General features: G+C 37.6%; 1 protein-coding gene across 1 annotated transcript; it reads right to left on the bottom strand.

Moving 5' to 3' along the window:
* Positions 1-24380: 24380 nt before the first annotated feature.
* Positions 24381-55704, bottom strand: cdh10a (cadherin 10, type 2a (T2-cadherin)). Its single transcript, XM_042400133.1, has 13 exons — positions 55663-55704; positions 53248-53343; positions 47149-47490; positions 39725-40019; positions 37186-37305; positions 35853-36020; positions 35546-35727; positions 34293-34546; positions 33208-33344; positions 32946-33067; positions 32236-32344; positions 30855-31106; positions 24381-25568 (listed from the first exon to the last, which is right to left on the bottom strand). Exons 3-13 carry the CDS (start codon positions 47356-47358, stop codon positions 25078-25080), a joined length of 2340 nt encoding a protein of 779 aa, XP_042256067.1. The 5' UTR covers positions 47359-47490; positions 53248-53343; positions 55663-55704; the 3' UTR covers positions 24381-25077.
* Positions 55705-72089: the final 16385 nt, after the last annotated feature.

The raw sequence follows: 72089 nt of genomic DNA, 5'->3' as shown, positions 1-72089 counted from the left end.
TTGTGTTTTTTCCATATCCTGTTAACATCTTTTCAATTAAAAAATCACCAAAATATGTTATTTGTCAAGCGGTGCCCAAACTTTTGCATACAACTGTAAAAGCTCTGGACAATACACATTATGTGGACAAAATCTTGCATTGCTGGAATCTATCTTGAAGAGATATTGATATGAATCACAGATCCCATAATTGTTGTCAGAAATGTTTCCTCAACATGTAAATGGACTGCATTTGTATAGGGCTTTTCTAATCTTCCGGCCACTCAAAGTGTTTTACACTACATGCCACGCTCACCCATTCACACACACATCCATATACTGATGGCAGAGGCTGCCATGCAAGGTGCCAACCTGATCAACAGGCATGGCACAGCCTTCAGGAGCAATTTGGGGTTCGGTCTCCTGCTCAAGGACACTTCAACATGTAGACTGGAGGAGCACTGGATCAAACCGCCAATCTTCCGAATATTTGACAACCCGTTCTACCTCCTGAGCCATAGCTGCCCAGTTTAAATGAAATAGGTACCGATGTTCTAATGATGGAGTTGTCTGTAGCCAATCTCAAAACCAGCATAAAAGGATCTTTAAAGATTGTAAAGACCTTTAAAGCGGGCTTTTTTGCTTTCTCTTTAATCATTGAGAAACTAATGCAATATTTGTAGTGTGCCCTCCACTTTATGCAAACTCTCAGTTCCATTGTTGCAATGTTGCATCATTAGACAGATGTCAGATATGTTCCATCTTGTCTGTTCACTAATAAAGTTAAATCTTTATGTGACAGATTGCAGCCATCAGAAAAAGAAAGAAGAAAAACCTACATGAAAGTTTATTTCAAGTGCATTTCTACTTGCGAACAATGGAAGATCATCTAAAGGCTTGCTGGAAAATTATTTATTTTCCTCTGCAAAGACAGAGCAGGAAACATGTTTACAAAAGAGAAAAATTATCAAACATTAAGTAATCTTTTTCTGTCAAACTTTGTCACATAACTACTGACAATGATGATGTGTTTTTCTGACCTAATGTACACATCCATGCAGTGTTGTGAGTGTCGATCCATACCATTTAACAGGGGACCAGTGTCATTTTGTTCATCCAAAGAGGGGACTTCAGTCATTCTGTTCTGAGAGCACAAAGTTCAAAACAAAATTCTACACATAAAGCCCTCTTTAAAGGTCTGCATCCTGTTGTGCCCATTTCTGTACACACAAATAAACACACACACACACACACACAGATAGGCTAGCATGCTATTTCCCACAACTGGTGTAACATTCGATTTTTGCGCACTTTGTCCTTTTTTTTCAACTGCAATTTAACGTTACATCCTTCCCGGGATGACGGGAGGTCCACTTGAGCCCTGCATGCTTTCTAATAACTTATTTGAAGGGTTGGCTCCCAACATAGATAGACTAACTTATCAGAGTTAACTTGAATGCATCAGTTTTGGACAAATTTGTGCAGAAGCGTTTATGATACTAACCATGTGGATTGATTTGGCCAGCCGTCTTCTCTGCAAAGAAAAGCCAACAACTATATGTACCCCTCCTCTTCTTCTTCTTCTTTGGTTTTGCTGGCGGACTACAAACCAACATTAAAAGTACATGCACCAGGGTGTTTAACATCATGCTATTCACAGACGGGTCCGTTGTCATGTGTTTGTTAGAGAGAGAGAGAGAAGGGGGGAAGTGGGGCATGCAGCTCCAAAAATAGAAAATCAATATGTGGCAGGCTGCCACAAATAAATGAATGCATGGGAAACCCTGGTATTCCACATTTCAGTGCCTTTGACTGGAGAAGTGGTAACATAACCATGGTAGAGCTGGCTGACCCACAACAGTAAAAAATACTGGTATGTCACCCCAAGGATATATTCAGCTCTGGCAGATAATGTGACACAATGTGAGCAGTCTGCAGCTGGACAATTTTAGGCCATGAGAATATTCAGCCTTGGTGACCCATGCCAGATGGGGTGGTGCAGTTGGAAGGTTTAATAATTAGAGAAAGTGTTTTTAAATGGAGATTTTAATCTTTATACATGCAACATGTGTTCAACTGTTTTCACATGTTCTCTGAATGCCTTTCAGCAAGACTGGAGGCTGTTATCCACATGTTTTTATCTCAGATAGTGATGTCAGTTAATCTGAAAATGTGTCATCATCCTTATTGTCGCACTAATCTAAGACCACCAAAATGATTGACGCAGAGATCCAACAGAGACATGTAAGTAAGAAGTTACATGTCAACATGAAAATATCCAGATAATAATACCATCTTGTTCAGACTTCTGTTGATATATTGTATATCTGGATCATGTTTTTTTGTCCTAATTATGTCCAGAAATATTGACTATTCTATTCTATTAACATCAAGTCAGATCTGAGATGTTTATATGTTTGACTGCTGAATAGCTCAGCAATAAGAAAATTGAGCCTATAATGTTCTATGATAGTTTAATACTTCTCTTTAGCACTTTGTATACCATCTGTTCTGTGTAGAGGGGAGTGCCAATATGGATCCGCTGTGGTGGAAAAGAACAGATCAAACTTAAAAGTTTTCAAACAACAGCAGTGTTTCAGAGTTGTGGTTCACCTGCAAAATGTTGCTCAAATAGACACAAACAAACAGGGGTCAAACAACCAAAAAACATTTCCTTCTTTTGCATTTTATAACAGTATTAGTAATATTTGTTGTTGAATGGATAATATCAACTAGTCACATAGCGAAAACACTGCATTCTGCCAAGAACAAATTAAGGCAGCTGATCAACTAGGGAGCCAGAGAGCTGGGATCAACTTCAAATAAACGGCTAATTAATTATTATTGTGAGAAATGGTAATGAGTGTTTCAAACAATGAATGCTCATTGTTTGCTTTCAGTTACAAAAGTTGGAAAAGGTTGACTAAATGCTTTTTTTTTTGTTGTTTTCAGGAAGAAAAGTAAAGTTTTAGCTCAGTAGTCAGGGCAGTCAAGGTAGTTCATTCATGAACACTTATTGTAACATTTTAATTTTCCAAAGTTAAAAGCATAATAAAAACAAAGACAGGATTTTTAAGCCTCTGTCCACTTTTATTTGAATACAAATACAAATACAAATAATTTTGCTGCCTCAACAAGTACAGATACAAATACAAATACTGGGCTCCCTGCACATTACCCCCACATTACACCCTATTACTTAGGCAGCTGGTGAATAGTTTTCAGTGTTTTATTTTGTTTTCTGCAAATTAATATACACATTTGCAGCAGTGCAAACTTTCTTAGAAGAAATAAAAAAATGTTGGAAGTTCAGCATCACTACAAGCAACCACTATTTCTATTCTATTCTATTTGATTTATTTTCCCTGAAAGCAGAGGCCATGGTATTCACTGGAAAGTGCTGTGATATAAATGCTCTAATTCAAACATCACATCAACACAAAGACAGGTTGAGTGTTTCTACATACGCGTAACTTTCACAAAAAACACAGATTACAGTTGAATGAAAATCTTGTTCCATCACCACCAATGTTTGATTTAACTCACAGGATTTAAAAAGACACTCAAACAATGACATTTTAAATACTTCTGCTTGTTGCCATGAGAACATTTGGTTAGTTTTGCAATTTGACGCATACTCAGGTCTCTGTAAAGCACTGTGGGAGTCATAGTATATAAGTACAATATCTGTACTTAATCATACTTTACCATTAGATTACACAGACCACAATTCAAATTCATTATTGTTATTACTGTAGGCTATTTACTGTAAGTTTACACATATGGATGAAACATCTTATGGCCTTTGAGTCATTTTTTAAGCTATTTATAGCTGCTCCCATCTTCCCCAGTAATGATATGATTCTGTCATGGGGCTGAATTAAGATATAATGTAACCTGGGGTTGGTAGAATGGCTTGTTGCAGAACAGATTAGAAAAACAATTTATGATGTTTCCTGGGGCAGATTTAAGTTTAAAGTAGCATACTCCCTGTGTTGTTAAATTTGAAATAGTTTGAAGCATCTCTGGTGTTAATTTGTTATAACTCCTAAAGTTGTATTTCACAGTGTATTGCATCATTCTGCAATGCACAAACTATAGTTACTTCAGTACTTATCTTTCATTTCATTGGCATTTTTCTTCATTAAACTGTGTACCAGTGTGCCAGTGGTGTCATCCCATAAAATAAAGATATAAAGGGAGCCTTTGAAGCACACACCTTTAGTACCCCCTTTTGGTAGATGATAATAAAAACGAATTATTCTTCCATGTTTGGTAGCCCACTTGGGACTACGTATCTGCACGTCAGTGGATTCAGAATGGAGCAGCTGAAGTCCTCTAAGAGCCTTTCATTATTATAATTACCGTGTCTGTCCATCACATGGGCATCCCCAAAAGAACATTATCTTGCATTGTACAACTATGAGACTTAACATGGGAAATATGCACATTTCAATTTGAAGCACGAGTCACATTATGCTAGAAATTCACTCAACTCAAATTTAACATTCAGCTTTTGTGTAGCTGATGTTGAAGAAAGCATATCATTTGCATGAAGATGTTTTTTTTTTTTCTTTCTTCCCTCTAGCTAATATACTTACACAACAAGGGAAAATAAGGATAATCGCTTGAATCTCGGTGTAATGACCTGATACACTTAGATCTATAGTACATTACAGGACACAAATTATGTTTCTGCAACCTTTCCACACAGTTTCCACAACTTGTTTTTTATGCAGAGGAGTGTGTTCTTACCAGTTCTTATTCACTCTTATAATCTTATTCTTAGGCATATAGACACAAGTCCCATGATACACATCTGATGTGCACATATACTGTATTGCCTCCATTGGAAATTCAGAGGCCTGCTTGCAAATTGAGTGCCCTATTTATTTATATTCTATTATTTAATGGCATTTGAGGAAGAGGAAGCTACAGAAAACCTAGCAGAGAAATTGTACCATTTACTTGCAGATATGACATCACAAGGTTTTCTAGTAGACGTGCTGAAAATGACACATGACTTTTGATCAGTAGTAAGTTATCAGTAAGTAGTGATAACTTTAGTGATGAATACATTGCAACTTCTGCGCCTGCTTCACAAAAAAAGCCATCACATGGTTTACCAGTTGAATGTGTTTGTTTTGTTTTTTTTAATTTGAGGCAGCAATAGGAGGAACTGCTTGGTTTGCATTAGCAGTAACTTAATAGCTCTGCAGCTCTGATTCAGTTGTAGAGGGCTGTTGGTTAAGAAGTGATTTTCTAATGACAAGGTAAAATCACAAACAGTAATGTTAAAGTACATGCAAGCATCATATCCTGTGAATCCCTTGTGGGTTCTGCCAGTAGCCATGAAAACTACTATATCCAAAGAAAAATGCTGACCAAATAGAATCAATAATGGGGTTTAAATTATTTTTTTTTAAAAATTTGAGGATTATAACTTTAATGCAAAAAGTTTCTTATTACAAGTTTATTCAATAATAGAGTAGTTGCTGCCAAATACTTGTAGGACAAACAGAGGTGACAGGACTAAATAAAGAGTGATTGACTCTGCCAACCCCAGCCCACCACAGGCCCAATACATTACATTATGTTCAGTAGTACATATTAGATGCATACTTACATAAAAGGTATCAAAACAGGGATTTATTTGTTTTTATTTGAGAGTAAGATTAGGTCACTGCATTGTAAAAGAGCGTACCATTGTGAATGCAAAAACAAACACAAAACCCCACATTTCTTGAGGCCAATAATTCAATATAATACGGTATATTGTCACTGAAGAGTAACCCCTTTCTCCTTGAAAGGATGGCCTAATTAATGGCAAGGATAATTAACTGAGTCCCATTTCATTGGATAGAAAGTGCAAGGCAGCAGCCCCATTATCCTGTTGATAACTGAAGTGTCCTTCCTTTCATCTCCACTCTTAATGCCATCAAATACCATTACTGATTGTCCAATTTACAGAGTGCTCTGGGACCTCACTGCTTATTGAGGCACGGAAGTGCATCGCAAATACGAGGTGAATGCTCAGTGAGGTGTAATCAGCAGTGGGCATCACTACACACTGTCATATTTTCCACCTTACTTTAAAAAAAGGGCCTTATAGTAATGGGAGGTCGATGTTTCGGAACGCCAGTATAGGTTATCATATCCGATGCCCGGAATTTTTCACACTTAACAAGCTAGTACGGAAAAGGTGAGTTTATCGGAGATTAGCCTTGCAGGGATTCACACACATCAAGTCATGTCAGTGTTGAACACGGATGACAGTGTATTTCATAGAGAGCTATTTTGGCCAGATGGTGGTAGAGGGCAATCTCCAACTGCTTTTGAGATTGTAGAAATGGAGGTCAGAGTCCAGTAACTTTGGTGGCTCAGGTAAGTGAATCAAGATTGAGCCCAAAAACAACTAAGAACTTTGAGATGCAGTTTGATAACACTACATGTACTTCCTATGAATGATGTACTCACACTAGACATCACATGCACAGGAGTAAATAGAGCAGCTTGATCCCCTGATCCTCCTGTCCACATGTCAGAGGGTCCTTGGGAAAAACACTGAACCCCAAATCATTCTGATGGTCAGGGCAGCACCTGGTATGGTAGCTCACTCCCATCAGTATGTGTATGTGAATGAAAGGGACATTGTAAAGCTATAATAAAACTGCAGCCATTTACCATTTTCTGCAATTTTACCTTACACAATACTCATAAAATACACACCAACATGGTTTCAATGTAAGTGATTAAAAACAGGTTAATTTCTTGTTTGACATATTTTAAGAGTGAGTCTTAAATCACATCAGAAAACTAAAACCCATGCATTGTTCCATGTTATATGAAAAAAAAGATATGATGAATAAGATAATGTTTTAGTTTGTTAAGTGGGAATAATTCTGTGTAAATATAGGTGATGGGATTTGGATGAAAATTACAATTTTTAAACCTCTGCTACAGGTCTAGTCTCAGTACACAGAACATTTTATTAGCTCTCTTTCTTATGACTAGTGGCAAGTGGACGTAGCAGGTGGTGGACAAAGGCTAACACAGAAGAGTTTACACTTGAGTCCAGTTAACATGAATGTATATTTAAAAATGTAACTCCCATTCTAATAAAGTGATGTGAAGTTTACTTTTGAACTTATTATTGGTTGCTTGCAATTTTGGCAGTCCAAGAAAGAAGTTCTAAAAGTAATTTATAATTTGCAGAAACATGTTGTGACTAAACTGCATCATCTCATATTTGTGGTTTTGCTATGGTTTGTGTAAACACTGTAGCATCCAGGGAAGCCCAGCTCAGACTTTATGCATTCTGTCAACTAGATGCAAAAATGTTACAAAGTCTTCCTCATTAGTAAATTGATGAGACAGAACAGAGAAACAGAAAAAAAAAAAAAAGACTGATACATCCCTGAAGAACAAATCCTCCGACTTAGGATGAGGAAAATTTATCCTACAATAAAATGTTTGGTGGTGATGATCTGGGCCATCACATTTATCAATACTGCACATCACCCATTTGCAATTTTGTTATTCTTTGCAAGTGACCTTTTTTCAATAAATAATCCGATATCCTATCAGAGCTGTGTGACACATTTAATGATTTATTATATGTGACAAGTAAAACAAGTAGGTCCACAACTGTCACCAACACACACACACAAAAAAAAAATGTGTTTGCATCCTTTATGTCCCACAGCGTGTTGGATGACACTTTGTTGCTGAAGTATAGATCAAACTGTTCTCTGACACTTTGCTCATTGTAAGCTGTCCTGAACAACAGCTGTGTGGGGAAAAAAAATTTCACAACATTGCAATGATTTTAAAAGGCAAGAAACTTGTTGCCGCATTACAGTCTATAAAGCATTCTTGGTGCCATTTGTAATAAAAGAGATGGGCTGAGCACAAACAAATGCTTTGTGTGTTGATGAAACAGTCCTGACAGTTGTGGAAGCATTACCGGTGTGGGTTTATATTCTTTGGGGATTATGAGGAATCAACACAGCTGCAGTGAAGGTTGTGTTAACAGAAGCAGATGTTATCTGTTTTAATACTTAGTGGGAGAGAGGGTGTTGCAGCCACAGGCATCTTTGCCTCAAACTCACTTTGTTTTATTCCAGCACAGCTTTTATATCTCTATTAATACACCTTATTGGTAAACATATGTTTCTGTGGAACACTGTTTGAATACAGTGAATTCATTTACACAGACTATACTTTGTATATGTCCCATATACTGTTTTCATTCTTCACAGTGTTTTGCAAATAAATAAGTTTAGAACTGTTAAAGTTCAGTTAGATGTTTGCTTGTTCCAACTTCTCAAATTTGAGTAGCTGCTGTTTTCTATGTTATAATAGTAAACTAATATATAGTATACTAATGTAATAGTAAACTGAATATCTTCAAGTTGTAGACTTTTGGCCAGACAAAAGTATCTAACTTTTAATTACAATGGGCATTTTAAACTATCTCTTGACAGTTTATAGACAAAATGATAAATGAGTTATTCCAGAACATAATTGGCAAATTACTAAAGAACATAATTGTTAGTTACAGTACAAAATAAGTTAAAGGGTGTTTGTAGCATTTCTCCTAGGAAAACAGTGATAATATTGTACTTTAAATGGCCAGTAACACTTTCTTTAAGTGGAGGTTTTTGAAGTCAAATACAGCAAAATATTCCCAACTGGCTTTTTGTCATTAAGTGAGTGAAACCAGTAAACATTATCTCTATTTTTGTTGTGTGTGATGTATTTAATATATCTTTATTCATGGCAGATTGTGAATTCCCATGTTAGGACCCTTGTCAATCTGTCCAGTTACTTTTTAATTCACCCCCTAGTTGAAAAATCCACATTTGTCCGTTGATTCAGCCAAAGAGCATTGAAACTCCAAACCAAGTTCGTCCTTTTCTTTTAGGTTGATCGCAAGCAATATTATACCACGCACTGTATAAATATTGGAACATTTTGTGTGCACATAAATATTGCTAGATTTTCATCGAGGGCATTTTGTGCTCGCTAAAAACAAGATATCATGAGATTGATAGGCACACAAGAAAACACAGTACATTACTGAGACCTTGGCTATAAGACCATTAGCATTCATAATCTGTCCATGTGTGTCACTTGGTCTTAAAATGAATACAGCGCTCCAGCCTGGGTTCATCTCATCTCCATGAATATAAGGTGACCAGATCGTTCATCTTCTGATTACTTTAGGAGATAACATATGCATTAAAGGAGCATATCTAAAACTTCACCAAGGTCAAACCTTAAATATATACTATAGAACAGGCCTTAAAATTGGACCTGCAGTTTATTATGTAACAAGCAATTCGATGTGTGATAACTGGGACATGATATATTATATGTGCCAAGTTGCATCATCTGGTTTATTTGCTTCACCACCTTTTTTTATCCTGTTTGCAATAAATCTTGTATTGACATGGCCTTATCATGTCCATCCTGAAACACACATAGCATTCTTGAAACAGACACTTGAAACAGCATCACATCAGGCGCAAATCCGACCGAGCGCTTGTAAACAGTAAATGAGGACAGCTCTTCACCTCATGCTGCAGAGGTTCAGGTGGGGAGGCTCTGTGCCGTTTCAAAAGTGCTGATCCTGATGTAATATTGACAGGCGCTGAGCCAGGCGAGGTCTTTGGGTCTGACACATTAAGGTCATATTACTTCCCTCTAACCTTCCTGCCTCTTTGACTGAGCTGAGTGCTAAAGATAGCGCTCGGCCAATACAGAGGCCCAACTGCTACCATGTTGATGATTAAAAATTCATGGACCTTTAATGTTAAACATGACAAAGGACAGTGAGGCAATACAGGTTTGGGAGATACGGCATGTGTCGAAAACCATTGTAAAGACATTTATCGAAACTACCTGTCAGCCTGTCAATGTCAGATTGGAGGTGTGTGACAGTATAATGCATCAATACTTAGTTGGAATTGAAACCTAACCATAGGTTTGATGTTCCTAAACAGATGGTATGATTTGCCGTAGCCCTCTTAAGTTGGACAGACAATATCTTATTGAAGTGTCGGAGTAAAATTCAATATATCGTCTTGGCAGCATAAATAATTCATTACAGGCTCTTAGGGTAAAAAGGAGAGGAGGTTATAAATATGAAACATATGAATTGTATTGACGTGGCCCAGCCAAGCTGGCACCTGTCATTGGTAGGAGAGCTTCCAGTGAAACAACAGACATGTGTCCTTTCATCTCTGTCCTTTATTGGACCTGTGGAGGTCGCATTTATACACATAGGCCTGTTTTGTGAAGGTGAAATCTACTCATGGCGGGACTTGTCTGAATTCAACTTATAGGAATTAGTGTAAAATATTTGGATTCTTTCTTTCTTTTAGTTGCCTCTTGATCATCTGAGTCATTAAATTACACACACACACACAAAAAAAACATAACCAACATAAAACAACAGCAACTAAACGCTTAATTATGTTTTGGACATATTGAATGATTAGCTACATAGGCTTTCTCCATAATGGTTATCACAGAAGAACCCTCTCAGCAATAAAACATATGGATTCTCCAACAGATTCTTTACTTTATCCTTGTGTCTTTTTTTACATAGTAAACAACATCACCAAACCACTACTATTCATGTCTCATCCTGTCTTGCAAACATTAAAGCGAGAGAGAAAAAAGAAAATGGAAGACATGCTTTCAATATTTTTAACTGGAAAAAGGAATAGGACTCTTTATTTGAATTCAAGGAGCTGCCGTGACTTTTGAGCAGCCTTCAAGATATTGTTACCTGGATCGATGATATTTCATTCTTCAAGCCCAGATGACTGCTGAAAAGTCGTAGCAGCAAAGAGTTGCTTTGCTCATGTGGGTAAAAAAAAAAAGTAAAGATTGATTAATGGGTCCACAAACCAACTCTGGTTACAGAGCTCAGTGAGTGTAATCCCTCATAGAAAATAACAGCGACTGCTATGCATTAAAAAAATTCTGAGAAACACAACACTTCAATTAAATAGTGTACTTAGTACACAGTTGATGAGGGAAAAAAAAATAAAATGAGCATCCTACTACTACTGCCACGCTTAGAGGAGCCGTATGTGCGCTAATGGTTTAACACTGTCCTTAAAATTAAATCCATCCATTTACAAATGATTCAGTAGTTTATTAACAATTTAGAGAAAATTAAAAAATCCCAGACAGTGTTTGACAGATTGAGACATGTGGTAGGCAGAAGTTTAACATCAATCAAGGGCAGCATGCAATTTTAACTCTCTCAGTGGAAATAAATAGTTACTGTAAAGTGATTTTCAATATGTCAGAGTCAACGTGAAGGAATGTTATGTTTCTGCATCTGCTGGCCGCCACTAGATTAAACGTGTAAAGACTTGTAGTTTATTTTTGCATATTCATCTGATGGTGAAACATTTTTTGACTTCTAAATTTTATTGAATCCCTATTTATTTACATAATATTCCTAACCTGATGCTAACATATCATCAGGCTTAACGTTTAAAAACAAATGAAAATAATTAATTAAATTAATTAATCATGAGTTGGGGGTCTTTTTCCCCCAACCTTTACATTGAAGTGATGTAAATTTAGCAACTGGCTGTTATATAGTCTCTATGAAATGGTAAATGGGAAAATAAATGAGATAAAACTGTGTATATACATGAAATGAGATATCCACAGGCGACTTTAGTGTCAAAAGTTATCACTGCCCATCTGGTGTAGTAATAGATGTAACATAGGAATGACTCATTTATAGATAAGTACTTAGCTTCTGTCACAGAGGGAATTAGTCAGGAATTAGAGAAGCTGATGCACCTATCTGCTTACTTCCCAGCATGCCACTCAGTTCAGCTTTTACCTGTTTCTAGTCATTTTGCTTAATCCTTTCAGAGGGAGAAAATGTGTTGTTCTCACTTTGTGTTCATGAACCATGACTTTTTAAAGAGACCAGTCTCATGCGCAGCAAATGATGGCTTTGTACTTTGTTAAAAAAAAAAAAAAAGTGGGTGGGTTCCTCTGGTCTTTTACCAGTTCTGACACCCCACTGTCTCACTTTTGTCACTTTTCTGTCATTCCCAATTTTGTCATTACAGCCTCCTGCTGCTCCTCTGCAATCCCCGCACTGCTTTCTTGACATCATCCTGGCACTCATCTTCCACCTTTTTCTCACTTTATGAAAGCCAAGACAAAAAAAGGAAATGTAATTTTGTAAATGGCTACAATCTTGTGGCATAAGGCACAGCTACCAACCTTAAATCAGTGGTGCTTAAATATTAAACATTTTTTGCCATTCTGGCAGTAAAAAAGCAAGACATAAAACCCAATTTCATTGTAAAATCACCTTTCAAGGCTGATAAGTTTTAATAAATTTTTTATTAGCAATTCCATTTTGTTCTCTTTGACCTTGGAGGTCAAAGCTGTTGACGTACTGTAGCAGGGAGTTGAAACATTTAAAATAGCCCATTCACTATATGGTAAGTAAATTAACTCACTAACATTATCTTGATCACAGTTTAAAGCTCACTTTGAAAGGCAATTCCAAACAAAACACTGAAGTAGACTACTTATAAACTGAAAACTGACACCTGTTAGACTACCTTTTGACGGTAGATGACAACCTTGACAATATTGTAAACACTTCAGTCAATATTGAGAGAACTTTAAATATCCTGAATGTATTAGTCATGTTCAATGACTGCTTATCTTATATATAATTAAAACAGTGCCTTCTATTTTGTTATGAATGCCTTCCTTAAAAGTTATGATAGATGTGTACTCTGCTTCCTAAGTTGCTACATGGATGAAGATGGCAGTTCCCCCACTATCTTCATATTGTTTGTTCTTTCAATTTTAATGTTTAGTTTTAACACATTTAGTTTACCTGTTATCTCATTGCTTACTCTGTAATGAACATTTAATTATATTTAAAGGAAATTGTAGCTCAATCTATCCAGAGCTCCCTGGAATTACCTGTTACAGAACTTTACTTTAGCTCAAAAAGTAAGCAGAGGGAGGCTGTGCAAGCCACTGGAAGTTTTAATTGGGGCTGCAGCTAACAATGATTTTCATAATTGATTAATCTTCTGATTATTTTTTCAATTAATCGTTTTGGTCTTTAAAACCTCAAAACTGTGAAAAATGTCCATCACAATTTCCTGGTTGTTGACATCATCAACAGTCTAAACCCAATTATATTAAATTTCCTATAATGTCAGAGAAAGAAAAGCAGCAAATTCTCAAAACTGAGTACCGAAAACCATCAAATTTTGGGCTTTTTTTGCTTACAAAAGGATATTAGTTAGTTAGTAGTACTTAGTTTTAGAGCTGCAACTGAACAATACTTTCATTATCGATTAATCTGTCTTGTTTATGCTATAAGTTGTCACAAATGAGAGAAAAAATGCCCATCATGCTTCCCCAGCTCTGACCAACAGTCCAAAACCCAAAGATATTACATTTATAACGACATCAAAATGAAAATCAGCGGGTGAATCCTTGTTTTTTTCATCACTAAATGACTTAAACAACAGAATTGACAGTTTTCTGCCAGTTGATTGTAGTCTGCAATAGTCAGCCCATGGACATAAGGACCTTGAGCACTGCTAAGTTCTTCCAAAGTATTTTATCTGTTTCTCCAGTCTACCGTATCTTGTGAGATACAGTAGAGAGCTACTGAACACCACAAGGAACCTTTGTTCACAAGCTAAGCTCAACAACAGAAATGTCAGTAAATCGGCTGGGGGCTTTGTTTCTAAACAAAATCAAAGCTTGGAATCATGTTTCTCTTTTTGCCAACCTTGGGATAAACTTGTATTTTCACACCTGGACAGAGTTATCTACAGATCACAGGAATATTGTGTTCTTGGTTGGATTTTATTTTCAGTGACTGCAGCACAAGTCTTTCCATCACACCAGTACATGATGGAAATAACTCGAGTTAGTTTGAGAAGAGAGGAGAAGAGAAGAGATGAGAAGAGACTGTTGCATTATGGGATGTCTGTGTTGAGCTGCAGGCAACCCGCGGAGCTTTTTATCTGGCTGTGCAACCTGGCCGGATGGCATTCTCTTGGCACGCCATCCTTGTGACTGGCCACTTGGCTTGTGTCCCAGGGATATTTGGCTCGCTGTGCATAGCAGAATCACCCCATCCCCCTAATTCCCTACTTTACTTCTCTCTCTCTCTCTCTCCCTCCCTCCATCTCTCTCTCTCTCTCTCTATTACTCTCACTGGCCACTTGCCTAAGGACAACTGCAGTGCTTTGTGTGGCCTAGCGGGTCTCTTTATACTGGCTTCATGGCCATGGTTGGTAGGAAGACAGTACCATGATAGCTACAGACAACCACACAATTATACAAAACACTCAGTCAGTCAGTCACTGCAAGGTGGCTTTTTGCAATGCATGAGGGCCTATCAGCTGTGACTTACCAAGGCACCGGTGTAATTCAATTGTAGGGATGGCCTTGGGTGGTGCAGAATCAGGGGACATACAACAGCTTATTATCCACCTCTTTGACTGTCTATCAATTTGATAGCTCACTCCTGGTGGCATCTCATTGACATTGTGTTGAATGTCCTGTGTCTGCCCTGCTTAATTGAACAGAGAATTACCCTATTTGGACACGCCACGCAGAATGGAGCTTAACGAACTTAGAAAATAGAAGATGAGATCAGAGCTGACCTCTGGAACACACTCCATACACAAAAGCCAGAGGCTGCAGTCAGAGAGATTATCTAAAGGGGGTGGTATGAACATCCTGTAATCTGTCAAATGCTGGCACTCCGAAAAATACACATAGAAAAAGACAATACCCATTTCTAATATGTATTGTTCTATGACTTTGTTTTTTCATAAAGTTTTGGGGAGTGTAGGTTGGAAATGTATGGAAGTATCTCAAATGTATTGTTGTTGTCTTTTTAATTAAGGTGTAGAATATGGAGCAGTACTGATTGGTGGGGTATGTAGGCAGATTCACAGAGGCATCCTTTGGTTTAATGTACACTCTTTTTGACAGAGGTGGGAGCTCATTTCTTTTGTTCATTTTTTATTGTGAGCCGGGTGAAAGCAAGGACAAGTCTAAATCAGGAAATGCAGCCATCCTTACAAAGGGTGTATGGTTTTAGCAGCATTTCATCTGTGTAACATGAAAATAAAATGTCCATAATCATGGCTGCTCAATGGTGCAACTCATATAACACCTAATGAAATGACATCCATAACAGCTGCAGTTGCTATTGCAGCTACAGCCACAATTTCAAAACTTTATGTTGTATGGTGAATTTATAGATATTATTTTATTATATTCATGTGGTAATTTTTTAAAAATGTATTATTATTAATATTATTATATGTATTTCCCATCCATTTTATCAGTCATTTTTAATCTATTTTATCTAGTTTATAGCCTATATTTAAATGTACTATTTTACCTTTTTTATTTCATTTTTATACTTTTTATTTCTCATGTGCATTAGTCTTAAATTGTACTGTTTACCATGTACTTGTTCTGTCTTGGCTTGTCAATCATCTGTGATGCACTTTGAATTGCACTAACCTTTATGAAAAGGTGCTAATCAAGTTTGATTGATTGATATTTTTTTCATTGTTAGGTAACCACTGAAACATGCTATAATTGGAGTGTGAATTCATGGAGGGATAGGTTAGGTGAATGCCAGTTGAGGGATTAAGAGTAAGTATGGTAACTGACTTTAATTAAGACAATAACATAATGCATTCTGACAGTTAAAATATGTGGTAAACATGTTTTTATGCTTGCGTTTTTATCTATTATCAAGGCTTTGAAACTGCAATAGCTGATTTTTTGCCACTTGGTGGCAGCAGAAACAAGCTGTGGACACAATATTGACATAATTTCACCTTTTAAGTTGATATGGGAAACTTGTTAGCTAACAGTTGCCAACATACTCACTTAGTAAATATGGAACATTAGCATTCGTTTAGAGTTGTGTTTCTGGCTACTGGCAAATTTAAGCCCAATATCCAATCTCTATTTAGCTCTGTTTTGATCTCTGCTGCTGATAAATGTTCTACTGCTTGTCTGTCAGCAGTTTTTGTGCTGATCCAGTAGCATATAGTGTTATGGACACTGAAGGAATCCTAACATAAAAATAAAACAGCAATGGTGGTTGTTTAGCAATTAAGACAACAACTCCCATGATCCCGCGCCGCTTCATGACGTCATCAAACTCTGTCTTTTGTTATTTTTTTGATTGAGAGACCCGTAGCGGCATAAAATTACAGATAATAGGGCTGGGTGATATGACCAAAATCTCATATCCCAATGTAGGTCATTTCATATCCCGATAACGATGCTTATCCCAATATAGCACATTTTAATTCAATGAACAAATAGTTGAGCCCTCCGTGTGTGTGAGGCTCACACAGGAGAGACAGTGAACCAAGTGAAGTACTCGAATTGCCGACAACTACACTTGTTATGTTACTGTAAGTGCAATAAAAACTTTGTCAGTAATAAGCCAAGAAGAGTAATTTATCAATGTAATCTACGCAAAAGATGGACAGACTCCAAATGATGAAAAATATTACCATAAAGAGTGTGATTCGCTATCTTGGTGTGAAATGTAAAAACAAGTTAGTAAAATTTAAATGTAAAACAAGTTTGATTTAAACAAATTTTAACTCATGTAAAAATAAGCCTATACTATTTTCCCTACTAGCCCCATTAAGAATAATAAGGACCTTTCATGTAGAGAAAGCTGCTCAAACAGCAGTGTAATAAATACAGCCTTAAAATTATGTGATATACAACTTTAGCACACGTTGTTGAGCAGCAGCTGCAGCAGCAGCAGCAGCAGCCCCCCCCCCCCAACCTGGTCCCCAGCTGGCTACTGTTTTCACCCAGCTGGACATTGTATGTGCTAGAGGAAAACCCAGTGTATTGGATGCATATGAAAGACTTATTCAAAGTCTTTTCAATGTATCTAGATGAAAACTACAGTCTGTTTGAAATCATTCCTGTCTTTGGAGGTGCTGTAGTTTAGTGCACAGGAATCAAAGTATAGCAACAAAACATTTGGTACAGCTTCAACCTTCCTGTCAAAAAGACCTCTGCTGCCCTCTGCTGGTTGAGCTATCCAAGAGTATGAAACTAAACATCCTGGATACAGTATGTCTATATGACGCCACTGATGTGAAACAGATGCATTAATACTTTTTAATTTACATCGTAAGAAGCTTACTGCCCAACTAAATCAACACCATATCATTTTATGAATATTTATCACAATATGTCCAAAAAACAAAACTGCTGCTTGTCAAGTTTGTAGTTCTGTCATCAGTCAAACTGAATGTGAGAAAGTGACCATCCTGTTCCTTCACAAAAGAGTATAGAGACATCAAGTTGGTTTAAAAATAACAACTGTCAGATGATGAAAAAAAATGAAACAAAGTATTGCAGCATCTACATGTTGTGTTTTTAGTCTTCCAGGAGATGGAGCCAGATACTAATTAAAGAAAAGCACTGTTGAAGGAGTAAGGTATTACATTCTTAAAGCACACTATAGCACAACATGTTTGAAGTGAGCATTTGACAGAGTTACAAAGCTGAAATATGACTTTCCTTGTTGATAACTGTTTATAAAGAAGAACATTGTGTCCACCATGAAAGGGCAACACCGCAGACAAGTAAAGCTCTCAAACTGAGCTTTAATAGGCTATTACTGCCTAAGTGACTGACAGGCAGAAGACAGGCATACGTGCACCTGCATTAGATTCAACCTGACAGAATAAAATTCCATTGGCAGTGAAAGAAGTGGCATTATTCATCATCTCAGGTGCTATTTGTGTTTATGTGTGTGTGCGTACACTCACCACAACAAAGATAGCATTCACCATTTCTGAACAGCAATTACATTTCCCCTAAGAAAATTATCCAGATGGGTTTGAAATATGCAACAATTTGTGTGGTCATTAAGACGCCTATTCAGAATTGCATTTGCTTGTAATTATAGCAAACTAGGCAGTGTGCCATGCCACTGATGCATTCCCTTTGTGCTCAGAAGTAATTTCCTTTTCTTAAGGGAAAAAGCTGCCTTGTGTTTTTTAATGTTCAACCCACGTCCATAACTACTAGCCAGTAGAGCGCTGAAATCGCTTTAAACCTGGTAGAGTGGCTCCAAGATTGTTACCACTCCAAAAAAAATTGGTTAGAGCAGTGTTTTTGTAATCATAAAATACCATGTGAAGTTCTGGATGTCATCACAAATGAAGTATAACAATCATATTGTTAACAGTGAAATGCCTGCTAGGTGAAAGAAATGACTGAAATTGCTACCATCAGAAAAAGTGATGAAAGTGCACATTTTTGATGGAGATATTATTTTTAAATTGCGTTCTAAAAATCCATTTGGTGTACTGTGCCTTCAGTGAGCTCTTGTCCCTTGAGTGTGTATTCTTTTCACTAGTGCACATACAGTATTGAAAATACACACAAAATATTGCTCAAGTAGTATGCTCTATTTTTTGTAAAATACATGTTTTTTTTTCCATTTACTCACATCCTATAATATTAAATGCTTGCAAACAAAATAAATTCAGTTTGAAAATGAGATGGTGCATCTTAAAGGGTCTATCTTTAAAATTTTTGCAATAAATTGAGTCCTTCTTGACACCAGGTTTGCATTTGGAAACTGATCTGAACCCTAACTGCCATACATATCATTGTTCCTCTTATAGTTACCTAGTCAAGTGTTGTGAAATGTCTTTAAGCATCTTTTAGCTATTTGTGGGTTTTTTCGTCATTAAACAATTCACAATGTCAGTCACTTGGTTCAAAAACGATGCAGAACACATTATGAGCCTGAATTTCAATTGTATTAATGTAGCTAGCTTGCTGTAACATGCTAGTTCAAAGTGATTTATCGCTAAGGTATTCATTGGTCACCATGATGTTTGTGTTCTGACAAATACAAGCTCATGTTTTGTAAATTGTTCACTGGCTAAGAAAGAACAAGTGTCTTCATAGAAGGTGTATGAGGCACAGTGTGTGTCACCGCATGTCAAGACCCTGGGATTCATCTGAGCTTCACAGTCTTCGGTTCTCTCCACTGGCCCTCGCCTGGTCACGCTGTGATTTGTCTGGCTTGCAAACGTGCAACAATCTGTCATAAAGAGTACAACCTGGCTAAAACTGGCCAGGCTATTCCCAACCCAGACATGCAATTGTCTGACCTAAGTTAAAGTGGCCCCAAGGTATGAAATCGATGGATAGAAAGAAATTGGAAAACAAACAAAAATGACCAACACCCCTCCCCCCTCCCAAAAAAACTGTTCTAAAACAAAATAAAATGTAACAAGGGAAGAGCTTATTAACTCATCACTATAGGATGAAAATGACATCTACGTCCTGTATATTCTTGGTTTAATTGTGCCAGCACTGAGACAACAGCTGTAGGTTTCAAGTAATAGCTTTAAATAATAACGTTCGTCATGATTTATTTTAAGGCTGCAACATATTTCTGAAGCCTACCTATATTGTCACATGAGGGTTTCATTTTCTAAAGGTCAGTTAATGGAAAAATCAATTCTGCACTCAAGTTGGGTAAATGAGGCTTTACAAGTAGCGAAATGGACAGTTATGTAATCAAAATGTGTTAAAAAATAACACCCTTTCAGTTACATTTTAGTCACATTAAGCTGAATGTGGGATATTGGGTATGTGCTCGTATACTAACTTGTTTGGGGGAAAAAAAGCTGTGCAATAGAGGACTATTTTAAATAGTCCAGGCACAGAACAAGAAAAAAGGCCTCATCTGGTCTGCCAGTGCTGTCACATCTTGTCTGCATACCAATATTTCACTTGCATTATTGATTGCTGTACTTTGCATCTTTTAGTCTTTTTCCAGCCACAATAGACCCATAAAAAACATCATGCATTATGAATTGTGACATGAGGCCTGTTTCGTATGAGCCTTGCAGGGGGCACAAAAACATCCTAAAAAGTTGAAATCTCCTAAAGTAAAGTAAGTAAAGTAAAGCACCAACCTGCTGTCTGCAGTCTGTTTGTAATAATCTCAGAGCAGCTGTGCACAAACAATTGGGGATAGAGCCTTAGCGAGAGCTGGACTGTTGGTTTTCCTTGGAGTAGGAAAACAATTTTCTGTGAGTGACTGGTTCTACTATTCAAAGACATGACCTATGTTAAGACCTTGTCATGGAAATTGTCTGAAGACACCAAACACACATGTGAAATAATACACAAAACACTGCTGGGTTGAAGATTAAAAAAACATTATTATTGGACAATAAGGAGACATGACACACACAAAGCGAGTCATTCCTCTGTCTCGCTATACAAAGCCAAACTGACCTTTTTATAGTCTTTAGAGACAAAGAAATGACCATCGATTGGTCAAATCATACAAACTTATGGATTACAACCAATGGCAAACAGCCGTGAGATATACATTTACATGCACATGTATGTTAGATAAGAGTCACATTTCCACAAAGCTCAAGAAACCAAGAACCCCAAGCCAGATATGGCCCTTGTCCCCTCAGCATGTTTTGCTTATACTAAGATCCAAAATGTTGCCTTATTTGGACCTAAGCCAGAAGCAAAGAAAAGCAGGCCCCATCAGGAATAGCAAGAAAACATTCCTTCCCTCAGACACACACAGTAGCAAAGGAGAGAAGTTATGATCTTACTTCACATTTGTATATTAAAATGATAAGCCAATCCTTTGGTCCTTCATTACTTTTACATTCCCTCCTTTTATCTTTTTAATAACATGAGTGACTAAACACATTAACTGTATATATGCATAAACTAAAGGAATAAAGAAAACATTCAGAAAGACTAGTCAAACAAATCAATTTAAACAATCAAAGAGGAACATGCTTACTGTACTTAAGTTTAGTGAATATCAAAAACAACCTATTAATACGTAACCTACAACTAGAAAGTCCTGCTACAATCACATTCAGCAGCTTGTCCACCGAAGGAAAATATCAGCAGTTTTTGTCGTCTTTGTGAACTAATAAAGCTGCAGTAGCCCACAGTTGGTTTACCACTAGGAGTCATCGGTCATGTATTATTCCATGTGACATGCAAATGCCTTTCTTACATCAAACGGGATATGTTCTACTTAAGCACTAATCATGCAGTCACATTTGGTAGGATGAGCAGAGAAGATCCAGTCTTACTGCTTGGAAAGCTTATGGAGACCCTGAGGAACAGCAACCCTTCTCCTATGTGTAGGGCTCTGTCCAGGTCACTGTGGTCAACTTAGTGGAAAGACATGAAATATAATGGTGATACACGATTGATGCTGTGATGGGAGAATGATCACTTCTCACTGGACGCATGTATCCCTGCATGGCGGGTCAAATGTAGAACATATCCTTTGATTCATCCCATTGGACTAGAAAACCAAATTCTTTCATGAGAAGCAAAGTAATTTCACAGCACTGTTTTACATTCATCAATGAATTCATAACGTCTATGACTTTTATATAACTTTATGTAATCTAACATGACATTTGCAAGTTAAAAAAAGGGTAAAACTCCAAAAATGCAAAATATATCTACAACATAACTGTGTAGCCAGGGATTCAAATAAATACACAAAGTAAAACAATAGCAACAACAAAACTAGAACACAAATCCTATAACACAACCTACAACATATTTTATCAGGTCTATTCACTAGATATCTGTCATATGAGGAGAACATAACGTGTTAACATTACTTACATTAACATTAGTAGCTGAAAGATGATCGATATTGGAAACACAGGAGTCTCTTCTACATTCAGCAGATATGCTCTGTGGAATCTGCAAGCTGTGGCAGGTGACAGAAAGCAGGGCAGTCAATACTTGTGTGACATATAGATGCTGTGGCTTTGCTGCAGTGTAGATGGGGCTTGAACTCAAGAGTATTGAATGTTTTTTTTCCAAAACAGAGAAATGGGTCTAGCCTTTCCTCCTGGCTCTTACTTCCAGCATAATCAGTACCGTGAAAAGAAGCAGAGTCACTGCTTCCCGGTTTGTTGCTCTCTCACAGTGTTCTTGAATGCAAACATTACATATAATACAGTTAGAGAAGTCTTTTCATACCGAGTTACCAATTTATTTAGTACACCTGTACTATCTAATGCAATGTAACCCTGTAAAAAAACAGTTTTTGTGAAACTTAGAATTGATTTTTGTAAACACCATGTCAGAGTAGTGTTGACATTAGAGTTGCAACAATTAGCAGATTAACTGATTAGTAGATAGACAGAAAATTAATCGGCAACTATTCTGATAAGTGATTAATCATTTAAGTCATTTTTCAAGCAAAGTTTCTCAAATGTGACAATTTATCACTTTTCTTTGCTGTACATGACAGTTAATTGAATATCTTAACATTTTAGACTGATTGAAATTGAAGACATGAATGTGGCTTCTAAGAAACTGTGAATAGCATTTTCAGGTTTTTCATTTTCTAATTGTAAAAAATTGGCAGACTAATCGATAATGAAAACAATTGTTAGTTGCAGCTTTAGTTGACTTCACTATTTTTTGAGGCCTTAGTTAGTGTTTATTTTGCTTCATGTAATGCAGACTAGTGCAAAGCCGTCACTAAGGGCACATAAGCTCTCTGTGATAGCTGGACAAAGCTTCACAATAATGGGATTTGTTACTTGGCTGTTATATTGTATTGCATTAGATTGTACATTTATACCTAATTACAGCTTAACTATTTAATAATTTTTTATTGTATCACCTTTTGTTTTAACAGTGATAAATTACTTATACATGCATACTTTTTGTCACTGTCATAGTCCCCTTTTACTCAGCAGTGCACATCATTCTTATAGTAAGAAAAGCGTAATTCCCCATTTATGTTATGGTGATATCTATTATAGTGATGCATGTATACTACAAGGACATTGCTGTGGTGTTATTGCATGCTATTTATCAATTAACAGATTTCACTTCATTTTCCTAATAAGTTAGAATAACTTTGGGTGAGCCTATACCCAGTGTTTTCAGTCTTCATTGCAAATAGAAATGTTTTGAAAAGTTTCAATTTCCTCTGTAAAAATAAATGAATATTATAAAAAATCATCGACTTGATAAATAAACAATTATTTCAATTAGACAGACTCACTAGACAGAAATTTAATATAAAAAAAACAAACAAAACAGAATCTAATGTTGCAAACAATTCCTCTGGGGAAAGTAGCAGGAATCATACATCAAAAAATAGGACAGCAGCTACATGTGTAGTACTGCAACGGTGAGCTGGCAGATGTTTAAATTTGAAACCAAGTGAAGCGAAGCGAGAAGGGCATTGATTTGAGGTATTTTCATCTCCACAGCTGTCCACTAATCAGCAAGTACTGTGTTAAATAACAGAACATTTGCAGATGAGTGTGTAATTAACCACATGGAGTTTGATATACTCCAAGTTGGCAAATACCATGTTCTTCTGCAAACTCGTTCTGCTGTGGTTTGTAAAATATTGTACAAAGGGGTTCTAGTATTGACGGAGAGATTCCAAAATAACTTTGATGGTCTTCAAGAGTCATTTCTAATGTCTGAATGTATAGTAAGCAAAACCAACAACCAACAAGCATCCCTTCATCTTAAAACTTAAGAAGAAAACAGAAAAACTCCACATGAAACCCACATCAAACACCTAAACCATTATTTTCTCATAATTTCATTAAGTCAGGATGTAGAGGGCATGCACCTGCTATAAACATGGGGCATTTTTCTGATTCTGTTACTAACTGCATTCAACCTCTGTATGTGTCAAAACCATGACTAGCTCTAAAATCTTGGATGAATTCACACAACTTTTAAACTCCATGGCGATGCTTACACTGCAGCTTACACGGCAGCAGGATTTTCTATTGTAATTCTACGGTCATAAAGTAAGGAAGATAAGTTATTTCAATATTGAAAATAAAAAGAGAGGACAATTTTTTCAGCCTCTCCTGTTCTCTCCAACATTCATTTTCCCTCTTTATTTTTTGGGGGAGGTTTTGTAATGAAAAATACAATTCGCAAAGATACTAAGCAAAACTAAAGAGGACATAACTTGGGGGGGGGGGGGGGGGGAAGTAGTGCTCTTATGAAATCCACACCAAGTACACTGACTTGGACTTAATATTGTCTTTTAAATAGTTTCAGAATGGGTTGTAAGTAAAAGTATCGCTGTTTAGGTGTTTGCTAAAGTTGTGTTGACATTGAAAAGGTATAAAAAACACTGCACACAACCAGCAACACCACCTTTCAGTAACCGCAAAAACAACAGTGGCAATGGATGGAAATATAGCTGTTCCTTTTTTTTCATAATTTTATTAAGAAAATAAGTATAAAAATATAAATATAAAACAATATGACTCAGCATTCAAACAACATGAATTCAGTGTATGACAGTTTTCCTACAACATACACTTTCCATTACATATTACACCTATATGATGAAATGAATTCAGTTTGACAAATAAACTGCACCAACCATTCACATGAACATTGCTTGTCAAACATAGATAGCAAATAGTATATAGGATGTCCATCATTAAAAACACTTTGTACATTTACAGTATTTAATGGAGTTGGCTGGAAAAGCCACTTGACTCCTTCCCTACCCCGACCCATCCCAGTCCAGTGCCATTAAACATTGATAGTATACAATACTACTATCTCTCTGGTCAATTACAAAACACATTGTCCACACCATTGTTCACAAAAAAATCCTAAAATTCAAAGGCATCTTTACTGATTATGACCAAAAACAGTAAAACTTTGAGAATTATACTTTATCTCCATGAATGAAAAAAATTCAACTCAGTTCAAGTCTTCCATTTCAGCATTGTGCATGTGCGCACACACGTGTGAGAGAATCAAATAGACAACTAGTTAACTAGCGCACTAGCTAGCAAACTAGACAAAAACGGATAGATAGCTTGATAGATAGGTAGACAGACAGTCAACTAGCTGGCTAGCTAGCTAACTAGACAAATAGCCATCTGGCTAGCTAGCTAGATAAACAGACAGAGAAAAAATGGGCTTGGAAAAAAAGAGAGACTGTCGTGGATCTGTTTAGGTCTCTCTATCTGGGCTCTTCCCTATGTACATCTCTGCCAACTTCTTGAATTGTGGTCCCCAGTTGCTGAGGTAATCGTAATCCTGGTCGCCCTCAGTGGCGGCTGACTCCAGCGAACTGAGGGACTCCGCCAGTGACCCACTGCCCTCATAAGCATACGTGGCCAGGGAGTCATAGGGGGGCGCTGTGGGATCTGAATCATTCTCTTGAAGCCTCCCATTAATGAAGTCTCTGACATCCGTGTTATCCTTTATAGGTGATGTCCTCCGAAAGGGAAACAGCATTTCGGGTATGATGTCCCTGCGTAGCTTGTTAGCATCCATCACCTCTGGGTTGCGCAGTGTGCCAATATCAAAGGCCTGAGTGTCCTCCTCTCCACCCCCTTCATCGTTGTAGCTGACAACGTTGTCTCTGACATCCTCTTTGGAGATGATCAGAGGCTCCTTCTTCCTCTGTCTCCTCAGGGCAGCAAACAGCACCACGATCACTACACAAAAACAGTGGGAAATACAGACAGAGAAAGCTCAGCATAAGATATGTGCCTTCTAACATGTGTCATGCATTAAAGAGCACAGGGAGCAAAAGCGCGGAGGGGAGACACATTTGCTACCAGTGATAAATCCCCAACACTGCCTCAGGCATTCACCTCCTATTATTAAAGATTCAGTGAAAAAGCTTTTTCTTTCTTTTTTCCCTTGAACGGCACATTCACTGTATAAAATGCACCGTAGTTGGAAGATCCTATTTTATACTCTCCAGCACACTACCTCATATCTCATCTTCTTCATTTTCTTTCAGTAAAAGACAGTCAGAGATTGCAGAGTGAGGTAGTGAGATTTTCAATAAACTCTTTTTTTTTTTTTTTTTTTTTAAGAGAGGAAACAATCTCTAATTTAAGATGAGCACAAATCCTTCTTCACCTGTTCTCCTCTCCTTCCATGTACTTTTTTGTCCTCTCAGCAGGTAATGTAGTTGTCTACTTGCCTCCCACCTGAGTGTTAATTACAATGCCTTCAACATGGGTCGGATGGGGGTGCAGGGTGGCTGTTTAAATGGTTCTTTATGAACATTTCTAACTGACCAGTGCCACGTTTCTAGACAGCGCAGTGAGCCGCAATGAGGAGGACCTGTTCCAGCTCAGCGCCTGCCAGTCGGAGTCAAGCAGAGGTGAATGAGACAGTCTGTCAGGGGGGATCAAGCACGAAAAGTGTCAGATAATGAGCAGATGTCATGATATTTTGCTCAAGAGGAGAGCATACAGTTTAACCTTCAGTATACCCGATACGTGAGAGAAGATCTGTCCACCACCAGACGCAGAATTTGGAATTAAACCAAGCAGATGGAAGAAAAGCTGTTCAATACTAATTTGCTTGTATCAGTTGTTTAGTCATGGTGCAGATCAAATAACGCACCAAAGTCTAAAACAAGATATTGGGGGAGGAGGAGGGTTCAAGTTCAGGGTTAGAGGTGTACATGCTGGACAGAACACACATGCAACAATGCACATTCTGTATTTTTTAAAACCTAAAACGTACCTTCTGGGTACTATGCTTGGCCAGGCATGGTAAGGTTCAATGACAGTTGAAATCCATTACTTATTGACATGCCCTTGACCATAAGCACTACACATGTCTGCTTTTTGCGGGGGTAGAAAGATAGAAGGTACCGTTGCTGCTGTGTAGTATGCTGTTAGGTACTGCATTAGATTCGAAGAGGGCTGAAATGGTGCTTTAGGATGTCAGGGAGTAAGATGCGACCTACTTTACCAGGAAAATACATAGAGCATTTTGTTAAGTGGATTTATTTGCTAATGAATGGAGCTTAGAACCACAGCATCACTGATGATTGCATACATCAAGCTTTCTGCAGTGTCCCTGATACTTCTAGGTTGACATACTTTATAATAGACTAGAAAAACAGCATTGGTTGTTCCTTTTCAAATGCTTTAAATGGTACATTTTATGTTTTTCTAACAAGCAACCTCTTGTTGTCATGTGAGTAATGTCTTCTCTTAGAAGCAAAGGTGGATGTACTTCCAACATCATGCTAAACTCCTAATTCTTACTTTTTAAATGGTTTTTACCTCACGTCTTCATCGTCTTCATCATTTTATGTTTGTTTTAAATGTGTTTACTTATGTCTGATGTTTTATCTTGTACATTATCCACATAGTTCTTGTGGCTGCAACTTCTGTGGTAGCTCACGCTCTGCGAAGCACATTATGCTTCCACCTGGAATGAAATGTGCTATATAAATACTGTTTTGTTGCTTGTTTGTTACTTATAGCGCCTGGGGAGATCATCAACATAGACGTATGCACAAGAGTCATTACTGGTTTCTATTAACTATGACTACAATTTTCCCTAACCTTTCTCTAACCTTATTATTATTCTCAAGTGATAACCATGTAGTCTGAGTTGCATAAACTTAACCAAGCCTTAATGAAAGAGGTGGTGGAACAGACAGTGCCCATCTGAGTCATTTTTCTACTGGCCGTAAGGTCTTTTTGGAAAGCTAAAAAATACCAATTTTTTGTATGAGGTCTTGTTGGGATAATAATGCACTGAGGATTCATTTAAACTTTGTGTTATCGCAGCCTTTTAACTGTGATTTGTCAATTTTGCTATTTTTATTTGCTACAGTTATGCTTGATTGCATAACATGTCACTGTTGTACTGCACTCTGGCTTGGTTTTAAGCTCTATATTGTATTTACTGCAAATTAAGAAGACTCAGATATTAGACATTTTCTATTGCATAATATTTTTATACAAGGTAAAATAGATATTATTCAAGGATATTCTGTTCATAATGCAATTTTGACCAAATTTGTAGTCACTGTTTTGTTTTTTAAGGGCCGTACTGCCAGCCAGAATGGGGACCACTGGCAGAATGGCATATTTTAAGTAATCTTTTATTGATGGCAGTGAGGTGGGAGTCCAGACTTCCAATTGCTGTCCTGTTTGTAATGATACACCTTGTAATAGCAGAGATATTCAATTTTTTTTCTCCTTGTGGGCATTCAGGGACACCTTCCTCAGCAAAGCAACTCATTCTGGACCATGTTATTGACTTTAGCACCCTGAATTGACTGCAGCATGGAGCACATGTTAGTAACACCTGCCTGGAGTGCTAATTCTGCACCTTTTTGTATCTTCTGTGTCGATACCATGGACAAGTTTACCTACAACTTATATCTGCATTAAGCTTGTAAAGCCACTTCGTGCTGTGGCAGAGACATTAAGATTATTTGGATGACACCTGGACCTGTGATGCTTTAAGGACATCTGGTTTTGAGCACAACCATGTTAGTAACAGAGGTTGATGTGAATTGGATGGAAAGATGCCTCCACAGTGCTTACACACTGACTTGAATTCAAGGTCAGGTAACTCTCTATTTGGAGAAAACCCTCTGTTGCACTGACAGTGTTGTGTGTAAATGTGTTTGACATACCAGAAAGCAGCAGCACTGTCTTTGGAGTTAATAGAATTGAGAGTCTAAGGACAGATAGTGTTGTATGCTGTACAGATTTTAAATCTTCCCTTTGAGCCATATTCGTGATTCGCCAATATATATAAAAAAAAAAAAAATAGCTTTGACTGGATAAATACAGCTGTTTTGACTGGACTTGGAGAACTGATTCATTGCATAAGCTGTAATTGTATGTACAATATTTATAAACAGCATATTAGTTTCATAGAAAAGAAACAATGCATAAGTGCACTCTCCTAACAGCCCGAAACCCTAATTTTTCACTACACTGTAAGGCTGAAGGTCTTTGCACATAAACACAGCAATAGATGTAGTAATGCTCACTGCCCTTGGCGACAAAAAAAGGAGTTTCGCCTTACACATATCATCCAGTGTCGGCTGAGAGTAACTATACACCAACTACACATAATCACCAAGGTCTTTGTCGGTATATGATGTCGATACAGGTGCAATGTTTCCCCTAGCCATTGTCGCTAACCTGAAGCTAATTCTTCACTTTTCCAGCAGTTGAGGAAACAACAAATGAGACTTTTCTTTGTCTTGAGAAGCTGCAGCATTTATTAACTGACAAACTGTAGCCTGTACTGTACATTTACTGCCAGATTGACAACTTACTGCTAACCTTTTCCTCTGCTACGCTTGCATTCAGTGTCACTTTTCCGCCACTTTTCTTTGTGGATGATACAATCATCGCTGCAGTAGCACATTCACAAACTCAGTTACATGAATATTTCTTTATCTGATTTTAAATGTGTCATCAAATGGGTGGAAAACAATAAATTTGGTATTAAATCTAAATAGAAGAGGAATAAATTGAAGCCATGGTACTTAACGTATGGCAGTGTTCAAATTAAAGAGGTTAAAGAAGTCAAATTATTGGGAGTTAAAATATAAAACAATCTCTCATGGTCGGCATATATTACAGATCTTTCTAAAAGAGTGACGGCAATGGCGGGAATGGTTGAGCGAATTGCAAAGTTTTTATCTAAAGACATTCTTAAGGTAATATCTCATCATCCAACCACAGTCACATTAATTATTGCTGTGCGGTGTGTGGCAGTGCAGCTCAGAGAGATATGAGGAGACTGTAGATCACACTAAACAAAGCAGCAAGAATGGTCTTAAGGTGTGGGTTTGAAAAAGGAGTGAGTGAAGTACATGTTATAATGGCACAGCCCATAGTAGTAGAGCATGTGAGACAACATTTCTATTGCACAGATTTCAAAAATTCAAGTTTAAAAAGCCAGTTAGTATTAAGGACAAACTGTACATATGTGATAAACATCAAGTTAACATAAGAATAAGAAATAAAAATCATTATGCACTAGCAAAAAAAAAAAAAAACCTGAAATGGAAAGACAGACTTTCATTTTCAGAACTGTTAAATTAAGATTTTAAGATTAAAATGTAGTTATCATCACACTATTCTATTGCAATGTCAGTAGGTTTGTAGTGTATTGGTGTTATATGTGAAGACATGTAGATGAATATGTGTATATATGTAAGTACACACAGTATATGTGCCAATGTATGTAGGTTATATGTGTGTATGTATACATGTATGTATATGATATGTGTGTCAACAATTATGTGATGAATTATTCATGAATTATTGTATGCTGAAATGTTTTTAATGTGGAGTCTTGGAAGATTAGCCAATGAGCTAAAAATCGATCCAAATAAGTCAACAGCTAAGGTTGTTCCATGGGTTGTTCACATTGTCCACTTTCATATTTCCAACTGGATTTGGGCTTGAACATGTACAGATGTATTTGAGAAGTTTCCATTTCGAGTAAAGAAGGAGAAAAAGAAATGAAATCTTACTACTACTGTTTGTTACCCTGCGGAGCCACTAATCAGAACAGAGTGGGCTCCTCCGAGGGGAGCGTTAAAGAGACAGGAGATAAAACGGCCTGTTTCAGACACAGGCTGAACTGAAGGGCTGCATAAAGAGCCAGTATGAGATAAATAAGGAGTTTCCTGAACTGTAAATCATGCAAAGATTTTCCAGTACAGCCCCAGAATAAAAATATAGACCTGGAAAAATGCATAATATGTCCCCTTTAATACAGCACCAGGCATGAAGCTGGTCAGACCTGCTGTGTCTAGTTACTGTGAGCTAAGCTATTATCGGACAATCGCTGTACAGGGACGGGTTTAGCAGACGGTCAATTGCCATCATGCCTGAACAAAGTAACACACAGCGCAAACATGACAAGTTCAAATACTCATGGTCACACATGCACATACACATGCACATACAGTACATATGGGAACTTACTGAGGAGAATAATAACACAGAGCAGGATGGCCACCAGAGCTCCGGTTGTGAGGCCATCTGAGAAGGGCAGGACCTCAGGGTTACATGTCTGCATGTTTCCATGGCTGTCACAAGCGCACACGCGTACAGTCAGTGTACTCGTGCTGCTCTGAATGGGGTAGTCGTTGTCTGAGATCACTACAGGCAGGAAGTACATGCTCATCTCACGCCGGCTGAAACCTCCCCTACGTGTCATGATATTGGCAGTGTTATCTGCGGAGAGATGCAAATAGGGGGAAGCTTGTCAGTGGTGAGATGTTCCAGTCAGCTAAATGATCGCACAGGAAAGAGTCTGAAATTTGATTTTCTTTTATCAGTATCTTGTGACAGGCGGCTCTTAATAATTGCGCAAGGCCCCTGAGAATTATTGGCACCCCTGGTAAACTTACATAGTACTTAAAACAAACACTTATTATCAACTTGTGTTGATAATAAAGCTGAGCTATTTGCTTAAAAACTACATTCTTAAAAATATAAATTCAAGGAAAGCTAAATTGGTAATCATGTTGTAGTCTTTGTTCTAACAAAAGACAATAGTGTGGTTGTTATGCATGGCCACACTTTCTTGCAAAGCTAATTTAAATCCAAAGTTTAACGTTCCACTCAGACAAAATGAAAAGAGGAATTTCTCTCTATTACAATAGACATAAACAATTCCTCTATTACAATAGACAATTTCCTGCATATGGAGGAGTTTTAGCCAAACTTTACTTTTACGCTCTGCTTACCCTCAAATAAAACTAGGTCCTCGAGGGGGCTAGCCAGGGAATTGTAACCAGTAATTGCCATCGTAGCTGTTCTTTCACTGAGCTTTAAGAGGGATATTAGATTTGTGCATGGTTGGTGTCCTAATTGTCTCTGAAGGAGTCGTTCTGCAGGTAAATGTAAACTTGTCCGTTACTATCTGTATATTTATTGAGAATGGGAAGACAGTGAACAATTTCAACTGCGCCACTGTGTTTTCATTTAACCATCAATATTATGCATGAGTAAACACATGGAAAATTTAAATGAAAAAATAATCTAAAATGTAATCAAACACAGTTTATGTATACTGAGGCAGTTGTTGTTAAAAAAAAACAAAACAACGTGAGCATTACCACACTCTTCAATAACAAAATAATTTCTATCATATAAACCTGTAACGCAATGCAGAATAGATAAGAGATGACTGCTTGAAGGCCGACTTTCACAATGGCTGTACTGTTAATGATATTTTGCCGAACAACTCTAGACTTAAATAGCTTTTTCGGGAAGGTTCAAGAACATAAAGTCAATCAAAAGACTATCACACAATTGAAATATTGAATTTTTAATTAAAAGTTTCATACTAATATCTTACCTTCCCTGTCAACGATGGTGAAGTTTGGGTTGGAGGCGCTTATACTAAAGACGAACTTGTGTCCAACAAGAGGCTCATCTGTATCAACAGCACTTATAGTCTGAATCAACTGTAAAAACAAAACAAAACAAAAACATTAAGGTAAAAGTATTACAAAACACATGAAACCAATTCTCCCTCATAGTTGGGGAAATCTAAAAGCTTTTAAAACACTTGACACATAAGGAAAGTACTTTTCTCTATTTTATGATTTCATTCAAAGCTAGGAGGACTAAACCTTGTTGGTGGCCAATCGGGTACAAACCACACTGATTGGCAAATTGTGAGGAGTGTCTTGTTAAATAAGGGATTTGGTGTCTCTCAAAACTCTACATACATGTGGTTGTAGTGTGAATAATGTCCTCCAACATGGATCTGCCAGTATGCACTCCACACATGGAAGTTTCCTCTGGTCGTACCCTGTATACTCATGGAGTATCTTAACTTTGCTTTACTTTAGCGTCATTGCAATACAAATAGCTGTGCACAAAATTGTGACTACCCTAATAACTATATATAGTAGCCTGTCTATATAAAACCATAATCACATCACATGGATTTTATTCAGCAACATTATGAGTAGCAGTCTAACTAAGATATGTTCACAAATTTCAACAAAACACATCCTTATTTGAAATAATTTCAAACATGATATAAAACCTTTCAAGTACCTGTCCTGATTTGACGTTCTCACAGACAAATGTCTCGTAGAACATTGCAAACTCAGGCGCGTTGTCATTGACGTCTAAAACCTTAATGAACACGGGCACTCGAGTTGTTTGGCGTGGGTTATCTAAAATAAATGAATATAATAATTAATGTCAGCAAAAAAAAAAAAAAAAACTTTAGATAGATGTCAGAGGTCATGTGTTAATCATTTAAATACTATTATTCAATACTAGTGTTTTAAATATGAACAAAACAAACATTTACTTATTTCAGTAGCCACCACAGAGATGTTGTGCCATTTGGACATTTCTCTGTCCAGTGCTTTCAGTGTTGTAATGGTGCCATTCACAGAATCAATGTTGAACAGCCTCTCTAGATCTGTATGCCGATCAATGGAGTATCTGCATGAATGACAAAAACAATGTTATTATTAATACCAATGAATATAAACATGAAGCACATTATGTCATCTGTCTCTATTGTCTTTTCTGCACTACTTTCACAGATCTCACTTCACAGGAAAAAACACTAAAGTACTTCTTTACTTCATAAAAAAAATGTATTTTACACAGTCAATTATTGCTTCCAAAAGAATGTAATGTATTCATGCTCTCCGTTGTCTAAAAACGATACGTCCTTCGTCGTGCCTGCTCGTTTGTCATCGTCAAATTACATATTCAGCTGAAATTTGAATATGGAACACAATACGCCATGTGGCGTGGACAGTGGAGTGGCATAGCTCTGTGTCAGAGACGGGCAGGCGCCATATGTGTGGAATGGCGGCACTGAGCTGTGTGAATCGATACAGCAAATTAGGCTCTTTCACTTTGACTTTGTGCTGTGCCATAGAGGGCTTACATAATTCTGGGAAATAAACAGTGTCTGTATTCACTTCACAGGTCCGCCGCCATCTTCCACTGGGAAATCACCAGGAGGGACCCATGAATAATATCCTTCCCTTCCCTCCCCTACACTGACACAAGGCTTGGCTGATGGATTAGATTTAGCCAAGTGGGCACATTTTCATCCTCACACTAAAAAACTGATGAGAGGAGACTTTGTATTTCTACAATGTGTTGCTTGTTGTCTTATTGATTTTATACTAGTATAATTAAAGCTGGAACAATGAGTTTTGAAACAATCAAATTACCACAGCAAAGCATTACAGAGGAGAGGAAATCTTTGTTTAACTAGTCATTGATTAATTCCTGCCAAGTTTACTAAATTGTGAGAACTTCATTCCCAAGCAGAATGAATTAGTTGAATAAAAGGTAGGGATTTGGCATTTTGCTCTAACAGTCTGGCACTGTTTGGGGTCTAAACACTTCTAGCTGTCCCCTTTAGCATACTTGACTGGCTCGTTGTCAGCATCAGGGTCCTTGGCCAACACCACACCGACGAAGCTGCCAGCAGCCGTGTCCTCATGCACCTCGATGATGTAAGGGTTCCTGGTGAAAACAGGAGGCTCATCCACATCCTCTATTGTCACCTTGACCATGGCGTAGTCTTTGAATTGCAAACCGAGGATGAACCTCGCATCTAAGTAGGTGTTTTTCACCTCCACTCTGAACTCATAGTCCTTTTTACTTTCGTAATCCAGTGCCTGCAGATGAAAGAGCATCAGAAGTCAAGCTGTAGACTTTGCCATAAAAACAGTCCGCCTCCAGGATTTTGATAGGCAATTCATTGCATTTCATTTGTCTGCCTTTATCTTATTCATTCTCTAAATTCTAAGTTACAAATCCAAGTGAGGAATACTGATCTGGAAGATCCTTGGGGGAAACTAAAAAGAGTTTCTAGCAAAAGACTGTTTTATATTATTCATTTCAAAGGCTTAGGGTATCTGATTTTATACTGCAGTTCAAAAATAAATTCTGTCATATATTCTTTCTTACATGAATGAACATTATCACTGGGCTGTTTCTAATCTGAAACTGTACTATTCTGTCTTTCCATTGAAGTTAAACCATCTGTGTTATAATTTATGAGAAAGGGATCTTGCATATTAAGATGAGATGAAAAGACAGCTAACATTTATTTTAAATTCAAACATACAATAGGTTTGAACTTGATTTGAACCCCTAACCTGACTTTTTTTTCCTGAAAACACCTAAAGGTTGAATACATTTTAAAAGACATGATGATCTTGGCAGTGGCTTGGATTTCATTTTCAAAAAAAAGCATGTTTACTAAAAAAAGAAGATTTAAAAAAAGAACCTTTTAATCCTGTACTAGATACAAATATTTTGCCTTGAGTTTTGAGATCTTACTTTTCATACACATGTAAAAACAAATCTTACAGGTATTACTTGATGTGTTGGTTACAATTTATTTTCTGAAGGCTTCTCCTTGAAACACATTTCTTGGAGACAGGAAGGCTGTTTTTTGGGTTTTTTTTTTGTTTTTTTTTTGCAGTTTTATGAAAACATGTCACTTGTCACAGGAAGTGTTCTGTCTGATTGCACAGTCATTATCAATCAAGTAATACTTACATGACTGCTAAAAGTGTTTGTTGCTGGTTGGAGACTACAAAGCACTATCCAGCATAAAAGAGGACTAAAAAGCAGACTAAAAAGGCAGAAGAGGAACGAAAATGAGTTACCTTATTAATTATGATGACTCCCTCTTGTGTGGTTTGGTCAGTAATAATGTTGAATATGTCGTGACCACCGACAATACTGTACTCCATCTCAGCATTACGCCCAACATCTGGATCATCAGCTTTAATACGGCCAATAGCGCCTCCGATCTCCGTAGACTCCACAGCAGTCATACGAAAGGAATCTATACATGATGGTGAAGGAGACCAATTAAATGCAGACTTACTTCTGTGTGTTCTGTCGTGACTAATCTCAGAGATCACTTGTGTTTAAAGGCCTATTGTAAATGAATACATCTGGTTTTCTTACGGTTAGCGAAGCGTGGCGGGCTGTCGTTCACATCGGAGAGGGTGATGCTGACCGTCGTGGTTCCTGAAAGTCCACCCATCTGACCGGCCATGTCTTTAGCCTGGATCACGACCTGGTAGTTCTCTCTGAGTTCTCTGTCCATGGCAGGCAGGGCTGTCTTGATAGTGCCTGAAAATTTAAAAGGCAAAGTCCGATTTGGGAAATGTATTCAGTGTCTTACTGAAAACGAGGCAAGATAAAACTCAATTCCATGTCTGTGCTCAACCCTGTATGCTAAGTTTTCATACAACTAATTTGATTTTCCAATATTTCTTTTGAGGAAAACGGGGTGAATGGTGGATGTACAAAATGTGGGACTTTGACCTTGCTTAGCATCACAAATCCTACGTATGGTTAGAAGAAACTAAAGCACTTTGATTAAGGTTAGGAAAAGATTGCGATTTTGGTTAAATAATTAAGTCACTTTTGACTTTTTCAATAAAAAACAAACCACGGTATTTCCCTAACCTAACATAATTTCTATGACACAGGGTTGCTGCGCTTCATGAAATTTATATCCACTCTAAAAATGTCTTATTTGCATATATTCTTAGCTATGTAGCTAGAAGCCAATACATCCAAAAGTCGGCTGCAACAGAGAGAAAGTGGCAAGAGATGACTTCTAGGATGCTGTATGTATATAGAGCTCAGCTGTTGTTGGTCAAGGAAGACTTCACTGCATAAGCTAATCTTTTTAAACTACATTGTCCCATCAAGACATCCAACATGTAAACAAGACATTTTGCAGTTGCTGAAATGCAAGAAAGAGCTGAGACTGACAAAGACCATCTTATCTATTCCTTGGTAAGACACCAAATAAGCACACGAACCAAAATATTGCTTGAATCTAATTTTAGCCATGCTGTTAATAAATAATGTGAATAATGGCTTTTAAAGGGTTTGCCTTTTGAGCTTTAATGACTCACAAAGTACATGGTTCATTAATAAATGGCTTTTTGTACTGTAAGTACAAAGAAAGCAATATATCTAAATATAACCACAGTCTTCTTTAAAAGTAGGATAATGATGCAGCTCTTCATATATTTTACTTATTAGATACATTTTACATATTATCACAATTCAGCTGAAATTAGCTGTGTTATTAATGTGTTTTAAAAGGAATATTTACAGTTTTAGTGAAGTAAATGTGATTTCTGTGAGATTAGCAGCACTGAAAAACACAGGAAATCCTTTTTCTGCCTGCTCTCACATACTTTACCGAGCAGTGCAAGAGATCAGTTTATAGACTTGCATTACAAATTGCATCCAGGAGTTCCTGCTGGGTTTGGCTTACCATTTTCAGAATCCACAGAGAAATAGGGTTGTCCCTGTAGAATGCTATATACAAGCTTGGCGCTGTTCCCATACGTTTGATCATCGGCATCACTGGCAGTTACAGTGACGACAGATGTACCTGCAAAGAGAACATGCAAAGTTAATTTTAACACCAAAACAGTGCTACTGCATGTATTAAATCATGACAAGACCAAGTAACTGACTCATCATGTTAGATAGAGAATTTGCTGTATTTTTCAGCTATGCCATTAGTCATACAGACAGCTTTAAATACAAACAGTGGCCTAATATTACCCCAATTTTACTGGTAGCCAGTGACTAATCCCCAATTTTCATGTCAAACAACAGAGCTGTGGAGAAAATCATACCAGTTGACTACAACAAGGAAGAGGTGTGCGACTAAAATCAACCAGGAACCTATCATTATCCGTTATTTATACCCTTTTTTAAAGAAACAACAAAGCAATCGCCACAGTTGGCTGAACAGTGAAACAAAAGAGATTGAGGCTTTCAGACTTTGGCTGTGTCTCTTCTGGCACCTCAGTGAAAATGATTTTCTTGATTAAACCCTGGTGTCCCAGTAGTCTAAAGACCTCTTTAAAATATCAATGAGACTAGAAGGCTTTGCTTTATCTAGACTGTAAGTGAATATTTCTTTCTCCTTAGGTAATACTTTATATCAAAGGGTATCCACCAAGCCTGATTTGCCTGTTAACAAACAATATTTGCTGCACAGCTGAGAAGCTGTTAAGGTTTCATTAATGCCTATAATGACACACTTCACTCAATTCAACATTTTCACTGTTGCATTTCTTATTTTATTGATAGATGCTCAAATTAACTCAATAATAGGGGATGAAGGTATCTTTGAAATCTCTTTTGTGCAAAAAAAAAAAAAAAAGTGAAGCAATTATGGACTTTAATCCTTTTTTCAGACTCATACCATTACAGTACTGTCTTTGGCTCAGCAAGGTACATATTTTTTTTCTGACCCGTGTTGTCAGAGGCGGAGGTTTGGCAACATGAGTTAAGTACCGACGAGCTTCTACTGAGGAGCTGGCATGGAATCGCTGTGTTCATGGGTCATGGTATTTGCATAAATATTGAATTAACCTCAAAATATTTTTCTTTTTCTTTTTATTTTCCAGTTGGGATTTGACCCAGCAACCCTTTACTGAGCGTATGATTTGCAATGTGAAGCAGTATCACCTTTCTTATCTCTAAGAATCACAGTCAAGACAGAAAACACCACCACCAACCACCACCACAGGGACACTAACACATAAATTACACATTATGCAGCATGCCAAGGCTCCACAATCAATTGATAGATGTTTGAATATGTGTCAACTGTGCATATAACTAAATAAGAGTAAAGAAATATAAATGGCTAAAAGCCTAGAAAGAGCTCAGTTCCTCTAAGATATCCTGTCATTGAAGTCACTTCTATATCCTGTATAATCCACCCAAGCGTTTCACTAACACCACATTGCAAATACTGTCCTTGGCATTCAGGAGACCTCTGCCGTGTCCTGTTTGGGTCTGTCTGTCTCCGTGCATACTAATGAACCCTTGAACATCTGTCCCACTTAGTCCCAGAACTGATAGCATAAAAGGGAGCTGCTGATTTTTCATGGCTGGCTGACTTGATTAACCAGTATGTTCAGTCTTAACATATAAGGTGGTGTATTAGTCCAGAGACGAGTCGCCATGACCCTGACCCACCTTTTGCCAGTAGTTCATGCAATTGAGAAATCTACGAGCGGTGCGTTATGAATCCCAAATAGGGTATTGTTATTTGTCATATAGGCCATTGGGTTTTGATTTTCCCCTGATTGCTTCCATGTATTAATTCACGGTTGCATAATTGAGGATTGATCTCAAGTTGCATGAATTATTTTCATAAGCTTTGTTTATATTCATGCCATTTGGTTTATTTATACTACTTGAATAGAATGAAGTGGAGTGCAATGAAGCAAATCCTTAATTGGAAAGACTGTGACAATCTAAACATACAATATTTCTACTGCCTATTAAAAATGGCAAATGGCATTACTTGTTATGAATGCCCAATGACCCTGACCAAACAAATAACGATCACAACAGCAAATGACTTTGAAGAACTGAATATAGCATCAAAACACTGTTCACTGCTGTTCCTCTACATTTCCTGAAATATATTTCTTGCATAAATCTGTCAATTATATAATTATATTAATTCTTAAATAAGTAAATAATGTAAAATTCCCATCACAGTTTAATAGATCCCAAGGTGACTCCTTCAAATTGCATATTTTGCCCAAACAACACTCCAGCCAATAGTTTACCATGGTTTAAAAAAAAACAAAACAGAGAAAAGCAGCAAATCCTCACCTCTGAGAAGCTGGAACAAGTGAATGTTTAGAATTTTAGCTTGAAAAATGACTGAAATCTTAAATCGATTATCAAAATATTTGCTGATTAATTTTTCTGTCACATTAACTAATGGATTAATTGACTAATGAGTCAGCTGTACGATAAAGCAGACTGTTACTTACCAACGTCAGACATTTCTGGGACACTGGCAAAGTAGATCTCCTTTGCAAATTTTGGCGCATTGTCATTGATGTCGTGAATTTTTATATTAAATTCTGTGTCGGGCTCCAGCTCTGCATTGGTTTTCCTATCCAGAACCTTGGCATTGAGGGTGTACATAGCTTTCTCTTCCCTGTCCAGCCTCTTGGTGGCATGAATATCTCCAGACTTTTCATCAATCAGAAACAGGGTGCCGGCCCCGTCTCCAGTCAGGACGTACTTCACGTTGCCATCACCTTTGTCCATGTTGGAGTGCAGCTGAAAATTAGAGAGAGCCATTTTATACATGGAAACAAATCAAGAAAGAAGTCAGACTTGTACAAAAACAGTGATTGTGGTCCTGATAGGGTGCTTGAAAACTCTACTTTCATACACTTTGTTCAGTCTAACAAGACAACACACTATCTTCAAATTTCTCAAAGAAAAAAACGGAATATTTACCGTTAACCTCCAACAAAACTGAATAAAACACAGTCCCAGTCATTGCCCCTGAACATCTCTCCACACAATCAAAGATATTTGCAGCCTTATTGCCAACATCAAGTCTGTCTGCAACAGAAGGTGCAATTTTTGACTGTGGCCGGAAAGAAACCAGACATAAAAATAGAAATAAAAATAACATTATTAAAAATGTCTGGCTGCGGTTTTACCAATTTAGGAGAATTTCCAAGGACATCACTGGGAGAATCAAGCTTCTACACACAGAATCTTCCCATTCTTTCTCTCTCTTTTTCTTTTCTTTTTTTGTGTTTTCTTTTTATTTGTTTAAAACTATTACATCTGCTGTTACCAGGTAATGCTTGTGAAGTTTTAACCTACTGTCCTCAGATGCCTCTTAGGTTGAGTTTGAGAGTCCTTCCAAAATGGGATGGAATGTTTTATAATATGTGTACAAAGTCCTCTCATATTGGACTATGAAAATATTATTGCCTTGACTCGTCTGACCTTGTGTTTTGCTGCAGAGCTTTAAAAAAAAAAAAAAAATCGCAGTACCCATATTATCAACATGTGGCCCAAAATACAAGCAAGACTTACTTAAAGGACCAGTGTGTGGGATTTAGTGCCATCTAGCGGTGAGGTTACAGATTGCAACCGACTGAATCCCCCCCGTCCCCTCCCCTTCCAAGCATTTAGGAGAAGCAACGGTGGCTGTGAAACTGGTGAAAAATGTGGAAAAAAGGCTCTCTTGGTTTGTCTGTCCTAGGCTACTGTAGAAACATAGCGGTGCAACATGGCGGCCTACGTAGAAGAGGAGATATAAATGGCTCATTCTAAGGTAACAAAAACACAACAATTCTCATTTTCAGGTGATTATACACTAATTAAAACATACCTATGAATATTATATTCCATTTCTGCCAAGTCCATTCCACTAGGTGCCACTAAATTCTACACACTGCACCTTTAAGTTTGCACTGCACTTGCTCAAGTACATTTGCTGAACATCATATGCACATGGTACATGACTTCCTTAGGAATTAATGCAAAACAGAAGGGGATATCAACTATATTTACATCACAGTCTAGATGTGTAAAAACTTTGTGAGACTCTTGCGAATACTGAAATACTTGTGTAAACCAACTGCAGAAACTATGCGTATCAGTCTCAGAACATTCTCCATTAGTCCAGATCAAATTAGTCTTAGATTTGTCTTCCAAAATGTGCCCTTTGAAAAATGATGAAACCTGACCTACAGCAACAATTGCTAAAATTAGTCACCTCTGACCTATCCATCACCTTGAAGCATCCCTAAGTGTCATGGAGGAGTAATGGCGGCATACTGTGACAGACACTTGATTCAAGCTCATTACTGTACTGGATCTGTCAGCAGATATATTTAGAGCACTATCTCATGGGTTCACATTTTAAATGACAAGTAGTTAGGGACACAGAATGTACGTCAGTAACTTATTAATATTAATGTCTACATGCTGTGAGGAAACTAATTATTTTTTCCCGCAGTTGGAAGAGTGATGTCAACAGTACAACTTTGGATGGAAATCAGAAATGTATTGCCAGAGTGCTCGCTATTCTCAGGCAGAATTAAAAAAAATGGGGACACATGTGAAAACAAGATGCTGTCAAGTTCAAATGAACAATATGCACAGTATTTGGCGATGTGTTTGAAAATATTTTCATGCAGATGAACTCCATTATCCCGAGTCTATTAAAGAGGAATATCACTCAGCTTGAATTTTCACATATATTTGTGTTCTGGGACAGTCTGTTCATTGTTTGTGAATATGAATTCACTCCTGAGCTGTAGACCGGTGAACCAAGGATTTATGACGTGTTTTGGATGTGAAAGCTGCTCCTGCTATTGACTATGAATGACAGGCTAATTTTGGTGAGCTGGAGAGCGTTTGTATGAATTTTTGCATTCAAATGGGCTTCATATCTGAGCTATGTGCAATTACTCTCTTGTAAAAAAAAAAAAAAAAAAAAATTCTTGCATCGTACTGCAGTCACCTTTTTGCTACTTTGAAATTCATTGTCTATGTACTGCAGTATATAAGCTGCGGGAGACATTAAGACTTGCTCACCATGCAATACTGAACTCCTCTGCAACATACAGTAAGAGGAACATATTTCATTACTGATACACAGAACTGTGACTATTCAAACACATTTCTATGCTTACAGTGTAATAATTAGGCCAGTACAATTTCAGACCATGTCAAAGCACAGGAATTCCATTTTTTTCCAAATCTTTTGATTATATTCTCTCCAGCAGTTTTCATCTGATTATTACCATATTTCCCAGTCTTGGTTGTTAATCCTGTAAAAAGGAACCTGAGAAGTAAAAACAACAAACAATGAGCCATCAAAGGAGCCTGTACCCTATGCAGCCAAGCTGTCTACAGGATAATAGTCTTTGGCGAGCTATGTGGTATATATGTTTTTTACATATTTCCCCTAGTGTACGTTGGAGCAAGCCCTTACTTCGTGCACTTTTGCTAATTATTGAATGTATACATAAGGTCCAATTCCTAATCATAAGGGTAAACAGATCCTCTCCCTATGGCGATCCAGATTTCTCCAAGGAGCGGGTTATGCAGAAGTGAGCAATGTTATTCCATCTAAAAATAATAGTGTTACTGTACAGCTAAATCTATGAGGCACAGTGCCAGCAACATGGAGGTTTAGGGTTTGTTTCCTACAGGGATATTCTATATCAACTGTATATGTTTAATATATTAAGTTTGACTCAAAGTGTAGAAACGGATCTATATTAATTCTTACTGGTGGATAACAGAGGTAAGTTTTCACATAAGTGCACTGAACTCTTGAACCTTATATATAGAGTAAACCTTGTCCATGTAGTGTAGGTAGAAAAAAAATGGCATTGATATTCTTTACAAAGTTTGGCACAAGGTGTTTTCACACAGCTTTAAGAAAATCAAATGTTCGAACTACCACACTATATTTGCAGAGATTTAGTGGCTCTCCTTTCAAGGCCTTGCAGCACAAATACAGCCTTTTCAATGCCTTACAACAGAAGCACAGAAGAGAGCCTTGATTAGTTAAATCGCCTTGCACAAACACTGAGGAATTGTCAGTAAAGCAGGGAAATCATTGGCAATTCTTGTCAGGTTTCTGGTAAGCATAGCTTGGTGCTGCAAAGAGGAGATAGCAAAATAGAGCGCAGAATGGATACAGAATAATTACTCTTCCTCCCTCTCTCACTCTGTCTCTTAAGACACAGACAAAAATTCTTTACTACTGAAAAACTGTACTATAATGCATGTTATGCAGGTTAAAGTCACACCTTGCAGTATCTCTAGTGTGCTTTGTGTTTTTTTCATAGTTCATACAAGTTAGTTTTGTGAAAGAATTGAGCAAGACCCTGCAAAATCTCAAGGATAATTATTGGCACAATATTAACACAACAAAAGTGAGCTACTTTGAATATTCTAATTTAGGGCAGCCTGTTTTGTTTACAAGGCACAGCACAATAGAAGGTACCAGAACTTTAATAGGATTTTGTTCACTTCAAACACACCACTCTGATGCTCCAGAATCCAAAGTTTGTGGTTGTATTGCTCAGCATTGCAAGTGTTCACACTTCACAGCCCTGCTTAAGAAGTAGGGCACCACAGCTGCACACAGTGAGTGCTCACACTCATTAATGGCCCTGTGAAAGTCAGTTAAACTGAGATTTAGGGGTTTTACGCTTGAGCCATGCACAGCCACTGCGTAGTATATTTACAATTATAAAATATACTTGGCTTTCTCCCCCCAGTGTTGACAATTGCTACAGAACCAGAGTAAGCGCTCAAAACCTTTACTTTTACTAATGCATTTATTTTTCTTACTTATCATTCTGTGAGGCATCAGTGAGCACTACTCTGTATGTAAGCCTCAAAGCAGCGTGTCTTTTGAACACCTTGATAAGCAATATGAGCTGCTGCATGTATTATATAGTTCAGTCGCAATAGTGCACAGCTTCCTTTTTTTTTTTTAAGCTAAGAACCAAGCTATACAAGTGTGATGGTTCTTTACATCGAATTTTGATTGCCGTAATCAAGAAATCAACCTCAAGTGACAGTTAGTGAATGTGTGTGGGTTGATTGGAGAGGTTTGATTGAATGTGAAATAAATAAGGTCTCCCACAGTGCACTGCAAAGGCCATTAAATGATCTTTATGAGGAAGACCATCAAGGCTTTGATGGCTCTGCACTGGGCATTAATGTGCTTTTTGCATTCGGTCTTGGTTCTTCATCTCTATCCCTCCCTTTATTTGTTTCTCTCTTTATCCATCTGCCTGTCTGTTTGTTAACTTGTTTTCTATCTATTTCATAACATCTATCATATAACTTGTTCTCTATATACAAATGTCACCATCACGGTCTTTCTCTCTGTCTAAAACTCCAAAGTTAAACTGGAATTACTGATACGGATCGCCACGGCTTCGTCTGTAAAGCAGAAAGGCAGTATGCGGCTGCCCTATTTTTCACCCTCAGTAAATTATTACAGCCTCATGTTTTTCTGACAGTTTAATAGTGAATGATATTGGACACAGGAAAAGTGGAGAACCGGTGAATGTGATTGCTGTCATGCCACAGAAGTTGGGTGCCAGAGAGCATCAAAGAGTCAAGAAGAAAGTCACATCGCACCAGTCGCTGACATATCAATGGATGGCCCCATTTATAGTTAGCATTTGCTTTGCTGCTTCATCACATAACACAACAAGGTGAATTTCATTGGCCTTTCCTGATTGATATGTTTTCTTCTCCTTCCTCCTTCTCTCGCTATTCCATTTATTTTTTGCTATTCCTTTCTCTTCACCACATCAGGATGATGGTTTCTGCAAAAGAAGTTGTCATATCCCCCTACTCAACCTTACACAAGACACTTGTTTACTCCGGAGAATGAGGTGTGTGATGAAAGCCAGCTTCCTCCGAGAAAATTGGCTGTCGACAGTCACCTCATTTCCCTCCCTCGAGTTGATAACTGTAGCGCTCCCCATCACACCTGTCTTTATAGTACTAGCACGGGTGAGCTGACAGGAACCCCTCTGATCTGGGTGGGTGGGGAGGAGGAGCGTTGTCCCGAAACCCCCTCTTTTTTTTGTGATTCTTAGGAGAAAAGTGTCTTGCAGGATGCTGTAGTTTTTGAATTTATTCTCCGAACCACTTCTCTGACGCCTGGTTCTGGTTTTGGTCGCATGTCTATTTTGAGTCAAACTTGTCTGGGCCTTCACCTGATATTTATTGCTTGATTGAATGAATGAATTGTAACCCAAATATATGTTTGTGTTTTTTTTTTTTTTAAAAAGTTGAATAAAATGAAAATAAATGCATGTCTTCACTAAAACACATTGAGGATTTTTTTTTTCACATTTGAGAATAACTTAGTGTTGTAGCTTGATTTCACTAACTGGGCAAAAGGTGTCGCTATTCACTTATTTTATTAATTTCTTCTTAATTTTTTTATTTTCTTACATGTGTTACAATGTCCATATGTCTCATCAAGGTGTCAATGTGGACTAAGGCAGTATTCAGACCAAATCAGGCAGTGCAGTAAAAACGCCAGTCCTCCCATTCATTTGAATGGAGGTAGTGCGTTTCGGGTGTGGGAGCTTTGGCCGCTGGGACGCTGCACCTGACTGCGACCGGAAAGTTGAGCAACTTTTGGAGAACCAAAACCCAACGTCACTGCGGCTGAAGACTGCAGTGGCCAATCACAAACTGATCCGAGCTGTAAACTCAGCCATGAGGGAGTACAAAGATGCTACTAGGAGGAGGGGAGAACATTTCGTTTGATAACGTTAAAAGTAAAGTTAGACTTTGCTGCCAGCTTCCTGACTCATTTTTAAAAAGACGAGAAAAAGAGAGAGAGAGCAGCTGTGGTTGAACGAGCTGGAGAATGACTGAAGATAGGTAGTGCTGGTAGCGTGAAAGCCGGTGAATCAGATCAATAAAACATTATTTTCTAATTGTTTGACAGCGGTTACATTCTAGAGCACAAATAAACACGCCCACACCCCCGCACACCTCCGTTCGTCCCTGTGGCGGTGGGCCGCACTGCCTGATTTGGTCTGAATACGACCTAAAACAGTCTGAAGTCTGTTTCTTTTTGTGGTCCTGGTGGTAAATAGTTGAATAATTGAAGTTTCATCTCGGTTAGCTCATGTGTTATGGATCGTTGACTGTTTTGAGCAATGATTATAGTGTATGCATAATGAAAATGTTTTCATATTGACTATTAAAAAGCTACATATTGTTCTAGGGCTGCAACTACTGTTGTTTTCTTTATCAATTAATTATGCCAATTCTTTCCTCCATTAATTGTAGATGGTTTTGTCTATTAAGTCTTTAAATAGAGATTTACTCAAACTGCCTGTTTTTTTCAACCAGCAGTCTGGAACCCAAACATATTTTGTTTACTATTAGATACGACAAAGAAAAGCATCAAATCCTCACATTTGAGATGTTGGAATCAAACAGTATTTGGTATTTTTGGTTTGAAAAATAACTAAGATGAAGAGGGATTATCAAAATAGCTGCAGGAACATGTTCTGCCAATCGATCAGTCAACTCATCAAAAAGGTGTTGCTGCTCTCCCTTGTTAGTGGTGATTTTTGGTTATTGAGATATTCCTATTACAATGATGGCATCTGCCCAACAAGAAATCATTAGGTATGTTTTCCACTGACGAAAGACAATGCGATTAAAAATAATTGCTGAAAAGAACGAGAAGACTCCAGGCAAAGAGAGCAGTTTATGTGCTCTTGCGGTGAATCTGATCGCTTCAGTTAACTGTGCCTGTAGACAAACCGACAGTTTTCTGGCAGCCCATTCCTCTTCAGCCAATTACATCAAACACTACAACAAGCTAAACCTTCTATAATTAGCCTACAGACAACATGTTTGGACACGTTACCTTGCCGACATATTGATGGTCGTTTCCTGTGTATTCCTCGAGCAGAAAGAATTGATTCCACATCCATCCACGTTTGGACCGCTGGAGAATCCTCCCATCACTCTCTGGCATCCCAAACAGATTCCCAATATTCCCAGGTGTGAAAGGCAGGGCGGTACTGGGCCACAGGATAGAGAGGATCAGGAGGAGCAGAACCTGACTGGTTATCATGGTATCCAATCAGCTGGGGAACGTCCTGGATGACTGGTGATTTACGGTAATGAGCTTCTGATAGGATGGACACTGGAAGGTAGTGTCATCAGAACAGACATTGTATTCCTCACTTTGATGTCCTTTAGATCCCTGTGAAAAGAGGAAACTTTAGTCAAGAAGCACTCGTCTGTTTTCGCATCCCTTTCATCGTAAACTTTAAACCCTGGCATCAAGCAGAGTACGACAGAGCGTCAAGGGCAAAACTTATGCACATAGAAGCTCAATGCAAATCTGTTTTTATTAAGACAGGAGCTAATTATGCAATCAGCAAATAGGAATCCCTTCTATGTGCACTGTGCAGGTAAAGGAGAGCTTACACTTCATAATTCAGTGTTGGGATTTACCTAAGATGAATATGAATATAACGAATGAATGATGCATATAACGGTTCTCAAATAGAAATACAACACAATTCTAAAACAATTCATCCCCAGACTTATTTGTATGCATTCTTATTAGAGTATGCAAAACTAATGCAGTAGGTGTCATCAGTCAAACTTGATTGATATAAAAAAGACATGAAAGAAAAGATTGCTTATAAAATATTCAAGCCACTGCAATGCACATGTTTCACCAGAAGACTCACTAGAATCACGACAGTGCATTAGCAGTTTAGTAAATGTCAAATACTAATTAAGTTTTATCACTGCAGCTACAACTTCCTGTCTGCTCTGTGTTACGTATTAAAAATGATCAGACTTTGTATTATTTGTAATGTATGTGTATGTAATGTGTCATTTATGTGTATTAATTTATTATTCTTTTTTACTAAGAAGCTGTTATTTTCTTACTAATTTAGTGCTGCTACTCTAACCACTTTACTGTGGTTCCCTGCTTCCCCTTGTTTTTTTCTTTTGTTACTTATATTGACAGTCTGAAAAACCAAACCAAACAAAAAAAACCTCCACAAACAAACAAATCTACTTGCACAAATGTACACCTTCTTCTTAGAGGAAGTGGTTTTTCCATGCAGAACTAATACAAATTGCACGCCACTGAAAGCCACTGAAACTCACAATCAGACACACTTATCATATCTCCTCCTTGTATTTGGGTACTAAAGGTGTAAGCCACACTCCGCTAATTATAAGTTTCATTATTGATGATATGCAAGCTGTGCTTCAGAGCCGGTAAGTGTGTTTGACTAGCTTAATACAGGCATCTCTAGCTGCAGAATGCTTCTGACACGAGGAGCATAAGGCACCACCCTGAAACCCTCACTCTAAAACTGTGCACAGAAACAGTTTCGCACTCAATCAGTTACGATACAAAGCTGTAGACCTTGACTATCCTATTGCTGAGGGAAGATTAATTGTCAAGCTAAGGGAAGTGTCTTTTTCATCTACTCTCTCCAATTCATCCTCCTTAACCATCCTTTTCCCCTAAATTTTGACTCAAATTTGCCTCTGCATCCTTTAGTTACGGTTAATTCTGTTGATTTTTTCTCCCCCTAAGATGCTATAATGTACTCTAAAAGAGTAAAATTGATATGGACAAGTGGTAAATTACCAAAACCACCAACATTATCCCCTGGTGTCTGTCAGGAGAAGATTTTTGTGTTATTGGCAGTCTTCTTCCGCTACCTTTCTGAGGCTGTGTCCCCACTAGGACTGGTCTTGATAGGTAATTTGGGTATGCATGCATAATTTATGGTCTTTTAGAAGTTAATCCTAATAAATCTTGCCTCTCTTTCTAAAAGAGCCTATTTAGTAGGGTCCCCATATAAAGGCTAGAGTAGGAGAGTTATCCTGACAAGCACTCATTGTGTACCGTAGGGAATGCTGTGTAAAGACACACGCCAGTTTATCAGTTCCTCCTCTTTTGTTCAGCGCTCTTAAATAAGGACTGTAATGTCAACGGAGGCATTGGAATGAACAAAAAGCCAGTTTCTGTCCATGAAGAAATTAGTATTATGGTTCCATTGATGAAAGTGAAGTGTGGAATATAAATGAATATAATCCTTTGAATAGAAAATCAAATAACTGAGCTAATGAGATCTTAAGCTAAAACATTGCTCATTCCTCTCATTCTCAGTCACTCAGACAGTTTAATCAAGCAATCATTTTCAAATAACGCCCATGTTTAGAGTAGTTTTTGACTGAGCTGATCAAAGTTTGTTGTGGATGAGCATTGCCATTAAGGCTTGAGAGAAGAAAAGTGAAGCACACAGACTTATGTAAGATCTCTGGGTCACAGCTACAGTGAAATATGCAGAGCAGGATACTAAATGACACGGCAGAACTGACCCAAGCAGTTTAAGAATCTATAACCAGAGACTGAACATATGAATTAGAGCAGTGGGTGTCTTTTCTGAAGCCAGAGCAGACATCGATTTGCAATACAGTTATACCTATTTTAATTTTGTCGGGGTGCTTAGAATATTTCGCAGAAGGAGGATAGAAAATATGGATAGTGTTATAACCTGCTGATCACTCACTGCTGCATTTCTTATTTTATTTTCTCGCGTATGCCAATAATGTGGCGTGACACGTGCATTCCCGAAATCAGGAAACGCCGCCTTGCAATTAATCTAGTCTGATGCTTGTGATTGCATTTTCTAATTATCATTCCAGCCCGTCCTTGAGTTTTAATAGCATTCTGGATATTAATCTTTGATGTGGTGTGCCTATTAAGCATTAGGCCAGTGTGTCTTTTCAGAATTCTTCCAAACACTCCATTAAAGGATGAGTGAGCATGCTGAATCCATGCCAGATCCTATAGACTCAAGCTGAATTATCTTAACTTATTCAGCCTATTAAATTGTGGGGTGTATTAAGGAAAAAAAAAAAAAAAAGTTGTTTATGATTAGATTAAGTCATAGGCAGCTTATATGGCCTGGCATAAAAAAAAACATAGATGTGAAGGGACAGAATTGTTAAATATGCTTTTAAAGTGTTGTCTAGGGTTGTTATTCTTAATCTTGGCTGAGGCACCATTCTGGTGAGAGCTCTGCTGTGCTCCATTTCTGTAATCTGCAAAATTATACATTCTTGTTTTGCTGAATAAGAATATCTTTGATCAGATATAAACTAGCTGTTCATCAGGATATGCTTCCTAGAAAAGTACAGCCTTGCACAATTAGTCTGTATAAATTTGTAGGCACACACATATCCCAAAATTGAACACGCAGGCTTCCCCGCTAACACTAAACTGAGCACTGTAACTAAGCACTTTTATGGGTTCTCTGACTTCAGTAGGGCAATATTTATAGGTGCAGTGTGCAGCAGAAGACTGGTTTCTAAACCGTTTTAGGAGGTCTCGCATGTATAATATATTGATAATCATATATACATCAGAGAATATACAGTGAACACCTCAATTGACCATCTGTTCTCTTTGTTGCTGCAACCTTGGCACAAAGATTATACATATGTCACCCTGTTTGTTTGAATACAACACTGTACTTTCACCCACAACCTGAATATGACAAAACATTTTCTGAAATCAGCCAACTTACTCTCGTCATGTTTCGATAAAAGTGATCAAATACAGATAAACGGATGAAATTCTCTGTAAAATCTATTAAGTAACATTAAAAAGCTTCCATAGAAAAAAAAAAACATGTTCAGTTGGAGCCTGCCTGACCAAGAATCAATCTCTTTCATTATGTATTTTTAATTCATATGATCATAAATGCACCTCTATAATCAAGCATATTAACACACACATACATATAGCACACGTACACACACAGATGCAGAGTTCTATAAGGATGGAGCTACATAATTGAGCCTCTACCATCCAAAACCTCCACCTATGCAAATATCAACCAAATTTGAAATTGCTGTCATTCAAATACCATTTTAATTATATTTGTATGGTATATATTATACAGTTGAGGAATTCAACAAGTGATTATATTGTATGGGAACTGTAAATAAACACAGATAGAGGCAAAGCAATCAGGAGAGGAAAAGACAAAGATAGTGAGAGGGCAAGGGAGGGTTACAAGGTCATATAACCGTCGCTGTTAGTCTTGGTCATCATTTGTACCAGTGTCGTCCATCCAATTACATAATTTACGATTGGTAAATGCAGTATTTTTGCAGTGACTAACAATATATATGTGAGTTGGGTTCGAGAAAACCAGAGTTATGTGATTGACAGTTTGAGTAGCCCCAGTGATTGCTTGCTGGTATTGACAGACCCAGCACAGACAAGAGTGTAAATCCAACATGAGGGGCGTTAATGCACCAAGATGCAGCACCTGTAGAAACGTCCACTTGGTGGAGCCCTAGACCTTCCCAAGACAGCCTGTGCCGGCTGCAGTCTTTGGCAAACCTCAGCAAGCTTTACTCATGTTTTGAAATCCTCTAAGCAATTTTGTGATACAGTGCACACTTCCTTGTTGAAAAGCTACTCCAAAAGGGAGGTAGGGGCCTTCTTTCCTGAAAGGGTATGTTGACAGTGAGAATGTAACACAGGATCTAGTCTGCTAATTAAAAAAAAAAATACATTGTTTATGTCGGGATGCCTTTAGGAAGGGTGGATGCATTTTAACAAGGTAATAATTACGATTCACCTAAACATCTGTGTTAATGCGATGTAAAGAAAGGTCAAGACATGTACGGTAAGTAAATACCCATCGGCAAGAGATGCCCTGAAAAAATAAATGTACCGGAATTGAATAAAAACTATCTGTTAAAATGACCGTACTTGTTCCAGTATTTTGTCCACAATATATAATCAGATGTCCTCCTCTCTGTATATTATTTCCTCACTAAGACAGTGTTTTTCCCCCCTAAATAAATATTCATGTTTAATGCTTTAAACCCAGCTGTATGAATGCTCATGAGAGCCTCCGTGTCTGTGTGGGAGAATAGATTTCCACCTCTTTTCATTTCAGCACCGAAAGGTCAGTCCATATCTGACAATAATTCAGGGAGCGTGTTAGTGGCTAATTTGCGCTAAACAATAATGGCGTTACATGGATGACCTGGTGCATTTTACTACACCCCTAATATATCACTTTGGTGACTGTAAAGCTGTCTGCATGCGAGGCGAGCACACAGAGGATGAGACAACACAGCAAAAAAAAAAAAAAAAAAAAGGAGAGAGTATGGGGTGGATTAAGTTTGTGCTGTGGAGGATATGCACATGCACATCACCGGCAACCACTGTTGGCTGCTGTGGTTGTGCTGCTCGAACACAACGATAAACACCTCCATGCGTTTTTTAGAGATATGAATGGTACAGTGCCTCTCCTTCAAATCTGCTCATGCCACATCACAAGTATGATTCGCCCTCACTGCCTGCCTCTCAGCAGACAGACAAATGTGTCCACACACACACACACACACACTTGAACAGGTTCACACACAAACAGCAGATGCACACACACTCCGTGACGTTCATACATATTCAAAAAAATGTGCACATACACAGGTACGTATATCTAAACACAGTAGAGAGTCAGAATAGCACTTAGTGGGATGAAGCACTTGTGAATTGAGTGGCAAAGTTAATGCTAGTCTTCATAGAGGCACAGAATGACCCCCAAGCAAATACACCCACCTTAAAGTTACATATGCAGCATTATCCACTGTGTGACAGGTGTCATGGGCTGAATATCAGAGGATTTAAAGGGGACGAGCAGATGCTAAAAACAATTATTAGTAATAATTTTTATGTTTGGTTTATCTGGCATGACAATAAACTTAAACTTCCAAATCATATACATCAAAACACAGATTATTAAAAAATCTACTCTTGTACTTCTACTTGCAGTTTATTTCATTGACAAACATACCTTGCATTAAAATCTGAAAGACAAATTCAAATCAGAGTATTGAACAACAAATCGAATTAGTTTTAGTTCTTAGTTCAGCTGAATTAACTGTTACCAACCTCTTTGAAGTTGCAACACTTCTTTTCATGAGATATCCACTCTGCTGCATTAGTCTAGCTTTGTCACAGTGCAAGGAGCAGATGATCCCCTGGAGTCTGGAGGCAGACAAAATATAAATATATCCTTAAACATTAATCAGAAAAAAAGTCCTTACCTTTGTTTTTTTTTTTTTTTGTTTTTTTTTTCACAGCTTAGCATCCATCTGTGTCAGAGAGAGTGCACAGTACTGTGTTCCTACTCCTTAGCAGTGCTTAGCGGTGGAGAATCTGACTCCTCACGGCAGTGCTTACATTCCAAGACTGACAACAGCACAGCTGGTGTGAATGTGTATGGGAGTGTGTGTGTGCGAGAGAGAGAGATAGAGAGAGAGAGAGAGAGTCTCCTGCCTCCTTCCCTCCCTCGCTCTATGCTTCTCTCTTTCTCTCTATGCCCTCCCTCGCTGCATTTCTGTTCCCCACTCTCTGGCTTCTCTCCCCTTTCCTCCTCTACACTTTCTTTCTATCATCTTCTCTCTCTCTCTATCTCTCTCTCTTTCTCTCTCTCCTTTCCTCCTCCTCCTCCTCCTCCTCCTCCTCCCCTCCTCTCTCTCTCTCCTCTCTCTCTCTCTCCCCTCCTCTCTCTTTCTCTAGCCGTGCATCTCTTCTGGCGGTGGATGTCACTGAGGCTGAAGCTGAGGCGACTCTGCCCCTGATTGGCTGCCATTCACAAGTTAGCGATAAAGAAAAAAGGGAGAGAGAAAAACGGGAAGAAAAGCAGAGGGAGGGTAAAAAGGGAGGGGGAGGGGTAAGGGACAAAATAGTGCCCTTACATCCCAGTGAGCATCAGTTGACTGTGGAATGGAAGAACGGGGGAGGTTAGAGGCTGACGAAGAGGGTGGACTCTGGGAAGGCACACAGAGAGTGTTTTCCTTTTTTTTTTTTTCTTGCTGTAAATGCATCCAGAAAGCTCTCTACATAAGAGGCTGCGCTGAAAGCGATCACTGTGACGGATCGGCTGTGTGATGTTTGATGTCTAAAGCAATCGGCCCCATCTAATCTTCTTTCAATGACAGTGGAATGAAGGAGAAAAAGGCCATAACTTGTAAATCACCCATGCAGTGAGGGGTTGGGGGGTAGAAAGGGGGGAGGGTGGGGGGCTGCTTTTTGCCCTGTTCATCTTCATCTCTCATCCCACTGACTTGGCCAGCAGTAGGTGGCAGGTGCACATGAAGTCCAGGCACTCTGTCATCTCTTCTCATTACACGCCCCATGTTGGTTGCATATCAATACGTCTCCATACAGTATGCGCTATTGTGGGTGATATAGCATTTTAATTCGACTGAAGGGAACGGAGAAAGGAAGATAATATATCACGGAGGTGTTTGATGCTGAGGGGTGAGACAGAGAGGCACGGGGAGCGATACGTTATTAGATGCCGATATCCGTCCTCAACATGTACCTTGAGCAGATAAACGGTTGGAGGAAGTGATTTTGAAATGCATGGGATGCCACTCAGAGCTGCACTCTTGATGAATAATTTAAGAATAGCAGCGGTTTCACTGGCCAACCTCATCTGAGCTCAAGTTTTATCTCCCAATATCAGTGTGAATAGATTATCAGCTCAAACTCTCTGCACCAGATAAATAAAAATGCAAACAGGCCAAACTAATTAACATCTGAACAAGCAGCGAGGTAGCCTCCCTCTGATACTAAGCCAAGTCCTCACACTTCATAATTCACTCCCTCGTTGTGTTTATGGTGCTGAGAGATTAAGAAGTAGGTGTGCGTTTGTATTTGTTCATGTGTGCACATGTTGGCGTGTGTACTGTATTTGTATGTATGACTGGGGGAGGAGAGGTGTGTCATGTTTACTTATACCCATGTGTGTACGGGATGGATGCGCATGTGTATCGCTTGCGTGCATGCATGTGTGTGTGTGTGTGTGCATGCATGTGTGTGTGTGTGTGGTGTTCCTCACTAACAAGCCACTGGGAAAAAAGCAGGCTATTTTGTACATCTCTGCATAGAATTAGTATTAATTTACTTGCTATTTACACTCCTGGGACGTTAATTACGCTGTTGTTACGCAGCCCAAACAACTCTGTGCAAACATCAGAGAACAAGAACAAGCATTGTACCCAACTGTTTCAGGAAATTCAGAAACATGTTTTCAGAGCCAACGTCCTAACTACCTCACACACAAAGACACACACAGAAATCGCAATCTTCTCATCTTAATTTCACAGGCTTTCCAGGCAAACAATTTCCAAATTCCCATTGTTTTTATTCCCCCTCCTGATGAGGACTCCATTACATTGAATCAAAGTTTTCCAGGCTGAGTAAACAGCTTCCTTAAGTATGGGTGCCTCCTTATCGTCTCCCAATTCTCAGTGTCAGCTCCCATCAGCATCACTAGCTTGTTGCACTTGTACTCACCTCCACAGTCCGAGCTGCTGCCGTTTAGTTCTCTGATTTCCCTCACGCTCCCAAAGGAACGCTCAAGTGCGGATGTCTACCCACTGTTCGCTGTGCTAGCATAACAACTGGAGCTGCTGATGGGTTATCGATATAGCTCTCTGTATGGCAATGACAAGACCGCATTCACTGATCTCTGAAAACTGCAATCCTGTCTTTTCTTGCTGCTTTTAGCAGCCACATTAAGATCCTTTACAATCTAGCAAAAGGCCTTACTGTGCCTATCATAAAAACTGTACACTATCTCCTCCATACTAATGCCAACATGCCACTGTGATTGTACATTTTTACATTTACATTTGTTCATTTATTAATATTTTTTAAATTCTTTCCCAAACTTGATTTTATTTTCCTCAATAGAAATATAATAAAAGTTCGATATGATTAAACTTTGTGAGCGAGAGAGAAGCCATCGCTAACGGCTAAGCTAAGTAACTAGCAGATCTAAGCTGGGTCGGCTGACACCGGCTACTGGGGATTGGCTAATTCACTGAGCCTTGCTTCCAACACGGCAAATAATTTACATTATTATATATTTATTACCATTTTCACTAAAGGAGGCAGCGGAATAGCTAAAGATAAGACACACAGAGCAAGAGAGCGCAGGAGAGTGAGAGCGAGAGAGAGAAGCCATCGCTAACAGCTAAGCTAAAGTAATTAGCAGATCTGAATAGTGTGTAAACAACTGTGGGGTTAGCAAGAAAGTCGCCAAAAGAAGGAGAGAGCTATGAGTGCTTGAACAGATCTAGTGTAAATTTAAATGTAAAGCGGGTAATTGGCTGCTGTAATGAAGGATAGAGCAAAATTAACTGGGTTCAGAGCAGCAAAAACGCTATCGTTAACAGAAACACAGGCAAACAGAAATGAGAAAATCCGCCAATTGCGGCATATCAAGTCACAACTTCATCTGGGCAGAGGTGATTTCCGTAGGCTATGTATTGTGGTTGTATTAGCTATTATATTTTATCTATTGTATATATATTCAAAGTTTATCACATAAATATCTAATTGTTTATGTGTAGATGGTGTTACATGCTGTGTGCAACATTGTCTCTAGTCTACAAAATATAGTGAATGTACTATCATTATCAATTTTGTGGTATCTTTAATTATGACATGAATTATGCAAGATGCCTAAAATGCCTAAATTAAAACAAATCAAACAAGTGAAATACAACACATCGTTAATCAGAAATGTAAAAGTGACTTGTTGTGGTTTACAGGGGGGATTATGTGCTGTAACTGTTTCTTGGCCAAAGATACAGGCGGCTAAGAGCTTCATGAAGGGTCAGTACAAGATAAAAATACAAGTTTTGTCAACTGTAAAGCATGCAAAGATATTCCAGTCGAGTCCAAGAATAAAAATATAGACCTGGAAATGTGCATGACATGTCTGCCCCCTTTTACTACATAGTCATGAGATATCTCATTCTGAAAATACATTTCCCAAAATGTCAACATTTACTTGACAGTCAGAGATGAGCTCTTGCCTACTCTCTCCCATATACTCAATGAAGCGTCTCTCTTCTTCAGCACAGAGGGGCATGGGTCCTAGAATACATAAAACGAAAAATGAAAAAGAAAAAAAAAAAAAAACCTAAAATCTGAATTCCCTCTTTAATAATTTCTCTCCCTCAACTCATGTGTTTACAGATATAACAAGCTAAGGGAGAAAAATCATTTGAAACTACTTGTAACTTGTTAACAAAAAAATTTGAAAGATTCACCCAACTCAGGCAAGATAACTGAACAAGAAACTACACAATTAATTAATATGTACCACTTTTACCTCACCTGTATCAGTTCCATCAAACAATTTTTGATGCGCTGACCAACTCTTCCCTTCATATTATACAGTTCCAGGAGTTCCAGCATGTACCTGTCCAGCTGGGATATGCAATGCAAGACTGTTTAAGGCGCGAATGCTTTAAAATATCACTTTTTGGTAGGCATAACAGTGGTACATAATTTACATTGCCATCCAGTCTGTCACTGAAGAAACAGAAAAAGAGTATGGTTGCCTCCTGCCTCTTTGATATATGCCTAATGACAGCCGTTAACATTATAATTTTATACAAAAACATGTGTTGCAAAGACCTCTGATACATTCATGTAATTTTGCACTTTACACTCTGCCATACATTTCTGCTCAGCTGTAACAATATTGAATCTGTAATAACTAAAAATATAGACTTCATAAACCGTAGTGTTTTTAAGTCACATAACATAACTTTATATATATTTTGAATATCAGGCTAGCTAATGTCAACAGTGTTATTTCCAGCCTGTCTGCGATTATGCATCAGCTGGTTTTGTTCCATTTCTTCTTTCTTTAAGGATCCCCGATTAACTTTCACACAGCTCCGTAGATACACATTTAACTAGCTTGTGAGCTGTTTTGCGCATTTTCCTCAGTAACATTGGCAGTAGCAGGTGCTAACAGGCTAAACTAACAACTGTGGTCCCAAAAAGAAGTAAAATTACAACTGTAAAATTACTAATTTACTACTAATACTTACTAATTTTTTAACTAATTTTTAAAAAATTAAGAAATATACAGAAAAAATAAAGTAATTTATATGCAAAAATACATTTATATTTAAAAATATATATATAAATACATATATATAGAAATAAATTAACAAATACATGTGAAAATATATGAAAATTATTATAATTATTCTTTTATTTATTGTAACTTGTCTATATTTCCACATTTATTTATTCTTTTATTTATTTCTATTTCTATTTTCACATTTTTTCTTTCTTTTTTTTTTTTTTTTTTTACAGATTTATTCTTTTTATGGCACTCCTATGACTCCATACAACAGAACAAAGTTTGAAACTGCCACAGCAGTAATGGCACCGGCACTTTAGAGTGTGACACACAAATCAGCTATGGGCATGTCGAAGTAGTTGACACAAGAAGAGCAAATAACCACTTTAATTGCAATGTCTGACTTGGTAAACGAACAAATACAAATTGTATACTTACTTATCTTGCCTGAATTGCCTGAAAAGCTTTTGAAGAGTGCTCAGACAGGAGGACAGAAACAGGACCAGACTAGTTCTGTTGCTACGTATGTGGGCAGGTCATGACTTTCATAGAATATTGTGAAATCAATTTATCACAGTGTAATAAAAGTCAATTTAATTTCACAAAATAATGAGCTGTTGAAATGTTTTGCACTTTTTTCTTATGTGTAACTTAATCAAACGCACGTCAAAAGGAAAATTAATTTAGTGGAAGTAATATACATTTTAAAATAGAGTAATATGGGCAGCACCATTGATGTATAGTGCCATCATTTTTCTGAGCACACACAGTGTTGTGATTCCACATAGAAATTGACTTCTCAGCTGTTTTTCCAATGAAGATGAAAATCTGAAACCCAAAGGGAGACTCTTAAGACTCACAATAATTTAACAGTACTTGTATGCCATGTTTGACTCAATAATCAAGCATCTTTTATCTTAAGCTGGAATTATAATGAGTCGTTCAATGTGTCAACATCAAAGGTATGAGGGATCGACCAGTACCTGTAACTGTCTCTTCATAAGATTTTCCTGATATTATACTATAATTACACTCAAGGCTGGCAGCATTGGAAGGCACACAGCGATCCCTAATGACTCAGTTTCATTTACATACATTTTACAGATTTACTGCAGCTGATGCTCTTATCCAGACCAACTTATCCTTGGTAAGAAGGTACTCTAAAGGTTCAGGTCCTCACTCAAGGACACCCTGACAGTTAACATTTTGTTAATGGACACATGTTACCTATTACAGGCAATGAACCTGTAACCATTTTGGTTCTATGACCCCTAGCCCACCCTAGTGCTTGAGAAATGCATTTTTTAAAGGTTATTCAGAAGTCATCTTCACTTAGGATGTAAGCTTTATTATTAGTAGATTTCATTATGCACCTGGGATCTGAAAAAAAACCAGAAGTTGTATTTGGGTCACTTCTATAAATTGCATTTCCTGTGCAGCCAATGCTACAGACACTGTAGCATTGTTCATGCTTTTTAGCAAAAGCATTTTTTGCAGTTTCAGGAGGCAGTAATGATGGATAGTCACATGCACAGATAAATTTTGAACCCTGCTGTTGCTCGCTATGAGGCTCTCTTCCTATGAATAACAACTTAGCAAATCTTTCTCTACCATTTCACTAGATAGGGTCTTTACTTCAAACATGAGCCGCCAACAAAAATGACCTTACCAACTCTATCTCCTTCTAGTTTCATATTCAAATGACCAATTAATTGAGGGAAGCCTGTAAATGTGTATTCGAAGTCATGTAATACTCTAATGATTATTCATGAGTGGGTTTGTGTAAGTAAGCTAATATTAACCGACAAATATTGTACAAACAATGCAAAATATTACTCCTAGCAGTTGATTTTAGTTGCCAAAATGTATTACATGTTACTTTTGGAAGGAACTTCCATCACTGGTGGGCACAAATCTTCACTAATGTACAGTGACATTTGTGTGGAGTGAGGTGGTGTGTAGGAAGAAGTGCTGGATGATGGTTTCACAAGAAAAGCCCTGAGGATGCTCCTGTCCCAGCCAAAGTGATGACACTTCACTCAGTCTGTGAACACTTACTTATGGAGGTGCTCAGCAGGCGATACATCTGCTTTTATTGGCTAAATTGCCACTATCATAAAAATTTCACAGTCCACTCCCCCCTTGTGGGCATTTACCAGATTTTGTAGTGCAGCACTCAGCTGAGGAAATAATTCATTTATGACTAGAGAAATAATTATGCTTCATGTGTGTTTGAGTAATACAGCTTTGTTTTAATGCATTTTTCTGTCACATGTATTTCTGAAAAGTAAACAAAGATCAGTAAATTATTAAAAATAATTAAACATAATTAAGAAATAATGAAATATCAGCAATGGAGTTATGAGCCATTTCACATGATGTCGCACGCAAAAACAAGAACAAATACTGAGAATATCAGCAAAGATAAAACTTCCATGTTACTAGCTTTCTACATCACCCAGAACAGGAAAGTAAGCCCTTATTTGGTGTGAACATACATTTCTATGACAGCCATTATCACGAAGAGAGCAAATATCTCCCTTTGACTATCATGTGCAAGGTCAACCTTAAAGATTACATTTGAAAACACATTTGCTGTGTGAACATACTTCAATAAAAAAAAGACACGGAAGCTGCTCAGAATGAATGGAGCGTTAACCCTGGGTTTTCTAAATGAATATGGGCATATTCTGAAGGTTTGCACCAACTTTCTTGAGGCATCTCTTACTTTTTTGTTTGTCAATTAAAATCAAACTGCAACACTGGAATTTTGATGTTAAGGATTAGCAGGATTTGCACTTGTTCCATTGGCTTGATCAAATGTACCTATGCAAGGTCATGTTATTATCTGTGTTGTGTTCACGGCTCTTCCATTTGATGCACTCTATAATGGAAATGTTAAAGAAAATGTTCAAAAAATGCCGAATATCTTCTAAGTGTTTTAATCAACAAACATTTGTGTGTGTGTGTGTGTGTGTGTGATGAGTTGTTAGTGTGAACCATGATGCATAGTGGGGACTATGGAGGTGGTTGCATCCTTTGTAGATGTTAGAGACTTTTGTGATGAATGCTGGCAGATGCTTCGTCACAAGCGGATTTCATCGCCAGTTCTTTTTTTTTTTTTCTTTGGCTCTTTGCCCTTTCAATATTGAATTGTTATCCTCTTCCGCCATCATTTAATTTAATCAGTGTTTTACCTAGGTTGACTGCTTTGGGATGGTGGGATGGTGGGGAGAGATGGTGCTAATCCAATTAATTACAATATTACAGAACATTGGGACCCGATCAAACAACAGCTAAAGGAGTCATATTTTACAAGTCTCCCCATATTTTATTTCCCAGTGATCCACTCAGAACATTTTTTTCTTTTTTTTTTACAAAGTCATGCTAGCTTCTAGCATCCTTGCCACTGTTGCCAGATTCAGGTTGGGTATCTTTAAAAAATGCAGATATTTTGACCTGAATTTCAGACATTTGAGGTCGATGTCTGTCCATCTTTTGGGCAGATTACATTATAAATTCTCTTGTTGGCTTTTTACTCAAGTAATGTTATTCTCATTTTTCATTTCTCCTGTCTCTCCTCTGCTCCGCTGTGTGTGTGTGGAGGGGCTGAGCACCACCAGAGAGCTAGTGTGACTGTTAATGACAGCAAAAAGCAGTAGAGACTCTCACACTGAGCTGAAATGAAATGAGTGCACACAAATTTGGTAAATAACATAAATAAAATATTTTGTTTCTTTTGGCGGGGGGGGCACATCAACGACACAGAGGTTGACTCATGTTTCAGAACAGCGCCGCACAGAGGCTCTTAAATGCAAATGAATGAATATTTGGTGTTATTTTTGGCATTAAAAAAGATTTTTACCACCAAGCCTGTAAAATTATAGGGGAAACACTGTTAATGTGCTTTGTAATCATTCTGGTGATTTTACAACTCCTGCCAAGGACATTGTTTTTTGTCTTGGAAGATGCATTTGTGGTGAATCCACTCCAGACCATTCTCTCTCTCACCAAAATTGACTCAGTTGGTTAGGGAAGGTAAAGAGGTGTTATGATTGGTCACGATTGATACCAGCCTCTACAACACCCACTGGTTTTGTATTCCTCCTCACTGTTTCCAACTGCACTGCTGTTACACCACACACCCCTTGACCACTCTCTGAGCGGCGATCTGTACACCAGTGATTCTTGAAAATGTAGCCTAAAGAGAGAGGCTCAGGTGCCATTAAACTCTCAGTGTGGAACTTTTGTCTCCCCCTTCTGGCAGTGAGAGTAATTACACAAAAACCGTTGATGACATGGCTGCAGATTCCTGACACATACGTCCTGGTTGACCGTTGCAAACCAATCACTGCCGGTTGACGTAAAATGCATAACTACTGGTGTGCCAGCATGGGAAAGTCGCCACAGACACCACATTTAAAAACTCTGGTATTCTGCGAAATACAGAGATTTACCTGTTGGTGATAGGCTTAATCAGCATTGTGTGAACTCGTTTGGCAAGGGCTTGAAGGTAACAGACGTTCATTTATATGTAAAAGTCCTGCCCACCAGCTTTAAGATTTAAGTATAATTGTCTCAATTTTGATCATTTTTATATGACACTGACCATTCATTTGTTCACCTTTCGCTACTCAATACGAAGAACAAAGGTACCACTTACACAGGTTTTTTCAATGATCTCGACAACATAACTAGATCTTGAACTGAGTTTGATTCAAACTTCAACTTGTATGAGAATGCTTCAATTAGAATTTCTTAATGCTCCAGTGATAATAAGGTGTTCACCCATGAGAATTGTATTAAACCGTGTTCAAATATAACAAGGCACATCAATTGAAAATAAAGCTTAATAGTAAAGTTGATTTGTATTCAATGTTTGAAGGCATATAATGTAACTGGAAAGTGGTCGAAACAAGTGGGAGCTTCAAAAACAGATATTACTCTATCTGCTGTTGTCAATGTGCATGTACACACATCTTGTCGGCCTAACTGTCAGATTAGATTGGCGTAAGTTACAGGTTCATATACTGGAAAGACAGAACATACAAGCGCCAAATTATAATTGACAATGTACGCCTGAGGGGTAAAAGCGGGAAGAAATACAGCCTCAATTATCCCAGCAGAGAGCCTCAAGTGCCCCTAAAGGTCTTTATCGCCAATCAGTTGGCAGTAGAGGGTGACTAAAGTTGCAGTGTATTATCTGAGCATCTGTACCTGGTGTATTTGAGTCACTATTAAAAAAACTGACACTTTTATGTTCCCTTGAGGTTTCACCATAGCTGTCTTCCCTTCTCTCCCATATCCAACATGGACAACATACTTACACAACACATTTGACATATTGACGATTTTTCATGCATATAGGGTGTTTTTTTCCTAAAAATAATTTGTGCTGAGGGAGCAATTTATCACAACACTATATCCAAAAACATTTTCTGATTTAAAAAAAAATGCATCCATTCATTTTTAATGTGAATCAGCATTAGCATAACATGTGAATCAATGGGTGTTAAGTTTTTCTAATCCCCACAAAATGTTTTACAGTCAACATTTTTGATCAATTTGATCAGTTTTTTTTTACATTTATGTTTTAAGTTTCTGAAGGCATTTGGATCGTTCGGCCTTAGCACTTTTCTACTCAGGCCCCTATGAATATATCTGCAAGCAGCAATAATCAGTGTCCATGCAGACTGCAGAAAATTGCAAAATATGACATTTTTAGAGCTGAAGATCAGATGCAGATGACTTGAGAGATTAAAATGATGAAAGCTTTTTGACTGTAGGCCTAGCCATTTTCAAGATAATTGTGAAAATGTAAATTTGATAGTTACAGCGACACCTTGAGGTCAATGAGTGTCATTATATGTGCCTGAGTAGTGGGTGGAATTTGCAATCCACTTGCCAATTTTTGGTTAAATCATAAGTACAAAAGTTGGATGATGGCGTTGGAAAATATCTGGTTCTTTAGTAAGAAGTTGAAGGTACAAGGGTAGGAGTTAATCACAACTCCCAAGGTGCATTTTAGCAAGAAACAGCCAATCACTGAGCTTAAAATTCGGTCTTGTGTGCCGCTAACGGTGGGGGGAAGCTTGTGGTGTTGAGAAAACTGATTTTACAATCTACAGCATGAATCATTTCAATTCTAATTTTCTTGGTCACTTTTGAGTGTAGCTATTATTTACAACTTTAGCAAAAAAATGTTTTGAATTAATTACACTTTGATTTGCTCCCATGGCTTCTTCTCCATAGCAACGGTGGCCAAGGCTCATGGGCACTGTAGTATTTTTAGCCATCCACCAAATTCACAGACAACATGTGATTTCTCAGAAACAAAGTTGAAATAATTAAACTGGTGTTCATAATATAAATTTATATGATCGTTACATTATCCAGGAGAGTCTGGAGTTTCTATGTTCAGTAACATTGAGGAGATTGTTTAAAGAAATATTTGAAATGGGAATACAGAATGGAGAAAAACACTTCCCAGAACCAGCAGGCCCTCCTATTTTGCAACTCAACACATCTATCCACGTTTACTCTGAATACGTCCCACCAAAACCGAAATCTTCCCAAGTATCACACCAATTCAAGAAATTATAAATACCCTTAAATATATGTGAATTGAAAAGGTATGTTTATCAAAGAAGGGGAAGGAATCTGGATTCCTAAATTGGGAACTTTAAGTGTTAAATGAGGTATTAGCCATTTTTGTTGTGTCTACTGGATCATATTTGTATTCAGTTAACAGGAATTATATCAGAACAAGTGGTAGTTCAGTCCCTGGGTGGATTTGTTAAAATCAAACCATGAAAAACCATGTGAACAGAATTTCAGTTTATGCTAATTTTACAATTTTACGAACTCACTTGTATAATATAATCTGATCCAGTACCATTTTCCTGCAATACTACCTAAAATACTACACACTAAAAATATCTTCAGACTGTCTGTGTGACACATGTTGAATAAACTTGAAGGTTGTGGGTTTGTATTGGATTTTGTTTTACTATAAAGTGTAATCTAATACAAATGAAGCACTTTGAATATTTAGAGATGGATGATCAATGACAAAACTGTAAAACGACATAATATAATTCAACTTAAAAAAACATGTTTTCTTGTTGCCTTAAAGTGTGTTAATAAAGTAGTTAAATGATTTGTTGCATGTAAGCTCATTAGCTGCAATGTAAAACGAAATATGTGAGGAGCTCAGAGTAAAATCACTGCTTTCTCACATGGAACGGATCTAGTTGAGATGGTTCACAGGCATCTGATCATGATACCTCCCTGTGGAGATATTCTGAGTGTCCAATGGGAAGAGATGCTGGGAAAAGCCCAGAACACATGTGATGGATTATATTATATATCCAATCTAGCCAAGGTGTAAACCAGATCTCCAAGAAGGGCTAGAGAATGTAGCTGGGGAGAAGGAATACTGTCTTCTGCCAGTCCTGGATAAGCACTGGAAAATGGATGGATGGGATCAACAGCTCAGATTTCACCAAAAAAACTGAACATTGTACACTTCACATAGCATTATGTTTGAGAAGAGATGTTGCTGAGATGTTTTGTTGTCATGTTTTGTTTCTGGTGTCAGTTCTGATGCTAGACTCAAGACCAAGTATCCTACTAATTATGATTATATTGGACAATTCAGCTCCTCGTGATTTACATTCAATGCAAATGTTAAGTGCCAACGCAGAGGTAAGTGTGTCCTATATTCAGGGAGGCAAAGGATATTAGATAGGAGTTTAATGCATGTGACTTTCATGCGGAAGAGCGAAGATGGCGTCCATCATTAGTTGCCTAAATCTAACCATACCTTATCTATACTTTATTTGCAATAACCATCTTTCCATAACCTTCACCATACCATAGTTGCCATGCACAGACATTGTAGAAAGCAAGAATTCTAAAAATGTAATTGAACAAAATTTGGGGTTTTGCAGAATCGTCCAATATTGGTGTTCTTGACTGGTGGTCGGGTTGTAAGACTTAACGCAAAGAAGCTGTCAGAGAAAACTTCTTGTCTTGATCATTCTACTCTTCTTTGTTAGGTGGTTTTGCACAAAATGAGTCATGGATGGTATTTAATGGAAAGGAAAGAAGCTGCATAATAAATGAAAATGGACAGCAATAATAACAGTTGTGTCTAAATGTAGGAATTTGCATAGTATGCTCTTTGAAAATACTCAATGGAAATTTTGTCATTATAGAGTTACAACCAGTGACTCAAGAATGTGTCACAAATGTGTGTTCTTACTGCAGATACATAAGGATTTTTTTTTTCTCCTGGCCATGATGAAACCTCAAATGTCAACATTTTGACAGTATGGATACACAGACCTGTCATGTCATGTTTAACAAGCTCAGATCATCGTCATATAAAAAAAAAAATCTATAAAACACGTCTGTCCCCAGTGTTTAACTCTAGATTGAGGCAAACCAGTGGTTATTTACCTCAACAAACTAAATTTCAAAGAAGTTACTTGCTAATTATCACCTAATTACCATGAAATTTGCAGACCCGTAAAATGAAGTGTTACCGGAGAGTCATACCATATTTATGACTATCTATGTGTTATTTGTGTCTTATCTTGCCCATGTATGAATACATAATATGCAGGAAACTGAAGTTCTCCCCTTTCTTTCTTTCCTTTGTTGGGTGACCTGCATATTGTTTTGTTGTTATTCATCCAGTGGATTTTACCTTACATAACAGCTTCTCATTGTAAAAAAACTGCAAGGATAGACAAGCTTCATGCAGCATATGTGGTGGGAGGCTATTATAAATAAAACCATTAATTTTTATTCTTCTGGCTAACAATTATTTGCTTCACAGAAGTCAGTGTGTATCCCTCGGTGGGTTTGACATCACCCATGAAGCTGTTTTCCTTTTGTCTGCCCTTGCTACGGCTCTGTTAAAGACTCTAAGGGTAAATGAAAGAGCCGGACTTTGACACTGACATGCAACAGACATTTCTCCCTCTCTACAGGTTATTAATTTTCTAATTAATTCTGTAATTCGGCACAGCCAATGTGCTGATTAACCAGCAATCACCACATGCACATGGGGATATGAAGGGCAAACACATTCGGTTGCTATACATCCAAAATAACATTATGACAAGAACCTGTAGTCTACCCTTCCTGTTTTTATCCCTTTTTTTTTGTTGTTGTTGTATGTTTTTCCCCTGAGGATTACATGGAAACAGGGTTGCCATGGTGCAATTCAGAGAGGTTACAGGACATGAAATCAAATGATTATGGATTCTGAGGGTTTATTTCTATGCTGATTTGTGGCATTTTGTGGAAAACAAAGAAATGCGTGATGTTAAACGGAGTGATAGCATATCCTGTTTCATCACCTGACTTTCAAATAAAAAAAAAACAATCTGTAGAGACAAAATTGCCACTAAAATGTTGGCATATGTATTTGCTTTTGGTTCTCTTGACAATTCACGACGTGTATGTAAGGTGTAAAACCTATTTGGACTGTGCAAATTGTCGATTCTGCATTTGGCTTTATTCGCATCTGTCAGTCTTAATTTACAAGTAATTGTTTACAAAACACACACTCATTTTACACACACACACACACACACAAACACATTTATGCCCTTGAGTAATGTTACGTTATCAGGCTTTATTTTTTTTGCTTAAAATGCTGATGTCCTTCAGGTAAAGAGTAATAGCTCAAGGCATTTCAGTGATGATGGCCTTACATCAAAACACTCAGAAACTCTATTTCTGTTCCTCTGCATCCTTGCCCTTTGCTAGGACAAGCACAATAATAAGACAGATAATTCTATAGGCAAGTCATGTTATCAACAGATGACTGATTGATGGCTGCAGTATGGCACAGAAATTGAAGTTGCTTGCGCTGTAAAAAACAAGGTGTTGTTTTTCAGTTACATATCACTAGATAGATAATGTGAACGCAAAGTGTTTCACCTTCAACCATTAGTGACACGTCATAAACACCCTCCCAGAATAGTTTTGTACATGTCACCATTCCCTCCTCCACATATGACTTGTATCATATGTAATGACTGAACACTAAAACTGACTTACGACTAAACTAGTTATTGAAGTAACAAGATACCAAAACAGTTTTGAAACCTTTAGAAGCTAAACATAGATTGAAACTCCCTTTTGTCTAATAGTTTCTTTTGGGGATGCGGCAAAAGAGCAAGAGTATCGTTCAGCATTAATGAATGCAGTAGGACTTATATCTATAAGTCTATATATAAGTGCTGCATCTGGACATAAGGCAAAAAGAAGCCCAGCAAGAGAAAAACAGTACACATTAATGTGCAGATTGTCATGCTGTGAAGCTGTTGGTTCACACTTCTATAGAAGCTTTTCACACGGACATCACAGATCCTCTATTAGCCACATCTGGTGCGAGTCTGAAGCCTAAAATAACTGATATTTTGGCCACCTGGGGCAGCAGAAATAAGCTATAACCACCACTCTCACCTTTTAAATTGATATGTTGAGATTGTTAGCAAAAGTTTTTCTGTTTACACATTTATAAGGTAGTGCCATTCCACAGTTAGGCAGTAAAATTAACATTGATTTGCAATCATGTTTTTGGACACTGCCGTTCCTTTTTTTGTTTTGGTCTCCAGCTGCTAAATGCTCCACTATGTCTGTCATTTGGTGCTGGGCAGGTACCATACAGTAGGGTTTTAGTGCTTTTTCAAGGAAAGGAAAACAGCTGTCAGAGCAGCCCAAAAAAACCCCACTGATGAGACCAGTGAGAATGAACCAAAACAGTAAAGTTGGAGGCCAGAAAACCGAAACAGTGAGTTGAAAAACTCTGTGAAGCTCTGCAGCTGAACTGCAGATTCATGATGAGAATTATCTGTGGGTTCATCACAAGCAGACATTGTTAAAATAAAATGACTGATTATAGTCACTTTACGGTTTCAATCATCAGCCATCATTTTCTTTAGGTTTTTACATTTGAAATTAAAATCCCATTTTTTTCTAAAAGATTATAGTTTGTAGTCTGTTGAGAGATCAAGCCAAAACCCATTTATTGTTTTTTTGTTTTTTTTTTTCTGCTGATGGTTCCTTGCTCCTAGTCACCTTTTCAGATGTTGTAGCCTTTCTGAGTGAAGTCCAAATTGTTTTCAGTTTTAGGACACTGTGACAAAATGAACTGGATTGTCTTTAGCTCTACTGTAGTCTCTACTCCAAAACATTACAAGCCTGACAAGTCAGCTCAGTCAACCTTATCAGATACTATATTTAGCTAGAAGATACACCTGCACACAGAATCGATCGTGTATATTTCCGTGATCAGTTCCCAGCCAAAAACAATACAGTATGTGAGCTTGTTCCATTCTGTATACTGTGAGTACAAAAAGTGCTGCTGAGAAATAATTAATTATGGTTTGACAACCCACCAAAGCTCAGTTTTCTCACTTTATCTGTTGCTGTGGCCAACGGTCTACATCCTTTATTGAACTCCTTCTTTCCTCGAGCATTGCTCCGACAGCTAGCAGAAGGCACCATGTAAAACTACTTTCAGAACAACTGAAGCTCCACAGTATACCTCCACTCCTCTTTCTGACAAGTGGTGACACAGTAACTGTCGATCTTTCCTCCCCCATTAAGGAGGAGGTTTCACATTTCTCTGCTCCAGGCTGCCTACATTCTTTTCTGTCTTAGTATTTCTCTTTGAAACTTGCCATACTCAGAGAAATGAAATCATGACGTATCGAGCGCTGTTCTCAAGTAGTGGCTTCTCTGACAACGATGGAGACAATTTTGGATATCTGGTATGATGTATTGTTACTTGTGGTAGCTGGCTGTTATCTGCAAAGAAAAAGAAAAAGGATCATTCTAGTGACTGCTCCGGTGTAAAAATATATTCGATCTGTTGTTAGATTTATGGCATTATAAAATTTTGAAGAAAATGCCAAAACAAATAATACAAAAAAACAATCTCGGTTTATTAGTTTCAGCATTTTGAAAGAGGTTGTTCAATCCAGCAGACAATGCATTTGAAATTCAATCAAAAATAGTGAAAAATGATTTAAAAAATGGAAAAGGGACAACCACAAGCGGTGTGGCACAGTGGAAATATTATATTATGGTTATGTTTTCTTAATGTCTTAGAAATCTGAATGTTAATTAAGAAAGAAGTATTTGAATTAGGGAAACTGAATTTGAAACTAACTCATGATTAAAAGTTAAAAACAATAGCATTCACTCCGCATAGTTTTTCTTATAATTCATTGGTTCAGTATAAGCTGAAAAATTTACATTGTTTTGCAATTCAAATACATCTCTGCTGCTATCTTTTCATGACTGCACCATATCAGCTAAAAAAAATCACAAAACTGGAGTCCAGTATTTTGGTTCTACAGGCTCAGTGAGGTATCGGTTTTTGTTGAGAAAGGAATACAATTGCTGATTTTGGGTGAATTTGTGGTTAAAGACAGGAAGTCTGCAGCTTTTTAAAGCACTTAAAGGTGTGGATGTCTATCACTGGCTTCCACACGGCCCACCAGGACCTGTACTGACAGTGGCTGCAGGATTTAACTCTTCCACCAGCTGCTTTCTTGGCTCAGGGGTATTCCTAGGGTAGATACTCTTGAGGCAAAGGGTTTAAGCCTGTGTTCCATGACTCATGTTTTTTTTTTAAGGATATATTACAGAATAGTTAATTCTCATGGGCAATTTGGTGTTGATGTAGTGCCTGGTGTGTTAGCACAGTTCATCATAATGATGCGCAGTGTGGGAAAGTTATTTTTGAAAATGTATTCATTTCATTATACAGTAATGCGGAGTTAAAAAGAAACCCTTGAGATCTTGGTGATTAAAAAGGGAGAAATGTAACAGACATCAGAAAATAAAGAAACAAGACTGGCAGTTATTTGCATCTGGTGCAAAAGTGAGAAAACAGAGCAATTGCTGTCAAAAACAGGCACAGATAGAAAACATATCATTAGACAGTTGATGCAGAGAAGTTAATATATACTGAAGTGTGATTAAGGTGACAACTAGGATGTCGGCATGTCAGGTTCAGGTTGTTTTACATGCAAAAGATCAGTAATGCAATGAGTACATTTGAATACACTCTAATATTCTGATTACAGGCTCAAGAAACATGATGTTCTATAGATTACATTATAAAGGTTCACCGCCATGCTGTACACTGCCATGTTTCCTCAGTTGTAAAGCAGCCATCTTCAAAAACAAATACAGTATGTATACGAAATGCAAGTTGTTTACATTCCCTGATAAATTAAAAGATTGAGCTGAAATCTAAGCATAATAATTTTATTATGATTACTCTAATTATGGTTACAAGTATGCGCATATGTGATCGTAACCTAATTAAAGGGCTAAACCAAATGTCAAGACTGCCATGTTTTCTCTTTTATCTGATGATCATAATCTAAGTAAGGTTAGTCAGTTAGCATCATTTCAATAGGCAGACGCAGATGTTGACGAAGATTTTTGAACTCTAGACCAGTTGTAAAGTAATTCCTTGTTCACCAGGTTAACACTAATAATATTACTTTAAAACTTTTTAAATCATACAACTGAAATACTCCCTTACCCCTTAAATGCTACTTTTGCTATATACTGGTAACTTGAGTCTTTGGTGATATGTTACTTGTGTAACACAGATTTGGCTACAAATTAAAATAATATTGCTTGTAAACCTTTCAAAACATAGTATCAACCTAAACATTTTTAATTTGTTTTTTGTAATTGACTTTTTGCAAAAAAAAAAGTTAATTTCAAAACTTATCAACATCTTTCAACATAGCCTATATTTTAAGTTTATATAGATATTGTAATG

The sequence above is a fragment of the Thunnus maccoyii genome, chromosome 21 (assembly GCF_910596095.1).
Source record: "Thunnus maccoyii chromosome 21, fThuMac1.1, whole genome shotgun sequence".
Classification (NCBI taxonomy): Eukaryota; Metazoa; Chordata; class Actinopteri; order Scombriformes; family Scombridae; genus Thunnus; species Thunnus maccoyii.
This window is presented reverse-complemented; position numbering and strand designations above follow the sequence as displayed.

Bases quoted from the DNA above. Each gene is read 5' to 3' on its own strand.
- cdh10a (XM_042400133.1), bottom strand. From the start codon at position 47,358: ATGATAACCAGTCAGGTTCTGCTCCTCCTGATCCTCTCTATCCTGTGG. The intron at 32,345-32,945 runs GTACTTGAAAGG...TTGTTTTTACAG, and splicing joins AGAACGTCAAATCAGGACAG to TTGATTCAGACTATAAGTGC. The intron at 25,569-30,854 runs GTAAGTTCCCAT...GTTTTTGTGTAG, and splicing joins CTGTGTTATTATTCTCCTCA to TGATCGTGGTGCTGTTTGCT.